The following is a 56417-nucleotide window of genomic DNA, read 5'->3' on the forward strand; positions in this document are numbered from 1 at the left end:
TATTTATCCATACTATATATATATATATATATATATAGTTTTATTAATTTACAAAATAATTATCTATTCATAATTACAATTTAATAAAATTTAGTTCTTTTAAAATATATAATGAATTTTAGTATGAATTTAATAATATTATTTTATTTTAATAATTATTATATTAACTTTTTAAAGAACTTTAAAAATAGTTATTTATTTATTTATTCATATTATATATATATATATATATATATATTTAGTTTTATTAATTTACAAAATAATTATCGACTCATAATTATAATTTAATAAAATTTAGTTCTTTTAAAATATATAATGAATTTTAGTATGAATTTAATGATATTATTTTATTTTAATAATTATTATATTAACTTTTTATATAATTTAAAAACAGTTATTTATTTATTTATCTATATTATATATATATATATATATATATATATATATATATAATTTTATTAATTTACAAAATAATTATTGATTTATAATTTCAATTTAATAGAATTTAGTTCTTTTAAAATATTTAATGAATTTTAGTATAAATTTAATAATATTATTTTATTATAATAATTATTATAGTTAATTTTATAAAGTCAGTTATTTATTTATTTGTCCATATTATATATATATATATATATATATATATATATATATATATATATATATATATATATATATAATCTAAAAGATAATTCAATGTTTATTTATTTTGAAGAAAAAAAACGAAACAGCATAGTTTAGAGTTTAAAACAGTTAACTATACTCTTAATAGAAAAAGTTTAGTTTTTTTAAACTGCACCAAAAAACAGTATAATTCAGTTTTTATAAAAACAGTTCAGTTTTTATAGTACAAAATAGTATAGATTATTTATAATTTACTGTACCTAAATTAATTATGCCCAGCCTTACTAGTATACATTATTTACATTGTAAGAAAAAAAAATTATTATTTACGGCAAAAATCCATAGATAACTCATAAAACCTCTAAATAATATAACTTTACCTACAAATCATCCATAAAAACAAATTGTAGGTAAATTGATGGCAATACAAATTACTTATAGATTTATTCGTAAATTAGTTTCGTGGTTTATTTCTACAGTACTTTCCACGTGTTTGAGGATCTGTTCTTCAACAAGTAGGACGCCTCTCAGGCTACCAGATTTCTTTCATTCATTTCCATCCTTCGCCACTTTTGTCATTGTCATTCCCAACCATCTCAACACAAGTTTGGGTAAAGAATCCTTGAATTTGATGGTCTCTCAATCCATAAGAGGAGCGCACAATGGAGGCTGAGGTTTGAAGAAGAGGACCATGAAGCATGCATATTGGAGGCTGGGGTTCCAATGAAAGGTGTGAATAAGTGATTTTGGAGTGAGAGATTGATTTTGAGGGTGTGTGTGAGTGAGTGATTGTAAAGATTTGAGCAAGTGTGAGAATGAAAATTGACGTGTAAATAACCCTTGATTTTTATTTTTAATATTTAATCAATTTTAAATTCGTATATAAATTAATAGGTTTTTTTTTCATTTATATACAGATATCTTATATCATTACTTATAAATTATGACATACACATAATTAAGTTTGGGTTTAATATATAACTTTATGTTTTAATTGTTCCAAATAATAAAACTCATATTTTAAAACATTAAGTCCGGGCTATATCTCATAATAAGAATAAAGTTAATAGAAGTGAAAAAACAGACATTTAATCATAGTTATTTATTAAATAGTCTCTTTATTTGTTTGAAAGTAAAAAAAAATGTGTGATTAGTTGTGATACATTTACCAAATCACGCATGAAATAATATATAAAAAAAGAAAAAAATATTATTATTATTTTATTTATCAGTATATTTTTACTATAACATATTATTTTCTTAATGTATAGTCATTGCTTGGAGAGATGTTATTTTATAATTCAAACGATTTCGAAAAGGTAGAAACAGTTTTAAAAAATTAATAAAAAATGTTCTTAAAATATTTAAGTCATAACTAAAAGTTTAGGTTTGTTTCCAATTAAGTATCATATATCTGTTTAAAACAATGATTTAATCACTTATGGTCATAAATATTGATATTTTTCTAAGATTTGTTCTTCTTAACTAATCAAATAGAAATAACATTTAGAAAAATATTAAAATTAAAAAATATATAATAAAAAATTGAGATTAATTGTACAAAATTTTTAATTTCTAATAGTCTATAAAATAATTATAATTGGTCAAGCTAAATTGATGGATTAAAAACAATCAAAAAATCCCTATTTTGTAAAAAAAAAACATTTATCAATTAAATAAAGTAACCAAATTAAGCATAAATGAATCAAAATCTTAAATTAGGATTCTCAAGGAAGCTGTAATGCAACCCTTGTACAATAAATTAGCCATGGACTCTAAAAATATAAAAGAGAAAATTACAATACTAATCATTAATACAGAAAGAGTAAATAGAAATTGCAGGAACTGTAAGCCTTCCTTCTTTGGGTTCGTCATTGTTCTCTTCTAGAAAGTCAAAGAAAAATTCTTCAAAGAAAATAAATCTAAAAGAGGTTTAAAAACATTAAGATCTATACATAAGCTGAAAACAAGTACCTGGACCTCATTTTTATATTCAAATTGACTTTGTTAATATTCACCACAATTGCACTACATTAAAATGTGTTAACCTTCTCAACATTAGTGCAATATGAGCATGGTGGTTTTTCACAAGATTGTGCAATATATACTAACTTAATAATATAAATTTAAATCTAAGGTTTTGAAAAATAATGATAAGAAAAATTTTATGAGTCTTCTAACATATGAATAATATGCAATATAAAAAGTTGCCACGGCAAAATTCATGTTCTATACAAGAAAAAGGACAAGAGATTAAGGTTGTATGAGAAATGAGAAAAAAAAAAAAGAAGACAAATACTAGACAATACTTTAATTACTGCAGACCCTATCATAAGAAATAAAATATCGCTATTAAGAATGAAAAGTATGTTCTCGTGTTACCTATAAAATGACAGGGAGAACAATACAGCGATGGAAACTGAGAATAGACTAGAAAAATCAATAATTAGTAGCAATAATTTTTCTTTTTCTTATATGAAAAAAAAAAATTAGAAAATGAATAGAGGAAACACTGTATAGAAATTAACTATATAACACTTTATCAATGACATCTATCTGAATAACTAATAAGATGAATGTTTTTCTTAGAAAACTCAAACTAACCAACAAAACCAGATAGGACTTTTGTAGGAGAAAGTTAACTGACAGTTATAAATTATTGTTTTAAAATATAATAGTTTAGAGATGCTTAAAGAAGCATTATCCAAAAACTGTTTTTCACATAAGCATTTTGATCCTGAAGCATTATCTCAAGCACACTATAAACACATTTCCAACTTAATGAGACTACCCAATCACGTTAAGACAACTCAGTTTACTTCTCTCCACTCATACTAATGTATATATAATAGAAGATTTCCCCACTCTCATCTACATAATCTCTCACTATTCCATGCCTCGTCTACTTGAGGGATGAAGGCAATCCACAATATATCATCACCATTGTTTATTGCTTGACACTATTGTTATAGTTAATTGTCTTTCGTTATATGAATTCTTTTTTGGAAGTGAAATTGACAACATTTCAATAATAATTGACAAATAGTTTTAGTAGTTGTACTCAATAAATTAAAAAAAATAAAAATAAAAGTAGAACAAATAAAATAAATGTGAATGTTTACATATATCTTTAAAAATAAAGAGATTAGTCAAAATAAGATTTATTTAATATTTGAAAAATTATATATTAGTAAAAGAAACAGGTAAAATGCATAAATTAAATAATAGAACACATTAAATAGAAACAAATGAGTTGTTCTTTGTTATAGAACACATACTCTATTGTATACACATAAAAAAGAAAAGCTAATAATTGCCTCCTCTTATAAATATTTCAGTATCAAGTGAGTTGAGAGAGTTAATTTTTTTTTTCTTCAATATTGAAAAAGAACAAATGAGACTAAATATAATGAGTTTGTGTCTAGCTTCCTTCTTTTCTTTAGAAACAAAAAGAGAACACGAGTGAGAGATGAGTACAATTTGTGAAAAACTAAAAAGAATATATATTAAAAGAAATAAAAATATTTTAATAAATATTTTTATTCTTTATTATATTTGATTTTATGTTTTATTATTTATTAACATTAAATGTTATGTTTTATAAAAGAAATAAAAAATATACTTAGATTAATTTTTATCAATTTCCAATATATACTACACATAGTTTACAATTTTTTAAAAAGTTTAAAAATTCCTAATATATATATACATATAATATAAAAAAAAAATTGGGCCATGGCATCCCCAGCCACTGGTTTATAGGGTATAAATCCTAATTACTCACGTGATTCTAATGACTTCTTAATAATTTTCATTTTTCATAATATTGATATTTGATTTTCACTATTAATGATATTCTTATATCTTCATGATGTAAAAGAAACTTGCATTTGACTATTTTAATATTAAGGGTCATTTTTTTAATTTTCAAAATAAAGGCACTACTAATAGTTATAGATATGTATATTTTTTTTTGTTTTTACTTTTTCCTTTTTCCTTCAACTACGCATTGGGTTGCATCTTTGGCATGGAAAGCATGAGCAAGTGTGTTATTCATTGTCGGAATTCGAATAAAGATATTTCTCCTTTTTCATTTCTTTACTTTCTAACTGGCTCCAGAATTCAAAGGCAATTTCTTCTTCGAACTCTCAATTGAACTTCTAGTGATCCATATTTCCTTTTCCATCAATCAATGATGGGAACGCCAATATGGATTGAATTCAGTTTTCTCAGAATATGTCCTAAGGAAATTAAATCATAAATTAATACACTATTTCATAGATGATTCTTATCTGTGGTCATTCATCAAAGAATTAGGCCAAACTTAAATTTCAATCATTAGGTTTATTTCTTTCAATTTGTTGCCTTGCTCGACTTCTTCGAGATGAATAATAAAAGAAATTCTAGGAAATAAAGTTACGATGATTATATATGTGACCAAAGACAAATGATGTTCTAACTTTAAAAAGAGGTTCTGATTAAAAAACCTTTAGTTGACATATTTATATTTATTATGTTGACGAAGGTTAATGTGCTATTATGTTAATAATTTAAACCTTTATACATTTTGTTTATTTTATTGGTTTTTTAAAAGCAGAATTTCATGTCTGTGGAGATGCATATATAATGAGTCCAATCATATCAATTGTGACATAAACTTGGACATAATATGACCGTGTATGCATTACTGTAGGTAAAATTATATTCATTATTGCTTACAATTGTGAAAATATTATACCGTACGTATTTTGGCATATATATATATAATCTTTACATTAATATGGGTTATCTTACAAAAATTACACGCATTCTCCTCAAAAAACAATACATACACACACACACACACTTATTACTTATTTATTATACAGTAGTTATTAACGTTTTCTATTACTATTAAATCGAATTTATCCTTTGTCCACGTTCTCATTAAAAAATTATTTGAAAAAACAACTATGTATAAATTTAAAATTTAGCATTTAGTATATAATAGTTTGTGAGTATATGCAAGAGAATAAGTTAAATTAAATATGTATTCATTTTTCAAATTCAGTTTTTAAATTTGATGAGAAAGTCTAAAGCAGGTGGATGTTACATAGGGAGTGAGTGAGATATATCTGACAACTTTATGTGATGTTATTGCAGTAACATTCATTTGTCAAGGTAATACAATTCCAGTTTCTCTGGGTTGGCTAATATTTCCGAAAATAATATATTTCTTATCTTTTATTTTATTTTATTTTTGCAGTTGTGATTAACAAATATCTTTGCCTAGCATGCTCATCATTCATAATACACTTAAACAAGTGTATATACATACGAATGTGTACACTCTCTTAATATTTAAAAACATATAGTACTTTACTAACATATTAAAATATGTTTTATAAAAATCAAATGCAACATGTGAACATATTTCTGTAAAATAACTTAGTGAATATTAAAAATCATGAGTATATTTGTTTTAGAAAGAACCTATTAAAAAAATGTATCTTTGAAGTGTAGTTTGCCAAGGCCGAAATTGTAAGTTGATAAAATTTTATGAAAAATATAAATACATGCCTAGAGGCTATGGTCAAAACAAGCTTTTAAATAGCTGACAGCTAAAGTGTTTGATTGATAGTTAAAAAAAACTTGACATCAATAGTTTTCGTATTTGAATAGGCTGACGTTGTTAGGGTAGAAAAAATCAAACTAAGAAGCATTAAGTATGATAAAATAGTAATTAAAAAGCGATAAACACAGAAGAGAAGGATGATTGAGTGTGTGAGATAGATGGTGAAAGTAAAGAGAGGGGGAGAAAAGGTTGTGAGACTCGTATAGCAGTACACAAAATGTGGTCATTAAAATTTATTAGTCATAAAGAGAGACCCCATCCCCATGTGTAGAAAAAAAAAGGTGAAATCCATGATCCCCTACGATCGACCAGCAATTAAACAGCTAGAATTAATTTGTTGCTGCCAATTGTGTGCCTAATACGTGTTCATAGTGTGGCCACCTCACTCCCAACGTATCCTACCAAAACCCGTATACACCACCACGCTACTTCCCCACGCTTTATCTAATTCCCTTTTATTATTACACCACTATTTTTTATTAACCCCCCAATCCAGAAAAAAAAAACAACCTTTGCTTTCAGGTTTTGTTCCAACTCACTGTCTCACCTCTCTAACCCTTAATTATTACCAACGACCACGCACCACATCCACTTTCATCAATTTCCTTAATCTCCACATAACATCAGCAGCAAACAACCACAGCACAACCAACCAGCTAGTTCCTTCTATGTGCCTGTCTACAACAACAACTACTCCTACTACTAATTCTACTAATTCTACTAATTCTACATGGATGGCAACCCTTTTGGAAACGTTCCACCACCACCAATACAAGTCCCTGATAACTTTCCTCACTCATCCTCCTCTTCGCCAACCCCAACCACGTCCTCTCCGTCTCCCACTCCTTCCGCCGGCTTCCGCTACAGGGGGACGCGCTCCCGTAGCGGTAAGTGGGTGTCGGAGATAAGGGAGCCACGTAAAACCACGCGCATTTGGCTGGGGACTTACCCGGCACCGGACATGGCTGCGGCGGCCTATGATGTCGCGGCTCTCGCGTTGAAGGGACCCGACACGCCCCTTAACTTCCCCAATTCCATACTCTCGTACCCGATTCCCGCGTCATTGTCTGCCACCGATATTCAAGCCGCGGCTGCGGCAGCAGCGCAGGCTAGGCTCGTGAGGGCGCCGCAGGAGAGTGGGCAGGCGGTAAACCCTGATATTGGACAGGAGTCGGAGAGGCGTGATGAGTACTATGATGAGGATGAGTTGTTGAACATGCCGAATTTGCTTGATGACATGGCCAGGGGAATGCAGGTTAGTCCCCCTAGGATCAGTTCCTTTTCTTCTGATGATTCGCCTGGCAATTCCGATGCAGATAACCTTTGGAGTTATACCCTCTGATCATTGATTTCTTGCTGTTTGTATAAGTAAGGTAATTTGTTTTTGTGTTTGTTTGAGGTTGTGAGACCGTACGGATCAACCTACGCAAGTTGTTCCAGATTACAAGTAATGTTATAAGTTTCCGTCTTAAGTATGTTGAATATTCAAGATAATGGCTCTGACAGGATTATGAGGATATTTGTTGTCTCCTACAAAAGAAAAATGCTTGAGTGTGTGTGGGTGTTTGTGTCAGCGTCTGTGTTTCGGTTTGCCCTCTTTGTTGGTTGAAGGTGATTTTGGTTTTGAAGGCTGCTGCTGGGAAAGTTGCGTTGAGGTGTATATGGAATGGGATACAAGGTCAAGGAATGAGATAAGATTACTCTCACCATTGCTGGGTTTGGTGAGAGATGCCACAAATTTTAGGGAATGGTTTATGTGATCCGTTGTTTTGTTAGATCCGTAGTTCCGTACGGTGTAATCAGTTGGGGGAGGCTAGCTAGAAGGATTCTACTTTTGATCATGGGTCTTTCTTTCTCCTTAGTAATACATAGACGATTCTACACATGTGTGGGTGTGTTGCCCTTTTGAGGTACTTTTGCGGCAGATTTGTATTCATTGAATAAAAACTATTTCTGGAAGTTTGTAGAAGCTTCAGGATCTCTGGTATGTATGTATTTAAGCTCTACTAGAGAATGATATATATAGTATATGACAAATAGCTGGTGTATCCATTCTCTTATTCTATGCGTCTGGAACTAAAGTTAGAGTGCAAACAATGTTTCTTCTAATCATAACTTTCTTAATATTCAAACATAAATGGCAGTCTCAACATTTAAACATGAGAGTTGTTGTGCTAGCAAGAGAAATGTAAGGGTTTTGGAAAAATTCTCCCAAAAGTTAAATAAGTTCGGATACACTAGGGAGAAATACATTAAGAAAGAGTTTTAGGACGGTTATTACTTGTCGGATCAACATTTTGAACACAGAAAAGATGAAAGGAAGAGTTTCTAAAAACTTCAAAACCCTTGAGTTTTCGAGGGTAAGAAAGAATTTATGTTTAAATAGGTATCATGGAAATGATTAATTTCAAAGTAACACGTCTCTCTTTGATGTTTTGCAATTAGATTAGAAGAACCAATGAATATCTTCTTTTTCATTCAGTAGAGTGACATCAAGAAAGATTTTCTTGGTATTAAATATCGATACCGATCTATTTCTGGAGATTGTTTCAGGTGTGTGTTGGTGGAACAAGATATTTCGGAACTCTTTATGTCCATCAAGTTCATGTCGGTAGCCTTATTATATAGATATTTATAGTATATACATGTTTATGGTTTGGATAAGTAGCATTCAATCCCTAAATGATTCTGAGTTCACCGAAATCTTTACCAATGACCAGACAAATTATAAGAAAAAAAACAGTGATACATCAACAACGGTTGAGAAATGACAATCACTCCTTTTCATTTGGTTATGTTATGGATCTCGTATCATCAACATCTGACCTCTACCATGTGCACAACTAGAATGATTTTCTTGAATTAGAACAAGGTTTATAAATGCCGTTGAAATTGGAACATGGATCAAGATAGAACGCTCTGGTCTATGATAGACATTTACCTTTTGGAGGCCTTCCCTTGTCAATCTTTGCCGACATGATGCAAAGTTTGTGCCGACGGTTATGACAGAATGTTAATATATTGATGATCTGACCAAGGCGCCTCTATTTGAACAGTGACTTTTTTCCTTTGCAAGTGTCGTATTAACCAAACAAAAATATTTGATTACGATATTGTATTTTAATTTGTCTTACTATCCAAAAGAAAACATTGAATGATATAAGGACGAAATGTCAGTACAAAATTTACAACAATGCTTGCTTCAGTGAGAAGAAAATGTCCTCCCTGTGATATGTATCAGTGTACTTTGTTGATCAGGTTAATAGATGATGATCCAACAAAATTATCTACTTTTACCTTGAAACTTTGAAGAAGGTTGATCTTATATGCCAGTGTTTGACGAGATTAATTAATTTGATTCACTTTATTTTTCTTATTTTCCTCCACCCTAGATCTTGTATGACAACATAAGTAGAGAATGCTAGTTTTGGATTTATAATTATGTTTTTTTGTGCGTGGGAAGTTTCTAGAATTGAGATGTGTAAAAATGAAATGACGATCAATTATGCATCAGACACCAAGATAAATAAGAAGAAAAGAAAAGAGAATATTAGGTCAAAAATATGGCATCTCATTATGATATATAGCAGTCATGTTCTAGCTTCTATACTGGAAAAATCTAATTTATAATTTAATAATTACATATGATATAATGAGATTGGCAAATTTTCTGTTGGTCCAAAGAGAGTATATTACTCTCACATCGTGAGAAACTTTGTACAGAGTGACCACAGGATGAAAGGCTCACTCAAACAGCTTCATTATGTTTAACATTAACTTTAAAATGTTATTAAAATATATTGATAACACAAATATTTTATATTATTATTTCGTAAATTGTTATATAATTAATTTTCTTTGTTTCTTTTTTGTAATTTATAACTTTAACACATATCTAAAATGGCTGACTATTGTATATAGTTTCAATGGAGATATTAAGTGACACTGAAATACTGTAACACTTGACAGGAGGGGGTAAAACTTAAATAACTAGTTTTTATTTCAATAAATGGAAATTTTGAAGAGTATTATTTCATATTTTAAGAAAGTTCAAACATTCACTCAAAAGGATGAATATGTTTCTTTGACAATGGTTGAATGGAAATAAGAATGTGGATTTGCAGAAAATATGAGTGGCCCCACCTCCCTTCTTTTAATGGTTTTAGAAAAATCTTATATTTATGATGAAGACTTTTGAAAGAATTATAGTTTCATTCTGTGTTAAGTGTTTAATTTTTGAACAAGAGTTGAGTTTTTTGGGCCATTTTGTTATTTTATTTTGTCATATAATCAGTCTTGTTGAAAGGTGAGGATATAGGGAGATTCACTGTCAACTTTCCTATTTTGTTTTATATGCCCATAAGGTCTAACCCGTTGAACATTGCTGAAGCCAAATGAAAAAGTTGAAGGTGATAGTCAAAGAGCCATTCCTTTTCCCTATCACCAAATTTTATATTCAAACAATTGCCCTAATATTTTCTGTCTAAAAAGCATACTGTAACGAGTTCATGAAGTATCTCAAGAAGCAGGGTTTTAATGTTTAGTACGTCTTTTATTTCTACTTTTTAAAATCAAAACATTAAGAATGCATTGTAAACTTTCTGGGTTTCGATAAAGAGATAGCTAGTATTGGTATTTTTTTCCCCATAACTAATTAAAATAGGAAGTTAGAATATGTGAAAACATGATTACTCACGGTCACGTTGATCGATTACAATATTTAAAACGTTCTGAATAAGAATGCATATTTAAATTATTTTTAATTTTAATTTTAATTTTAAACGATATAGATTAATGAGTATACTTTACTGTGACATGGGATGGTATTCAATTATTAAGAATTCTAAAATTTAGAACATTCAATTTTTAGTACTAATTTGAAGAAAAAGGCAGACTTTGGTTGTTGTATGTCATCCGATGCAGGTGGTACTGTTCGACATCCAGTGCACAGGTTTCCCAACTCATTGTACATTAATTTTGTAATAGTAAAATATAATTAAGGGAATCAAATTGAGTTTTTTTTTTTTTGGCAAAATCTATTGGTTTGTTTGGGTTACATGATTTGAAAGCAGAGAAGACAACACAACTAATTATATCGAGTTTGAAGAAAACAATTTAATAAATTAATGGCACATCCAATGAGTGCAGGCGAGTCTAATTAATTAATGACACATCCAATTGTGATTTTGGAAGACAGTATTTTGTTGTTATGTGGTAAAAAAACTAGTTGTTTTTTGCATAAAAAAATATTTTTCCTAATTTCATATAACAATATTACTTTAGTGATATTTGCGGATTTTTTTATAATTACAAATCTCCAAACCTTACTTTTATAAAAATGAACTCCGAAAATGATTTTTGAATGCAATTATTTGTTCAAAGTTAAAATCATTAATTGCAGTTTTGGAGCTTAGCGAGCTAGAGAATGAATATGAATATGTAAGGTTCTAGAGGGAAGAATTCGAGAAATGTTTGTTTTCCAATTTTGCCCTAAAGCTACAGATGAAAGGTTTTGAGTGGATAATGTGTTTAGATTAGACACTTAAAAGGAAATAGTGTGACATATGGTGGGGTCAAAGTGGGGATGAATTGAGGATTACGCTGCTATCTAGATTTTTTTGAGATTCTAATGTTCATCTGTCCCTTCTTTTTCTTTTATGTTTTTTTTTTAATTATAAAACTGGTGTTAATTCAAACAGGTTACGGGTTTTAGTTTACTTAAATTAATAAATTGTTATGAACAGGATCTTAATAAAGAGATTCAGAAGTATGATACGATGTGAGCATAATTATGAAAAATAATAAGCTTTGGTTTTAATACTCATGTTTTAGACTGTGAGGGAACGACGACGCATTAGTTTGAAGAAGATTCTCGTGCTTCACCCATGATGGATCCCTCGTTTATGTTATATATGCACTGCACCATCTTTATCATAATTAGTGGCATACTCTCATGCAAAAGATAAATACAAACACTAGTTTCTCTGAGAAAACATCAAAACTTTAAACAATTACAAAAATATAATTAAATGCTTACTATTTTTATATTTAATATATATATATATATATATATATATATATATATATATATATATATATATATATATATATATATATCAAATCGTATAATGTACATCGATATTTAAAGTGTTAAATTGATATAATATTTCATATATATTTCATTTCACATTTATACACACGCGAAATCAATTTAATAAATCAAGTGCTATTCTAGACGGTAGAGTAAAAAATCTAAATTTAAATTTTACAAAAAAGTTACAGAAGGAAGTGAAATATTGCGTACACAAAATCTCCATATAGCATGCTTGAAAACTTGTGAGGAGGAAGGTCCATATTTAAGATATGAAAACTTAACAATAAATGTGTGAAAATTTTATATATCTTAAATATATGAAATCAAACACCCAAATATCTTATATTAATTACCACTTATAACACTTTTCATAACAAATATTGATTTTTTTGTGCACATGACAATGACTTTATTATGTTAAGTGATCATATTTGTTTACGATTAGTGTTAGGAAAAAGTAGGAAATGGTGGAACGCAGTTGATGAATCTGTATAATTTGTATAATTGGTAGTGTCAACAGAGTAGAACAAAACCTACACAAACATAATTGGTTTAACGTTATGGTGTCTCACTCCTTTTTCGCCAGATTCAATAACCAAAAAAGTATACTTCGTTTTGCCGATAAAAAAATAACAAAAAAAGTAAATGTGTTCATGAGTTTTACCTTCTCTTATGTGTTTAATAATCTGTCTTGTTGTAAAAACATAATAGAATAATGATGATCTCATTTTTTTAAATATTAATTTTTTAAGTTTTGTTTATACCACCTCCAATAATCTTGCACAAGAAACTTATTAAAGTAATTTAAATATTTATTTTTATCCTTCGAGATGTTTTATATAGATAAAATTGTGATGGACAAGGCTTTAAAACGGACAATATCTTATAAGTATGGTGATTGGTCTTAAAGACATGATTCAATGGACTTAAAATTGAAACATTACCATCCAACATAGGGTCAATAATGAAACATTAGGTCTCTTAAGTCCTCTGTTTAAGGATGACCAGTCATTCCTTTTAGATCTCCACTAAGACTTATGTTTTTACTATACTCAATACTCTCACATTGTTTAAAAATAAATACTAAAGCACTTTAAATACCCCACTATTTGAGATCAAAACTCATTTAATAAATTATTACTTTTTATCTATATAAATAAAATAAAAACTATTTATTTTTCATTTGAATTATAAAAAAAATACTTTAAAACGAAGAAGGAAGGATTGATGACCACCTCGTTCTAGATTTAAGTATACCTAGGATGCGTAATAAGAAAAACCTATACTAATCCATGCCCCTAACGATGTATAATGTGAAATGATGGAATGTGATAGAAACATATACTATATTTTATCTTTTAAGTGAATTTCTGGCTCGTACAAACTTTACACTTGTTTTCTCTTTTCACATTAGATTTGTTTGTTATTTGGTGAGTTTTGTGTGATTTATCCAAATAAAGGTTAAAGGAACAAAATGAATTGAAAAGCAAAGAGTGTTGACTAAAGTAGAGTAGAGTGGTAAGAATTATTGGAAGTTAATTAGATATTGGGCCGACCTGATAATGGAAGGCAATAAAAGATGTAGATAAGTACTGCACTGCTCAAATAACGACTATCTATAGATTTGGTTCTCTGAACCCAGTCTAGCCCCACCTACCACTTAACACAACCATCAATAATTATTCTTCTTCTTTTTTTCATAATATTATTATTATTAATACCAGTAGTAATTGTTCTTCAAGTGGCTATGCATAATTTAAGTACATACTACAAAATCAACAGTTATTACTTTTGTACGTATTGCATTTTATTGTGATCTTTTTTAATTCCAGTACTACAAATATCTAATTTGACTATTGTACTGTCAAAGTATCACTTGAAGAGACATATATGAGGAGGCTCCTCCTAATTCAAGAAATCAATTACTCCAATAATAATAATAATAATAATAATAATAATAATAATAATAATAATAATGTAATTTTGGTATTTTACATTATTTCTCAGGAAAGTGATGCTTGTACATTTAAGTTGTGATAGGTTGTGGGGAATTAGCTGGTGCGATGAGGAAAGAAATAAACATAACAAAAAAACAAAGATGGTGTTTTTGGATGTATTAATTTTTTATTATATAACATAATTAACTTTCAATTATAACAATTTAAAGGATGTTAAAGTTTAAATTTTAAAATTACTACTCCATTAATTCTAATTTTAAGATTCCATTGTCAAATTCTCTAATAGTTAACATTACTTACGAAACCATTCTAATTTTTATTGACCTAAATTTTTGTCACTCTTGTTTACTCATTATTAACTTTTTGTGTCTTGTAAATTTTGTATGTAATCATTATTAATTAATAAATAAATTTAATTTTGTAAATAATTAGGATGAGTTTTATATTAATTCTTCTCATACATGATAAAAAAATCACATAAATTAATTAAAAGTGAAGTAAAAATGAATATGTAAATATTATAAAATAAATAATATTTTATTAAACTTAAAAAGTAAAAATTAATTAAAACAAAAGTCACATACTTAAGTTCCACAAATCAATTAAGGAAGACATATTTATTTTACATTTTAATATTTATTTTTTATGATTATACAATTATAATTTCTCATGATTATACAACTATGTCTTCCTTTTGTTTATTAACTTGCTTTTCTTTTTTCTTTTGCTTGTATGTAGAGTTTATGATTTAGGATTTAGAATATTTATCTAATTGTAATTGTTCAAATTTAATTTATACTCATGTTTATTAAAATATAAGTGAGGATGTTTTTGTAATATATTATATAACTCAGTTTATTTTAATATTTTTTCAACCATCCTAATCATTTTATATATAATTTTACTTAGTTTGAACGTGATAAACATATAATTGAAATGCAAAATCAATATAATCGTAGGCATGAGTCAATCCATGTGTGCATCAACAAGTATAAATCAATATTAACTTTTCTAATAATTCTTAAACCTCCACTAATACTTATTTCTACTCCAACCAACATTTACCAATTCAGATTTACTATTGCCATTTAATGCTCAAATTTCCTATCCCAATTGAACATAAAAGATCCAATTTCCACATAAACAAATTATCAACCCAGTCGCATCTCTAATTTGAAATTAGCATGATATCATTGTAATGGTTGTTCAATTCATAAACAAGTCTAAAAGTTATTATTACGATGCAGCTTCTCTTTGTGCGAGTAAAAGCTTACCGTCCAAATTACAATAATAATAATAATAATAATAAACAGTAAAATAAAAAATAAAAAAGACAAAAATTGTTCCTAAAAATTCCAATCACATAGAAAACATCTAATATATCAAAATTAAAGATTGATCATGAAGAAACATCATCACCTCATCCCACAACTTTGTGAGAATTCAAGATGTCAAGTCACACTCATAAAATACTAACATTGAGATTTTAAAACAAAATGAACTTACTTTATTAAAAACAAAAATTAGATTGATTAGAAATTATCTTTACTTTGTTACCCATTCAATGACACTACCTGATAGGAAAGAGCCAGAAGATTTAGAAAGAAGGGAAGGTTTAGAGAAAACAAAATTAAAAGCTTGTAGAATGTTTAAGAAGAGTTGAATTGTTAAAATTCTGATTTATATAACATAAAATAGAATTTCAACTCTTATTTTTGTTTTTCAAGAAACATCTCCATAAAATTTAATCATGATCATGTAAAAATATTAATAAATTTTTTATAAAAATTTGTATGTGTAATCTTCATTTTTTAAGAAAATAAGATATTTCTTATTTGCTTGAAATGTATTACATTTAAATGGCATGTGCTTGTGATGATAGCAAGAAAAATCGTCAAATAAATTTTAAATTAACTATAATTGTTTACTAAAAACAAATTTAGGAAGATACGTGAAGGAAAACCATTTTTGTTTCAATTTTTAATGTTTGAATAGTTACATAATTGGATCCATATATTTGAATCAACATATACATTCATTAATGTCCAAAAACTTAAACGAAGGCAAATAATATACCGAAAAATGATGAAAACAATGGTCAGTGAATCTTAATCCTTAAACTATTAATTATAATGTTTGAAATTAAAGATATCATATCGGCAAAGGTTAATTAATGTGTTAGAAGTGAACTTTAAGCCTAATTCAACCCCCATAAAACTGGCTTGTAGGGTTAGGTTTGCACCCACTTATAAATTATAATTGGTATTATCTCTAGTCGATGTGAAACATAATAATGTATTTGTAATCCTTAAAGTTTATTTTTGAAATATATTTTTTTTCTTTTATAACGAGTTAAATCAGAGTAATTTTATTCACATGCAATTATTCAATTAATCTTAAATGTTTGAGAAAATATTGGTGAGACTGATTAATTATAGGATAATGATATTTTAATAACATTTTTTTGATAATATTTTAACACTATGTACGTGTTATTCTGTGATTGGTCCATGTTGGTGTTTATGATTATTATTATTGATTGTAGAATAATTTTGAACCAATCATAAAATAACACGTAAATGATAACATGTAAATGATATTAAAATGTTATAAAAAAAATGTTGTCCGGATATTTTTAATTATACTGGTACGAATAACCCATGAAGCAAAGGCCATGAAAAGAATAAAAGTTAAATTTGGACGTAGTTGAAGGTTGATTTGTTTAATGTGAACATTTATCCAATAAGAATAGAGTTGGTAATATGGTCACAGAGATTCTATGACACTTCCATAATAGCTTTTTTCACAGACTTCTTTTTACTTTTTTTCATTATGTTCGAGGAAGAATCTTTACAAACTTCTTCAACTTGTGATACCTATGAGTAGTCAATATCACACACTATATCCTGTCCTCTTCAAAACCAACTAAATTTTCGCTGAACATTGTTTTGATCGTAACTTTTGCAGTTACGAGATAACAGAAAGTTTGTATAGTGTAGTAGATATTTGATGGAAACGGGGAGAAAGTAAACGGAATCTTTTCTTCTTCGAGAATCGTATTCGTATCGATTAATGCTTGTTCGAACAGAATCAATACCACTTTGTTCACTTAAATGAATTTGAAAAAGAGTAATAAAATAAATTTAAGGAAATTCGGAAGTAAAATTTTTGTTGTTTATTTAAATAAATTTGGAGATAAGTGAAAATAAATTTGGAAGTAAATTTTTTTAATCTGTCACATTAATTAAATCCTACACTAATTCTTACAAACTTTACTTCCAAATTCATTGTCACTTATCTCTAAATCCACTTAAATAAATAACAAAAAATTTACTTTCAAATCCTCTCAAATTTATTTAATCACTCCACCAGGAAACAAAACTTAAAAATTAATTATTTCAGTTATTTTATTAGAATATATGAATAGATATTTATATTTAATTTGTACGTGTAAATTTATAATTGGACAGTATGTATTTTGGTGAAAAGAAAAGATTGACAAAGGAAGGTAGTTGGAGTTATGGTAGGGTTTGCAGAAAATGAGTGGTGTTAGTAAAAAAAAGGCCCACTGACATATTTTACTTTTTTGGGGTTTTGGGGATAATTTAAACGATCAGGATTCGGTGTTGGTCTTGAATCTTCTTGTTAAGGAAAAAAGCCGCAATTTAATGGTCTGGCTGGGCCATATTCTGCACTCTTTCAACTTTCTTTGTGCTTTCCACCAGTCTCTATCATGCTCTCTCAGTCATTTCTGTTTTACTACCCAAACAATTTCATACGTAGCTACGTATTAATCACACTCACTGCTATATCTTAATCATCACTCCATAACCTTTCTCTTTCTCAGCTCAAGAACCATATCAAGCTTTTTTCATAAATAAGTATAGCAGAACAACAGATCTACAACTCCTTCCCTTTCAATCTCACTCACTCACTTCCCCACACATTTGTTCTCATAAATTTGTAAGCACAACTCACTATATTATATAATTAATACATGCTTATTCATCAATGCTTTTAACTCGGATCTCATTGATCAACGAACCATATTATTATCATGTCCAAATTTTAGTTAAACAAGAAATTGAGAACATATTTAAAACCGGTAGTACACGTGTATAGTTTTAAGTAAGAAATATCAAAGATGCTTGCGTTTATCAAAAATATTGTAAATTATCAACCATTTTTCTTCTTATAAATGCTTTGAAACTATGCAACATCTTAAGTGCTGATATAACCTTTGTTGAATTTATTTTCTCAAATATATTATATAACTTTTTTAAATTATCTAAGTTAAAATTGATAGATATGTTCTTATGGGACCGAAATTATATTGTAAAGGTTTCATAAGAAGTTTTTCTCTATACTCTCCGATCCAATATACTTCCAAGCTTTAATATTATCCTGGTAGAAGCTTATATGAAAAAAAAAACACTCAAGACAGAAATTTATGTTATATAGTAATAAATGTTATAATAATAAACACGTAATTAATTATATTGTAAACAATTTTAGGATTTTTATTCTACTTGAGTTTCAATCATATATATGATCACGTTAGTCAATTTTCCTAATATATTTTGCTAATACATCTTAATTATCAATCTTAATTGATCGCAAACTTTTTTTCATTTTCCAAAACTGATGTTATGATGTTAATCAAGGAAATCTTAGTCATATAAGTATAATCCAAAATAATATAAATAAGTATGAGTTTATATTTGTAATATAAGTCGAGATAATCTCAATTGATAATCTCAAACCTAAATAATACAAAATCAAAATAAGAAACAATTATTTGTTTAGTATAACTACTATATTAAACAATTATTTATTTCTGTTGTGTCCATCCACTTTATTTCTTTTCACCGCATCTATCAATCTATCAACACAAAAACGATTTAAAGCGTCAGCTTTGTGGAAAAACAGTGATGTTCATTAAAAGTAAAGCTAACAATTAGGAACGAACAACCAGAGATTATCTCGTACTTTGCAAAGTCAAATGGTAATCTTCTATTAATGGAATCGAAGAGACACGACTAGAAGCTGCATGGACCCAACTTCATTAAAATAGTTGAAAAAAAATAATTATTTTTTTTATGGCCCACCAAGAAAAATATCAAAGTAAAAAAATATTATGGAGCCCATTGGGATGGGCTTGCTTCAGACTTGGAAAGTAAAGATAAATCCACGTAATCTACGCGTTTCCGCGGAAACGGAAATTAATGCCACCCTTCTATCACTCTCATCACTCACTCTTTATTTTATTTTATTTTTATTTTTTAATACCCTCACTTTAGAATCCAAAACCTACTAATTAAGAAAATATACAAGTAACTATTACACTAGTTCTTTACTGATACTGCTTCTAAATCAAGGTTGGCTCATACAATAAGTTATTAAATATCTATTTGATGTCACCGTTAGATACTAGTATATTCAATTTTCTAAACTCAAATAATTCTTTATAAATATCAGCTCATCGATATTTTTCACGTGTTGAATTACTTTTTGTAATATTATTTGTTTAATTAAAAAAAAATACATGTAGATTCTTTAAACAAGTCATTCAAACCAAGAAAAATAGTTACTGAGTACAACTCTATATTTTATCCATAGTTTAAGATTATAAGATATAAATTAAATAGTCAGTCTCTTTATTTATCTTAAAAAATATAATTTATTAATATATAGATTTTATTATATCTCTCATTATTAATTTGAAAGTTCACATCTCAATTGTTTTATTTAGTAATTAAGAAAAAGAATTATCAATATTGTTTAAAAATAAAGAAAAACAATAAATAATGTATTTTGAAAAGTAACAGTTAGAAATACGAAACTGTAGTGGAAAATGAAAGAACAGTTATCAACTGTCAACCGTGTTTTGAACGCGTGGGTTGTCATCCGGAAACCAAACAGGTCATTAGTCAAAGAGACGTTGGAAGGTCATTCACTTCTCTTGTTTTACGAGTCTCTATCACATTATCCACTGCCTTCTTTTTCTTGTACCACTAAATCTTTTATTCATTTTTTTTTCTTTTCCTTCAACTTATACCTCAATCTAACTAGTTCTTCTTCACTTTCCATTGTTTGGGCCTGTATTTGGGCCAACCTAAAAATTTAAAGCAAATTCAGAACCCAAAAATTAAATATTAAAATAGCTTCATACATTTAAAACATAGATAGATTTAAAGAAGTGGTATTTTAAAATACAAGGTAAAGCGTAAAAGAAACAAGAAAAGGGAAGTTGGGCAGTTACATGCACGTAGTACTAAGGTAGGCTTTCGTTAATATTTTAAACATGTGGTAGTGAAGTTTATGGCATGAGTTGTCGATGATTCAAACATCACCTCGCTACGGAAACCCAGCAAGCGAACAGAATATGATGCAATAAATAAAAGAATGGGTAAGATTTTCAATCAAAGGGTCAATTGGCATGACTTGTCTCCTGCTGCTACATAGCAACACTTCCCTCTTTTACGTCACAGAAAAGGCCCAAAATCAAAGGAAGGTAGAAACCCCTGAATCCAGAAGGAATCTAAGCCCAATCTTTTGACCGAGACAAACATAGATTCAATACACACACTCCCTCACTCTCCTTCGCTCCACCTTCCCCTTTCCCTTTCAGCCAAACCACCCTTATCCAATTTCATGTTTAGGAAATGAAAAGAAAATCACACGTGTCAAACACAAAGATCTAGAAAGGGTTACTCCCCATACCGTGGGATGAAAAAAACTGCCACGCCCCAAAATCAGAATTGGCTAAACCTAACCCCAACTTAGCTGGACAAACAGTGTGGACACTTTCCTTCAAACACAACCTCACCTTCTCCAACTACATACATACTATATATATATATAACTCACTTTCCCTCCTAAAACCAAACAAAACACAACCACAAAAACAAAAACACAACAACGTTGGTTACTAGTAGTAACTGATATAACTACCGCTTTTGCACACGTTCTTCCATTCACTCAAACAACTCCAGAAAACCAAACTTTCCGTCAGGTATCATGTTTTCCACCGACCCACAAGCGACCTCGCCGGACTCGGGAGGTTCCCGTCCGGCGCTGTCGGACGAGGAGGTGTTTCTGGCAGCGAGCCACCCCAAGAAACGCGCTGGGAGGAAGAAGTTCCGGGAGACGCGCCACCCGGTGTTCCGCGGCGTCAGGCGGAGGGACTCCGGTAAGTGGGTGTGCGAGGTGCGCGAGCCCAACAAGAAGACTAGGATTTGGCTGGGGACCTTTCCTACGGCGGAGATGGCGGCGCGTGCACACGACGTGGCTGCGCTGGCGCTTAGGGGAAGGTCGGCCTGTCTCAACTTCGCCGACTCCGCGAATCGGTTACCGGTGCCGGCGACGGCTGATCCCCGGGACATTCAGAAGGCGGCGGCAGAGGCTGCAGAGGCGTTTCGGCCCGGTAACGAATCGGGAAAGGATGATGATGCGGTGGTGGAGACCGTGGCGACAGCGACGGAGAGTGTTGAAGAAAAAGAGATGGAGGATCTGAGGAACATGGTGCTGATGTCGCCAACCCATTGCTTCGAGAGTGATGAATATGGAAGTACGGAAATGGAATTTGAAGACATTGAAGTTTCGTTGTGGAGTTACTCACTCTAATCTTTTGACTCATTATTGGATTTTTAATTGCTATTTTGGGAATAGTACAAGAGTATCCGTACTTATAATTTTTTTACTAGTACGAGACTGCTCATTTAGGTGTCTCAACTCCAAAATCACCTTTTTATGGATAAGTTCACACAAATTTGAAATTTAAGTTGTGTATATACAACAGTACTGTAAAATATCAAGAATTCTTATAAGATTTTTTATTTTTTCTATTTTGGCATTTCTAAGTAAAGACTTATAGTTATTTTACTGATTTTTCATTCACATTATTTATATATATATATATATATATATATATATATATATATAGAGAGAGAGAGAGAGAGAGAGAGAGAGAGAAATAAGTAAATAAAATTGACTTTTGTTAACATTTATTGAGATGCTATTATAATGTATGTATTTGTATTAAATATTGAAAAAAAGTTTTTGTTGTCAATAATATTTTATTCTAGTTTACTATAATTTAATTTATAGTAAGTTCCCTACACAAAATTTTTCTCTCCTTAAATTTTATTCGTTAATATTTTAAGCTTTTATCAATTATATTTAAAAAAAGTCACTTATGTTTGATTTTTGTGATTTTTCCTTAGGTTTATAAAAGTTTTTATGCGTCTTTAGCTTTTCCTCTTTTTATTATTCAAACAACCAAACGAGTGTCAAAGTAAGGAAGTTATTTTAAATTATAAATAAATTTATTCTACATATAAAAAAATTGTTAAAAATATATTCTAAATTTATTAGAACAGATAAAGTAATTAGGTACGAGTTAAAAAACTTTTTAAAAAAGTTCGCAAATTTATTACGCATATTTTTTTTTTGAGTTGTCATTCAATCAACATTCAAGTAATGATCGCTATCTTAGATGTAGGGCACTATTCACAGAAAAAAAAAACCAACAAAATTATGATATATTTTTTTAATACAGAGAAAAACAATTATTTACCAATTTAAGTAACTAGGTTAACATGTTTAAATTAATGAATTAAATACATATAACCAAATTAAACGAGAAAAATATCAGCATTAATAATCAATATAGCACATTTAATTTTAATTGAAAATATAAAAAAAAAATCCTCTCAAAACAGCAAACTTTATTTTATACATCAGAAATTGGCAAATAGAAAAGAAAAAAAAAAACTTCTTAATGGTTTTCATTTTTGGGAGGGGGTAGGTAATTGACAGTAAATTCATGAGTGTAATCTTATACTGATTTGTTTAAAAGTTACCATAGTAACAAGGTTCCTAACCCACAAATGTGGAGTGCTTAGTCAACCATCAAAACATTTTACAAAATCCCAGTAGCACAAGCTAACCAAAATTTGTATAATATAGCAAAATAAATATTTAGTAACAAATAATATGTATTTTGGCCAAAAAAATACTAAGGTTAAACAGTAACTGAAGATCATGATATAAGTATGCGAACAAAAGAAAAACTTGATCAATCAATTGAGTTCATACTTAGAAGCTAGAGATTCAGACCAGCCGTTTCCTCAAGCAATAAACGCTCCTTTAGGGAATCTAGCTTTTCCTGGTTCTTTGCTCGAACATTTGGTAAAACCTTCTCTTCATAACCTGGAGCATTCATAATCTTCTCTAGTCTTTCTATTTGCCTGCATAGAAAGAAACACCAGTCTTTTAATTGAAAGCCGTTAAGAAAAAGGAGAAGAAAAAAAAGGAGCTAAGTTTTTAACAAAATAAATTCATGTGTATATTGTTCAAGTGTTAAGGAAATATTATTCATTATGAAATCCCTTCTAATAATTTCCTTCATCATATACTCTGGTCACCTTCTACCCCTTTTCATTGATAACTCAAGTGTTGAAATGCATTTTAAAGAATAATAGAATATAAAGCATACTTCCTCAGCTCTTCTATCTTCTTGATCTTCCCTTGTTCTGCCTCTGCAGAATTAGTTCCTTGTAATTCTAAATAAACAGAAATGCTCTCATTTACAACAGCATCACCATATCCAGATGGAACAGCATCAGTTTCAGAGATTACCTGTGAATCATATAATCAATCATTAAAAGTGAAAAAAAAATTGCAATCAAGGTGAAAATGGGCTAGATGAGCTAATGTTAATCAATATGACTAATGACAATAGAGAAGCAAAATACAGGGGGCATCCATCAGAAGAAAACACAAAAGCAAAATGTGACACTTACTGTCAACGAGGATAGATTAGCTAATGTTACAATCTCCAGTTGGTGGCTATTAATAATCGCAGTAACCACCTGTGTTCGGCAGAGAACAAAAGCCGGTCGCCTGGGAACATTTGCATCATTTTAGAATCAGTAAAGCATGTTTTATAGTTTGAATAACAAACAACCTTTAGTTGAGAAGTTAAGGAAGCGTTTACTTGCACTTTTATTTTGTTTCCATCTTCTATTTCTACTCTTTTTAATTGCAAAAATGTCACATTGTTTTTCAATTTGTTTCCTGTTTTCAAGGATTTGTCAGCAAACACTTTCTTTTTATTTATCTGTCTCCTGTACAAATATTTGACGATAGGGATAGATAGAAAACAAGGTGATATTTCTGTTATTAAAAATTAAAACAGAAAATAAAAATGCAAGTAAACACCCTTTAAAAATTGACAGAAAGAAATAAACAAAATACTAGGGGAATTTCTTATGCTCATTTATATAAAAATCTTATTTTAAAATTTTCTCATTTGTCACCCCAAAAGAGAGATTCCACATATATTAAAGAAAACAGAGCAGAAAACCTGAAGCTTTGCAAAAGCAGATGTTGCTTCCACATACCTGTCACGTTTTTCTTTAGCCAGTGATCTCAGAGACTTAATAGTAGACTCAATAATGTCCATCTCATTCTCCACAGTTTCATTATTCCAGCCCTGGTATAAAAAACAAAAACAGAAATCTTATTATTGAATAACCAAAGAAAGATAAATACAATACAACACATCATAAAAAAATACGAAGTACTTGATCGTAGTTGAAACTTTCAATTTTAAAAAAGAGCCTGAATATTATACTAATAAGAAAAACTAACCTCTACAGCTGATGGATAATCACTTATCATGATAGATTCTGCTCTCTTACATTCCTTGGGCGAAGGAAGACGTTGCCATAGTTCCTCCGTGACAAAAGGCATGAAGGGATGAAGCAATCGAAGGCCATTGTCCAGACAAAACCACAAAGTATCTTGTGCAAAGCGTCTTTCAGAAGCAAACTTAGTATCATTACCAGAAAAGTAAGGCTTAATCACTTCGATAAATACGTCACACAATTGATACTGCCACCAAGAATACACAGCAGTGGTAGCTTGTGAGAATTCAAATGATTCTAGAGATTTCACTGTTTTTGTTATGGTTTTATTTAACACTGAGAGTATCCACCGGCAGCTAAATGGGAGAACATCTGGATCTAATTCTGCAGGTGGAATATAATCATCGCCAAGCTTGCTCATAGCAAATCTTACTGCATTCCACAGTTTATTACACCATTGGCGATACCCAACCACCCTTTGAATATCTAGGTTAATTTTGTCAGACTGAAATGGACATAAACATCACAATTAGATCACAAAAGTTGACTACATTGGTAAAGAAATAGCCATGTAAAAACATTGACAAGTAAATGACACCTGGGCTGTGTATGAGACCAGTGCAAAACGGAGAGCATCAGCACCACATTCATCAATACCATTTGGAAAGTCCTTCTTCTGACCCTCTATAGCAGTGGCTAGTTCTTTGGGGTCCAAGTTACCAGCCTCTAACCTCTTGTGTAGACCTTCCAAAGATATCCCATTTATCACTTCAATGGGATCAATAACATTCCCCAAGGACTTGGACATCTTGCGCCCATGTGCATCACGAATCATGGGATGCAAATAAATCTGCACAGGATTAGAAGTATATCAATGAGAAGAAGATCATTGATCAAAAGTTCCAAGGATGTAAGGATGGCTAGTTTTCCTCAATATGATGATTTAACTGTCTTCACGAAATTCTTTTTAAAAAAATCAAGAAAAAGAAAAATCTTAGGTATGCATGACCAAAATCCACAGTAAACGTGACAACCAGAGTACATCAATGAGAAGATCATTGATCAAAATTTATAAGGTATACACGAGTGTTTGGTTAGCTTTCCTCGAGGATGACTTAACTTTGTTCACGAATTTCTTTTTCAAAAATCAAGAAAAAGAAAAATCATAGGCATGCATAACCAAAATTCAATGACAACACCAGAGTAACAAGCATAATTTAGTACACAAAAAGGTATGATGCTTTCCCAAAATTATCTGTATGAGATAGTGACCTCACCTTTGAAAAAGGCACATCACCACCCAACTTCAATCCAAACATCACCATACGAGCAACCCAGAAAAAGATGATATCATGGCCAGTTTCCAGAACAGAAGTTGGATAGAATGTCTTCAGGTCCTCTGTGTCATCAGGCCATCCCAGCACAGATAACGGGAACAGACCAGAAGAAAACCATGTATCAAGAACATCAGGATCCTGGCTTAAATGAAACTTCTTTCCACTATACTTCTGGCTAGCCACCTTTTGGGCCTCCTCTTCATTTCTTGCCACAACCCAATGATCGTTATAAGCACCAAATTCCTGCAGCACGTCATCCTCCAAGGTGACATACCACGCAGGTACTCGGTGACCCCACCAAAGCTGTCGTGAAATGCACCAATCACGAATGTTTTCTAGCCATCTGTAAAACTCATCATAGAATTACAAGAACAACAAAGGCACGTCAGAAGAAAAATAGATAAATAGCAAGTTCAACCACAAACCACTGATTCAGTTTACAATATAAGAAATCCTTCTACAATTTACCTCCAGTTTTTTCCCAACACATTTTAGTGTGAAAATAGGAAGGAGTTGAAATTATAGGTTTCAGGTAGAAAAGTTGAAAAAGAGATACATCAAACAATGTTGATAAATGGTGTTGTAATGATGTGTTACAAAATACAATTCTTTGATTCTTAATTCATACTAAAACTAAAGTAATAAGCCTTATTACATGAGGAAACAAACAGTAAATATAGAAACCACCCTTAAACAAATCACCGAAGATACTCATAAACAGTCTTCCGTAGAATAATGACAGATATTCTCTACATATTCAAACGGGAAAACAGTGACAATGAATTAAGTTATTATATTTCTCAACACCTCAACTGCCTCAATTTCAATCTTCAGCTAGAGCTCTACCAAGCAGAGCTAAACCCATCAGAATATTTTTCACTAATCATTACAAGAAAATGATAAGCGATGCTACAGTGTCTTGGCTAAATTTCTGCAAATAGTCTAAAATTGTACAATTGCTCATTACAAGAATTGTAAAAGTAAAACAAAGATACAAGTACCTCTTCCAATCAGCCAAATATTGTTTTGGAATAATATCTAGCCTATTGTTTTCCTCATCAACAGCAGCATTAAGAGCTTGGTTTGCCAAATCATTGCAACTGACGTACCATTGGGGCTTTATCATGGGTTCCACAACATCATTGCTTCTTGAACAAACCCCAAGACGCATCTCATTATTTTCAGATCCTCTATAAAGACCCTATACAAAAGAAGAAAACGAATGCAACATAATTCAAAATAATGATACTAATTATAATCTTCCCTTCCATCAGAAGCAACCATTAGTCAGGTTTCACAAATGTACACGTGTACTTTCCAACAAAATACTTTTGCCTGACTTTTGCTATTTCTCATGAATCAAATAATAGTATAACCTTACCTTCTTCTGTAATGCTTCTGTTATTGCCTCTCGAGCTTTAAACCGTGGCATGCCCACAAATTCAGAGCCACCATTGGAATTTATTTTCCCATCATCTGTGAAAACATTAATGAATTCAAGGTTGTGACGTTTACCCACTTCAAAATCATTTGGATCATGGGCAGGTGTAATCTGCAATCAACAAAGAAATTAACATAATGTAAACATCACTTAAAAAACTCAAACACAAGTCATTCGTATAGAGAATACCTTAACAGCACCAGTCCCGAACTTTGGATCAACAAGAATAGCATCACAAATTATAGGAAGTTTTCTTCCATTAAATGGATGAATAGCAAATTTTCCATGAAAATGATTATATCTGTCATCATTAGGATGTACAGCAATAGCAGTGTCACCAAGCATTGTTTCAATTCTAGTTGTGGCAACAACAATTTCACCTAGATTCCCTTCCACAGGGTATGCAAACTTTGTTAAGACTCCAAATTCTACTGGTTTATCATATTCTGGAACCTTTAGTAGACTCCTTTCTTTTATATCAATATAATCTACCTGCATGCATCAAGCAACTACATTACACATGCAATATTGATAAATCAGATGAAACAGCCAAGACCAAGCATTGGCACACCTCGATATCAGATATTGCAGTTCGTAACACACAATCCCAATTCACTAAACGAAGGTCCCTGTGACAATGACAAAAACAATATTATCTCCACTCCACAAAAGAGTCACTTAGGTTCAGATAATCTGCATATATACATCATGTCATAAGTAGAGAACTTGAGGAGCACCCAGAGCCTAGTATACAGAATCTCATTGACACATTTTAATTTAACTTGATTCACCATGTAGATTTCATTTTATTTGATGTATCTTTATATTTAGATTCCAACTAGCATCAAAGAATATTGCACATCTTTTGTCCCAAACGTCCAGTAATGCACTACCATAATTAGAATCATGATTGAATAGAAACTTCACTAGTCAATAACTATGCAAAATCACAAGATATATTTGGTCTGTGGAGAGGATTCAACCACATCATGTTACCAAAGTGTCTTTTTGACCACTTGGTTCAGGTTTTCAGTAAGATCCACACATGTGGCAGGTAGTTTATGTAAACACATTCAGATCATTTTCGTGTATGACTGAATAACATCACGCAGTAAACTAGATACAATGAACAGTCATACAAGTTCCTACTAAACTTGCCTTCTGTAACTCTAACTTAATAATTACAAGGCATCCTATATTCCAAATTCCAATAATGCACTAACTAAAGCTTGTCTTCTTCACATAATCAATGATCTCTATCAATTCGTTTTCGAGAACAGACTAAAAAACTCAAACCAGCATTGTTGAAAAACATACAATTTGGTGGTTATGAATAAAAGCATTAGACAAGAAAAACATATTGCAAATGTTCAACCTACCTATAGACAAGACCTTGCTCGTAAAGCCTTACAAAAGCCTCTGTCACAGCCTTACTTCTTCTTTCATCCATTGTGAAGCACTGGAAACAGAAAGTGAGTCACAGATAAATACAACAGCCATGGTAGGAAATGGTATCAGAAAAAATTATCTGCTCATGGATTCTATAAGGGTGATTCTACGTCGGACTAAACACTAAACAAGTTATACATTTACCTCACGAGACCAATCCAAAGAGGCTCCTAATCGGCGCAATTGTTGTAATATTGTGCCCCCATACTTGTGTTTCCATTCCCAAACCTATTTTGTCAGTATTACAAATGTAGGAAACAACAGTCAGAATAAAAAAATAAAAATTAGCAACTTATCAAGAACCTTTACTTCAATGATTATTCCATTAACATACCTCAGCGACAAATTTCTCACGGCCCAGATCATGCCTGGTTAGATTTCTTTCCCGCATTACCTTTTTCTCCACAACTACCTGTGTCATAATAATGATAACTAAGAATTTAATTTCATCTCACACAAAAGATATGCTAAAAACAGAATGAAGATATATGTTGTGGAAAAATAAGACTGATTTCTTATTCTCAATCATTAAAAAAAATACATTCTCATACCCTCTATTTGTAGTAATCACAACAAATGATAAACTATAAAACAGTTATGGACAATGGACCGTGAAATTTTCTCAATTTAGACACAACCTGCGTAGCAATCCCAGCATGATCCATCCCAGGTACCCACAAGACATTGTATCCAGACATTCTCTTCCACCGAATCATTGTGTCCTTAAAGCAATAAATCACAATTAGATTAACAGTTTAGAACAGCTAAGCTTAAAATGGGGTATATAAGATACCTCTATTGCGGCTGTTAGAGCATGACCTATATGGAGAGCACCAGTCACATTCGGAGGGGGCAGAACCTAAAACACAGCACAATATCACGTTCTCAACAGGCATAAAAAGGGAGCAAAAAATGCAACTTCTAAATGTCATCAAATTTATGGGCTGTGCAGTGCAGCAACTTTCAGCAGTGTAACCACAAAAGAATAACAGTAACACACAGAATAAATATTTTCAATAAAACAAGGTCATGACACTATCCTTTATTTCGAGTCCAAAACAGACTGACATTAAACCAATAACAACAAATTTGCTAGCCTATTTCCGGTTCTATTTGATATCATCAAACAGCAATGTAAATACTGTTGAATTTTGAGAAACTTCTTAGTCTAAGATAAAACACTGTAAAGCATGGACCAATATTTCAAATTTTTATTATAAGGATCTCAAATTGAGAAGGATCATCACTTCTACATTTATAATCTATGGCAATAAGCAAAAGGTTACTTCACACTCCATATGTAAAATCTCCAATCAGTTACAGGCACCATGTAAACATACAAAATGGTGTTTGAATTCTAATTTCTAAGTAAGAAAAATTGCAGCAATAAACAACTTCATATAGTACCTGAAACTAACAGATATAAATTCAACAAGATACTCACAATAACAAAAGGTGGTTTGGAGCTGTTAGCATCTGCCACATAGTACCTTGATTTCTCCCACCACTCATACCACCTAAATTATAACAACATAAAAGTTAGGCGTTTCGTAAATTTAAAGAACAACGAGCATAAAGATGGAATTAACACCCACGATTTCTCCACTGCAGTTGGACTATACTGCTTTGCCATTTGCCGAGCCATTCGCTTCTTCTCACCCACTGGAGTCTCAGGATCAACATAATCTTCAGGATTCTCATCCTCCGCACCACGCTTAACAACTTTTTTTTCACTTTTCTTAGAAGCATTGGATGATTGCTGTGCTTGCTGCTGCCATCAAAAGGAAGAAAATAAAGAAGTTGGGAATGTAAAAATTATTTATAATATAAAATTGACAAAGACCACATGTGAACGATAAAAACATAGCAAAATCAAATCAAATGTTGCAACTGAACAACAGGGAAAGCAGGAACTCTAATCACCTGGGCTTGCTTGAGAAGAAACTTCTCTTTCTTCAATAGCTTCTCTCTAGCCTGAGACAAAGCCGTAAATTTGTGACACAAGAAAACAAAAATCAACAATTAGGATAGTGTTAGTCCACCCATTTAAAAGAAACTAGCTAAGAAGACTAACAAATCATTAAAACTCAGAAAAACGGATTAAAGAAAAGCACATTTTTCTCTTAAATCCCGATTAATAAAACAAAAGGGATAAGATGATAATGGGAAAACCTTTTCTTCCTTTTTCTTTTTCTTCTCTGGGTCCTCTGGTGTGGGTTGCACTTGGTCTTTGTTGTTGGCAGAGGATTCCATTGATGTAGAGTGAAAACTGCGTGTCCAAAGCCAAGAACGGCACTTGTAGAATAGAGAAACCAAAATAAGCGAAAAAGAAAACCCTCTAACCTAGCTGAAGTTAAGTCTTGTTTGTTTCCTTTCGTTTCTTTGTTTCGAATAAAGAGTTACCTTAACTCTGCCAAACAACGGGCCGGGTATCTTCATTTGCACACTCGCATGTCTTGGTTTCAGTTTTTTAACAAATATCAGGTTATATTACAATAAAGACAAGTATAAATTTAATATATATTTACACTTATTATTACCAAGTTAGCAACCTAACGTTTATAATAATTATCATTAAACAGCGGTATAAAATATTTTACACTAGTAGTAGTAATAATAGAACACACGGAAATCGAACCTAAAATCCGTGTGAAGGATCAACACATACACATCATAGAAATTGGGTAATCTAAGACATCTTCGTGGTGCTACTTTTAAATTATTAAATGAAATTTTAAGTTCATAAATAAAAAAATATGTTACAATATTAAAAACAATCGAATTTTACAAGCAAAAATTGTTCAAATCAAATTATATTCAATGACTAAAAAGTAAAGAGAAAGCTTATGATTGGCCTATATAACATTTTTTTCTATCAGAAAGGTATTCTATACAGAAAATAATATGCTTGAATTAGATACAGTCACCATAGGTAGTAAGAGACTAATTCTTTTAAAACAAGTTTTTACACCATATTTTTATAAAAAAAAATTTAGAATAGCAGCAAGAAGAAATTGTTCCAATTGTTAAAGAACGAACGTCGTACAATTAAGCTTGATCACAACTTATTAAATTAAAAAAAAAAAAAAAAAGTGGTATGAGTTTTTTTATCAAAATGTTGTATATATTTTTTTACATGGGATAAGAGATCGTTTAGTAGTAACATGTGATTATTTGAGATTTCAGATTGGAATTGGAACAGTCAGGTTAGATATTGTTTATCGGTAATTCGACTAAAAATGAAAACTTCACCCGTAACATTTGGCTATCTGCATAGATATCTATTTCAAAAAAATCTCTGAATATTTTAAAAATATTTTAAAATCCATGAATAATATAAATGAAATAAAATATAAATTAAAATTTAATTTTAATTAAATTTAATCTAAAAATATATAAAATAATTTTATTTTAAATTTAATTTAATTAAATAAAATATAAATTAAATTTTTATTTTTAGTTTTTTATAATGGGTACCACGGGTCGGGTAATATAATACTCATATCTAATCCGTTTATAAGTGAGTATTAAAATATTCGTTATCCACAATTCACATATAATAAATATCTACAGATACTAACTATTTAATTTATTATGAATTTTATTCTCAAATATCTGCAAAACTAGATTTTTTTTTTGTCATCCTTAAGATATTTGAAGTTAAAAATTTAAATTTCGGAAAAGGTCAATCAAGCTCAAAGAAAACTTATCAATGTTCACTAAAATACATTTAAAAAATATATAAAAATATACATGTAGATTGAGTTGATTCCATTAACGAAAAGGCTAAAACCAACTTAAACTAATTTTTTAGATGGTTTAGATTAGTTTTTGTGGGTTTTAATTTCTAATTCTAATTTTTCGTTCATTAAAGATTTACTTATTTCCGTTTTGAATTAAAATACAACAACAACAAAATGTGCTACTTAAAAAATGATAAATATATTAATTAACAAATAATAAAAATGTAAGACTAAATATTTAAAATTATTAAAAAGTAAAATGAAATATTATTACAATCAATCATCAACAAATACAAAAATTTAAGATCAACTAGTCTGATAACCGTGTGCATGCACGGTGGAGTTAGTAATATAAAAATAGAACATGTTAATATGATAAATCTAAACAAAACATTACAGTGAACATAAAAACACATACATCCATTTTCAAATGTTCATAGTTGCAATTTGTAGAAAATAAAACATTGTGAAATAAATTTTAATTGCAACAATTTATTGATTTTTTCCCACAAAACAAAACATATTTTGTGGGACAACATTTCCTATATTTTATTCTGTTTATAATAATTTATATTTTCAAGTTTATGATTGCAAGGAATTGAAAATGATTAAATTTTATAAAATGTGATTTAAGTGGGATTTTTGCATTGTGTTGATCAAGTAACATTTTAGTAAAAATAGATTAAATTATTATAAGTGAAATAAATATTTTCATGCTAAACTAGAAAAAGAAAGAGTAAAATTATGAAAAACACTTTTTTTAAAAATGGAATGAGTAAACTTTCACTGCCTAAACTTTATTTTATATATATATATATATATATATATATATATATATATATATATATATATAAATAAATAAAAGAATGTAAATTTAATAGATTTGTGATAACTTCACGTTAATATCCCAACTCAATTACATATTCTAATATTAGATTATGTGAGAAATCTCCTTATAAATCATCATATTTATATCAATGTATTTATATATAAGATAAAAATAGTTTCAAATCGAGTAGATTTGTGATATAAATAACTTTGACTCTATTCAACCTCACTCTTAAATCATCTCGCATAACAGTCTTTTTTTTCTTAGAATTATGATTTTTTTGTTCAACTACCATACAATTTTCCTAAGAATTGTAAGATTGTGATTCTTTCAAACTCAAACTCACTCGTGGAATTATATTCTCACTCAGTATGACACCTCTAGATGTATATTCACCTAACAAAGCTATTGCTCACCCAGTGACTCAAATCCTATAGTTTAATTTTTTTTAAAGTTTGCTCAACGAGTCCAAACTCGTTCAATGACCAAGCCTCCTCTGACTCCCCAAAATTTTAAAAATCAATTTTGTCCAAGGAAATGTTCACTTGTCTAATTATTAAGAGTCTATTTTATCAACTCACCCAACGAGTCATAACTCGTTTAGCAAGAGTGAGACCGTTAGAAATCAATAAAATCACTCAAATTGATTTTTGTCCAGTAAGTGACTTGTTAGCCCACAAGTTTGCATAAAATCAAATATTCAACAGATGTATCAAATCATCCATTTAGTCCGATTAAATAAAAATATATATAATCCACAGTTCTGAGTGTTTTGTATGGTTGAAATTTACCAAAATGACACATCCCATGAAATCCAATTTTCAAAAAATATTACATATCAAAATAGTACTCATGCATCAATTCATATCAAATATGCACAATTATTAACTAAAGATTATTAACTCTCTTTACATAAATTAGAAAATCTCTTACAAAATTTTACTCTTAACAACAACTTAATTTAACTTAATTTTCATAGATGTTCTAATTATAAAAAAAATCTCAATTAAATATTTGATCACATTCTCATCATCAAAGATAAAAAAAGATATTCACCCTGAGCTATGAGTAATTTGCATTAGACTGCAAACAAGCAACTCAAGATGCTAAACTAATACTAAAAGGGAACAAAAGGTATTCATTTTTTAGGCAGTTCAAAGAACGAATAAATACATTTATGGGGTAACAATCTTCACGATATCCGCTGTAGCAATATTGGATTGTATTCTAATGGTTTCAAACCTGTGAGTGATTCCGGGTTCAAATCCCGGCTGCGGAAAATATTTTTAAAAGACAAATCATTTTAGAATAAGTCTTTTTTCAAGTACTTTTTCTATGAATTTTTTCAATGGAAATGTATAGTTCATTCTATTTCTTAATTTTAATATATATATTTATCTATATATATATAAATATAAAACCAAATAAATAATTATCAAATACAAATGAGTTAAATATGGTTTCAATATAAAATTAAAGCTTTTTATTTTATTTTTATAAATATGTAGATTTTCGTTTAATTTTGTTTTTAGTCGAATTATTAATGAGATGAAGTTTTGTTTAGTTAAACTTTAGATACTTAATAAAAATATTACATTTCTATGAAGGATTAAGAAAAAAATTATTTGTTGAATAAATTTCCAAGACTTACCATATAATACAATTTATATTCTTAGATATATTAATCGAAATAATAAGAATAGCATTCTTAATCATATTATTGTAATCACATAATTAAAATATGGTATTAAAATTATGTGCTGTCATTTCCTTGTTAGCTGATTTATTTCGTTACTAATAAGTTAAGACATAAGTTACTAGTTATATGATAAATTATGAATAACTCTAATACGAGAGTAGACATAGTTTTTGGCTCCCCATAAAATCTGAATAATTAATTTTAGAATATGATTGAAATATTTTAAAAATGAATAGTTTTTATTTTGAAATGATTAAACAACGCTTTGTAAAAAAATAAAAATGATTTAGATAATGTTTTTTAGAAACCAAATGTGATGATTTTCAAATTAACAAAAAAAATCAAACGTGGACAATTAAAAAAAAGAACTTAGAAAAACTTGGACAAAAAAATCCCCTTCTATTACTTTTTAAAAATAAATACATATTGTGGCATCCCAAATATATAATAACCACAATCATATAACTTAGGCATCCACATTCCAATAAAGAGAACAGTCAGAATAGAATAGTAGTTCAGTAGCTGATATTACAGTCATCCATGACAGAACTTAAAACTTAAACAGTTTAGAGTACTTCAAAATAACACCAAATTAAATTTAGAAATCCTAAAAATACATACTGCATCATCAACAGCTCTAAAGGAACCTCCTCAACAACATCTGCTCACATCCAAGTGGATGATCATCGCAAAGGAAAACATACACAAGCAGCACACAACAAAGAAAGCAAGGGTGAGCTAGATAACCAAGCAGTAATCATATAGTTCAATCAATAAATATCATCGTGCTTAGCTACATATAAAGAACAATCAAGGCATACCACTTTAAACCATGACTCAAACACTCACACGACTCATCCGGATTGGTATAACTATCGAACTATTGGTCGTCTTTGCACTTGCGTAGTTCAGCTGGCACTCTCCAACACTATGCAAGGTAAATCCCTCATCTGTCTATGTCTAAACTCTAAGACTATAGACGAGAACCTCCCTCTACTCTCACCACTTACACTGCTCTCCTCTATTTGAGCATGAACAGTGCTTCGAGTGTAGGGATAGACATACCAATTCAAAGCTTCATACAGTTATACAGAACAACAACAACATCCCATACATCACTTTCAATCATTTCACCCTGAGATGTCCACTTCATACTCAATTACATCATTGTAGTTCACATTCATATGCTTTACAACCACTCAACAACACCATACATACATCTTGGCAGTCAAACAACATCAATCAATCCAAATAGAAGAAGAAAAATGAGTGAGATCCCCTCCATGCACCAATTTACGTTCATACACACACACACACACACACACATATATATATATATATATATATATATCATGGTTCTTATTTGATAAACTACTTATCTAATTTTCATCATAGTAGAGATCTTACTTTCCCCCAAATTGGTCACCGGAGAGGGTTCAGATGTCTGAACGCATCAGACTCACCTTCGGCGCTAGCACATGTGACTAGTCACAACGTACTGGACCAGGCCAGGGCTGCTCTATGATCAGGGATGTGCCAACTCAGGTTTTTAAGCCTCTCTATCCTAGCAACAAAGAAAGGCTTTTAACAAGTTATGATTTAATTATCTAAGTTATTAAAACTGTCCTATAGTGTTCTAGACATCAAATACCCAATTATATATATCACCCTTCCCCTCACAGTAACCCTAAACAGTGTCTGCCCATATACATGCTATCACATAGCCCTTACTCCAAACCCTCCAACCAGAACAATTTCAACCAAAACAGATTAATTTCAATAGAAACACTTACAAACATAATTGCCACATGCACCAGTTCAACACCAAAGCATAAATTATTTAAGCACAATTCCACAGTCTCAGTTATAATTATCCAATAAAAATTAACATCCTAAAACAACTCACAATAACACACCAGTTACCACAAATTTGAAGTAGAACACTTCTAGTGGCATGCATTCAGTAAAATAGCAATGCCCTAGGTGCTAGAAACGGTAGAGAAAAGGAGAAAGTGACTTACCGGTTGTAACAAGAATCCGTTCGGTCGGTTACGAAGCTCTTGACGCGGTGAACGTTTGAACACCACCTATTCAAAAATTGAACGATTCAACAGGGTGGTATTTTAGAGGGAAGGCAGAGCAATATTTAGAAGATGAGTTTTTAGAGAGAGAAGAAAAAGTTGGCAGATTGGAAAGGTGACTTAGGAGAAAGACCCCTGCTAAGGTCATGTGTCTTTAATCTGATGGGTCTGACTGCCCCAGATAAGGGCCAAAGACCCTTTTATTAATTTTATATGCCTTTACACATCTCGATTAACACATGTTTAAACTTTATGTGGATTTATTCATTAGATGAAGATAATATAAACAAAATTGTAGTTGGTAAGAGTAACTTGTTATAGTATAAAATTTAAAAAATTATTGATTCTTGAATTTATTCCATCTGTTATTAATAATAAAGATAAATAAATAAAGATAATGTTAATAATGTCTAACTAAATAAAATAAAACACGAAAGAAAATATAAATCATAATGAAATTATGGATACTCATTGAATAAATAAAACTTAATAGAAAAACAAGTATTAAAACAATTATAAATGAACAATACAATCAATCAATATATATATATATATATATATATATATATATATATATATATATATATATATATATATATATTCCTTATACAATTTATAAATTCTTCAATGTCATTAGATAATTATTGTCACACTAAAGCAAATTATCTTATTCATTAATCATTTATGTAATAATAATACAATTATAAGACAAAATCAGAAAGACGATTACTTTCTTTTATCTGAAAAATATTTTGTCCAAGTTAAATTCTATTACTCAATAAATGAAGTCTTACTTTCTTTTATCTGAAAATATATAGTCCAAGTTAAATTCTATTACTCATAAATGAAGTCTTACTTTCTTTTATCTGAAAATATATTGTCCAAGTTAAATTCTATTACTCAATAAATGAAGTCTCTCCATTATTTTCAGTTTAAATTAGTAGATGTTTTTTATGCTAAAAAGTCAACTTTGGGACGTAATGTCACATGCTTAAATTCATTAAAAATACTTGTAAAAATATCACAAACACTTCAATTTTTTATTTATTTTTTTACTTCTCATTTTGTGATTTAAAGTAAAATATGCTTGTTTTACCAATAAATATGTCAATTTCATACCAAGTGTCAAAAACATATGAAATGTTAAGTAAACTAAACATTATAAGTTGTTTATAAAATGTGATAATTATGTGTTAGATGATAATAAGTGATGTTGCAAAAGATCAATCTCAACCACGATAGACTAAGGATCAAATCATGAATTAAATTTTGTAATATTGTTTTCTTTTATTAATAAATTATGTATGCTTGTATTGAAAAGAAAATGTTTATTATATATATATATATATATATATATATATATATATATTATAAAGTGTTTTTTTGGTGTTCACATTTATTTTTCAATTTTAATCTCTAAATATTTTTTTTAAAATTAAAATAATTATTTTTTCAATTTCATTCTTCTAAGTGATTGTTTCTTTACATTTTATTTTCTTTTATTTGATTTTTTTTCTTAATTTAACAATTTTTAATTAGAAAATTATCTACAAAATAAATAAAACTTTTTACAATAAAATTATTATAATAATTATTTTATTTTATTTTATTATCGTAAAAAAATGTTAACACGTATATCACATATGTTTCACTAATAATTAGCCTATCTATTGGTAGGAAATGCTAACAATTAGACACGATAATTATTATAGTTTATTTGTGTTTATAATTTATTTAGAAAGTTTTATTATTTGATCTAAAATTATTTATTTTGGTTATATCTTTATCATCAAATTAACTTTCAAATCACTTCCATTTCCATCCATCTTAAAAACTAGCATTAAATCTTTTTTTTTATGATAGAAACATTGAACTTCATTTTTGTCATATTAGACGGTTAACTTAAAAAAAAAGAATAATGACTATTTTGAAGTGTGTTTCTTTTGGCTGCTGGAGTGAGAGAGTAATATATATGATTATTGAGAAAAGTTTGAACATGTGATACGAAAATGATTTAAATTGAAAAAAAAAATTGAAAAAAAAGGCTTGTTTATTAAATTAAATTTTACCATTTAATATTTTAAAATTAAATAAAATATTATAGAAACTCTTTTTGAAACCAAATTAAAATAACAAAAAAAGAGTTAAAAGGATAAAAGAATCATGAAACGGGATGCACTGAAAACTTATTCAATTGAATTTTAACTTTTAATTTTCTTGAAATATTTTATCCGTTTTTTCAATTTGTATCTTCTGTGGTTTTGTGAATTCCCCACTCAAAATGTTGACAAAAATATATTAAAGCAATTATCTGAAGTTTGTAAATAGTATATCTAACATTTATTTATAATAGCTTATAACTGATAGAATAAAATATTATAAAATTGATAAAATAAAATAGGTTATTTTAAAATATATGTGAAATTAATACAACTATTTTAAAAAATAAATATCTGTAAAAGTAATATATATATATATATATAACAATTAAGGATAATTTAAAATTTTAAAATTACTAGAAATAAAAAAAAAACTATTTGGTTTCATTAGTGTCTTCTACTAAAACACAAAATAAATAAATAAAACACAAACTAAACTACAAGATAAACTAACGGACAAAAGTACTTACCTAAAATGTCATATATAAACTAAATATATATAATACAACATGTAACACATTTATTCACACAAGATTGACATTATATTAAATTATTCAAATATATGTTTTTGGCATATGAATTCAATATGCACTTACAGTAGTATTTATTATTATAAAGTGATTTTAATCCTAACTCAATCCCACAAATTTAATTGACTTCTAAGTTGAAGTTAGCACTCCACTTTTATATATATTATAATTTGGCCCTATCTGTAGTCAATGTGGGACTTCCAACACACCCCCTTCATCAGAGCTGTCAAAACGGGTAACCCGGTCGACCCATCACAGGTTGGTCACTTACTGAGCCAACTCAACCCGGCTCATTTATTAGCGAGCCAAAAAAATTTGAACCCGACCCGACCCATCACGGGTTGGTGGGTTAAACGGGTTGGCTCATTGGCTCACTTAATTAACTTTTTTTTCACCCTCTTCTTCTCACATTCTTATTACATGTTACTTTGATTCATCAAATTGAAACAATAATAATTGGACCAATTGATATAAAAGAAAATGAAATAAAAGAAATATATTGTTATATATATTCTAAGCTATCAAACATAAAATTTTGCCAATTTAATTTAATGAGACATACACAACCGTTTGACCAAGAAACTACATATAACCGTTAACAAAAATATATAGTACGAGATAAAATTGTCATGCTTGTAGATAGGTCTAAAAAAAACATAAAACAAATTATATATTCCTGAATTATCCAATCTATAATATTATCCATCTATTAAATTGGAGTTCTGAATGAATAAATCCATAGTATCATGCACTCTTGAAGCATCTTTTTCTTTATCTCCATCTATAATATTATCCAATCTATAATCTTAGGGTTTTATTTGCAGAGGAAAACTTTTGGAAAGACAGCAGGGCGAAAAGCTCTATTGCTAAGTAAAAATTGTGCATTTTGAATAATTAATTTAATTAATTTGATTTCAATAAAAAATAGGATTTGAATAATTAATTTAATTTAATTAAAAAAATAGGTGGGTTGGTGAGCCAACCAGACCCACCACGGGTTCAACCCGTGTGAGCCAAGTTGGCTCACGGGTTTTAACCCATTTTGACGGCACTATCCTTCACGTCGAGGTATAAACATCTCAAGCGTGGTGTGTAGGAAAGTCCCACATCGACTAGAGATAAGGTCAGACTATAATATATAAGTGGGGGTGCAAACCTCACGATACAAGCCGGTTTTGCGGGATTGAGTTAGGTTTAAAGCCCACTTATTAACATGGTATCAGAGCCATAATTAGAGTCTATCCTAGTGAAATATATGTAGGACTCCTTTGCAAATTACAAACAAAGGAATTGTTATCCTACCACTTTTTTCGCACCTATGACCAAACATTGTCCATTTGCTAGGACTTTACGCTACTTTTACTAGCGTGAATAATTATTAAAGTATAATCAGATCCACTGTATATCAATATGCATTCACTAATTCATCATTACAAATAATTTCTCTTTAAAATTCTATATATCAATATCGTTATCAAATATATTCACAATAATACCATCACATTCTTAAAACACCATAATGCTCCTAAACATACGTGCAATCCATTATAAATATATTCTTAATAGCCAAAGAAAAACAATTTCTAATTTTAGAAATCTTAAGATAATATGTAATAAATATATAAACAAATAAATTTTAATTTAATATTATATTTAAAGTTACGTGTTTTTTATTTATTTTTTAAGATGGTAGATTAATTTGACTTAGAACAAATTCAACCTAAATAAAGCTATCCAATACTTGTATCCTTATTTATTTTATTTTCTTCTATCAGCAAAGTACTCGTGTAGTTATAAAACAAGTCACACCTGACCTGGTCGCCACCACAGATAAAATTAACCCAAAAGCTTATAAACAGAAAAGTAGGAAACTAAGCTACCATTAATTATGAATATATATTTTTTTTCTCCTTCCTCTTTTTTTGAGTAAATATCTATACAATGAAGAAGATCCAGAGCCTTTGAACCAGAAGATTAAAAGAGGTTGTGACAGGTTTTTATACTGAAAAAAAATCTAATATTTGAAAAAAAAAGGCTTTCAAAATGACTTGCAGCGTATTCCGTGTCTAAAATACCTTGTTGCAATGGAATAAGGTGGAGGCAGCTCTTGAAGAGTTTATCAGGATTGACGGGTAGAGATGATTTGGATGACAAGGCCAGGGTAAACGTCATCCGGGTCATGGATATGCGGGTTCCGCTCCACGATAAACGGGTCATTGCACTTGTCGCTGATTGTGTGCAGGGTCTCTCCTTCTCCCACAACGTAGATTTCATCACACGGTCCTTCCCGGAGGTTGTTCCCTTTTACAGCCTTACCTTCTCCTGCCACAACGCTTTCCCTTACAGACCCCAACAGAATCATGCCCAACAGCATCATGGCACAGTACCAGGACGCTGAATCTGCAATGTTTTTTCTGGCAGCAGAGGAACCCATCTTATGGTATGTTGTATGTGAAAACAGATGAAATATGAATCGGAATAAAAAAGCTTTGACTATATATATAGGTACACAAGAGTGTTGTTATGTAATGTAACGTGTATTGGTTGGGTAGTATCATGATGACGCCTAAGTAGTATCTTTGCCGTTTGGCTTGGGGGAAGTTGGGTTCAACGACATGGGTTTTGGCGTGTAGGGATTGAGTTAACTTCTTTTTTTTTTGTGATGACTCAACTAGTCATCATGGTGTCGTAAAGCTTTGGTCTTAATCGGGGGTTTATAGACTTAACCTCATTTTTTTTTGGCCACCTGTAAGAGTCGTTGATTTCATCTCCTCCTAATAGCATAGTGGGTGCCTAGAGCGGTTGAACGAGAACACGATAATAAATTGTATTTGATTAATGACTTCATTATTTTTCTTATTTTTCTTCTTTTGTCTCATTATACTTATTCTTATTTTTCTATTATTTCCAATCCATACACGCTAAAATTAATTTTCCAAATGCATGCAGTAAATTAGGTATATAGTTTATGGGTTTGAGAAATATCGATATATAAATTAATGTATAGTCTATAAACAATAACACAGGTGGCTAATTAGTTTCGGAAAATAGATTGAAAAGGGTTCTAATAATAATAATAATAATAATAATTCCGTAGCCATCAGCGGTCAATGAAGAACATTCTGGTCTTTAAAGCATTGGTGAGAAGTCCTTTTGATACTATTAAGGTATGGTTTTAAGACAGATTTAATTGGCTTTGAATGGGTCATTGGAGAATACGTCGTGGCTGTAGTAGAAAAATTTAGATTCTCGACCCAAACAATGGGATATAACCATTATTGCATTTCATTTGAATGGGAAAGGGGTGTTCCTTCCAACAATTTCATCATCAAAAGTTAGGGTTGGAAAGGGAAAAAAAAAGGAAAAATGCACTCTTGCAAATATGATAAAAAAAAAGTTGCGTGTAAAAGAGCAATCCTCCATTTGAAATATGGATAAATAATAAATATATAGACAGTGTAGTTTATATGTGACTGGATAATCACAAAGTTTCATATACACTAAGTGTTTTTTTTTGTTTTTTTTAATATCCTTGTATATATAAATATAGTATAACAGGTTGACTTTTATATTACTTATTGCAAAAATTTAATATTACTTATTGCAAAATTTTAATATAGAATGATTTTGATTACTTAGCCTTCTATCTTTTTTTCGTTCAAATGCAGACTCACTTTGTAATCGACTTGAAACCATTAACACAAATAGAAATTATGCTAAAAATAATGAGTAACGTCGAATAAAAAACAATGCCTCAGAATTATTAATACTGACAGTATAAATCTACAGCGAATAAAAATATATTATCATCGTATAATATTAATTTAATACGTTATTTCCTATGCTGACATAATTATTTATTAATATTTAATATTAACATAAGGCCACCATCGCTATTCTTTTGTCATATGGAATTGGAAAATGCTTAGCAGAAAAAAAAGTATATATGATTGAAACCATTCGTCTTTATTTTAAATTAAGAATGAGATTCATTTATCTATGCATCTAAATATGTTAGTTTAAGATTTAATTAAGTTTTTAGTCTTGATAAATTTGAAAATTTTTAACTGAATATTTTAGTTCAATCTTTATTATTGTATTTTATATTGTACATGCAAAGCGTGAAATTTGAATTTGATTTTCTATTAAGATGTTAAAGTTCATAATAATATTTAACATAAGTTTATTTGGAAAAATATTTTACTTGAACAAAAATACTTTTGCTCTTAAATGAAAATTAAACATAAATTAAGATGAGTTGTAATGTTTCGATTATGTAAAAATAAGGTTATTTTTAATTTTATTTTTGCTTGAGAGAAACAAAATAGTGAGTAAGGTCTAGATCTTTTTCTATTTTTGTTTAAACAAAAATATAAAAAAAAAATCCTACAACAAAATCAAATTTGTTCCAAAAATAATTGCAACAACATTTCAATTATGTTACTTTTAAATAAATCAAATGATTAATTCAAAACATGATTTGTTCAAACATTATTCTTGATTTCGTAATTTAAGTATACATACATTCACTTCAAGTTCATAAAGAAAAATATAGAAATGTATTTTACTTATTTAAAGCATATTCAAAAACTCAATTCAAATAAATTATAACATGTATGACCCAGTAACTAAGTCAACATATCATGATCCAGTAACTAAATCAACATATCAACAAAGAGCATCTAATTCAAAATTTGATAAACAAGCATTTATCAAACAAAGCTCAAGAGTATTACAATTTAAGAATTCAAACAATTTTTTAATCAATCACAATTCTTGCATATAAGTCACTTTCACATTCAAACCATCTATCTTATAATTACACAAAAAAATATAAATAGCAAGCATAAATTCAAAACTCCAAGCAATAAAGCTTTCCAAAAGTTTGAAGTTATAAGTATCTAAATATAACAAATTTTAGTATCTAGTAAAACCAACTGAGATAACAACTTGTTCTCAATTAAGTTCATTAAAATTGATGACAAAATCATATAAAAAGTAAAAGAAGAATAAATCTACTAAAAATTTGTTGTATTTGAAATTTGATCGAAGAAAAATACTCCATGTCTCCTTAGGTAATGTAGCTAATGTGAAGTGCAATTGAAGGTAAAAATTTAGAGAGAAGAGAAATAATTATAGTGAGAGAAGGAGAAAAAGAAAACAAAAAGAAGAACGGGTGAAGGGAGGGGGTGCGAGGTCTTACAATACTCTTTTACTCACAATTTTTTTTTCAGTCAATAAAATTCTATCCATAACTAAACTTATTTTTTTGGTGAATCACTGAGGTAACATGTAACTCCATAAATAAAAAGAATATGAAATAAAGTTAGAAAAACTTTTTATTATATATATTGTTTTGGAACCATTAACAATATATATATATATATATATATATATATATATATATATATATATATATATATATATATATATATATATATATATTATCATTATTATAATTATTATTTCTTTAAATAGTTTAGTTAATTGGGTGTTAAAATTCACTACACATTTTTATCTTGCTTTTTTAACACATATTTGTAGTGATTATTATCCAATATAAATTAAAAAATGAAAAGAAAAACTTAATTCATCTCTAATACTTTTCTCTGTCATTCAATTGATTGTATGTAGAACGCAAATAATGAAAAATGCACTGATTTAATTAAAGTAGATGGAGTTTGATTTTTAATTCTTGAACTTCTTTCGCCGCTTATTTTATTTAGATTTAAGTCCGCCACAATTTTTTAAAAACGAAAGGTTTTTGGGTCAAATAATTATATAAAATACTCTTCGTCGACTCTTAAAAAAGATAGTATTTTTAGATGGGCCAGAATAACTCGATTTGCACAAACTCATGAGATTAAAAATATAATTATGATATTTAAGTTATCATGCTATGTTAATTATGAATATAAACGTAAAATATATACTAAACTCTTATCTCTATCCCCCTCATTTACATCATTTTACACTCACTCATATACATCCTTAAAACAATGAAAACAATATATAAGTATACCCAACTATATCGGTCAAATTATCTCCAGGATATTTTACAGTTTTGATATAACTGGGTCATGCAATCGCATATAAGGTTGGTCTAAAATAATTTATCTAAACTAAATTATACTTATTTATATTATATTATAATTAAAATAACTAATCTATTATTACCAAAAAGTAAATATATTATTTTTTAGTTCAATTTTAAAAAACTGAACTTATCAGATTTTTAGTTTTGTTAATTGTTTGAGAATTTTATTAAGGATTTTCTCATTACTCTCTCAAATAATGAGATATAACATTTTATTGTACATATTTTACATATTTTATTTAATTCCTATAATTACAATTTTGAATTATTACCTAACGACCTAATTTTCATTTAGTGTTAAAAGTCTCACATCGACTAAAGATAAGGCCAAATTATAATATATAAGTGAGGTGCAAAGCAAAAATCAAAGATGAAGTTTTGATGATGAACATATTTGCACAAGTCAAGATCCATAAAGACAAATTGAATATCTCTGCATTTTATAAAGCTTTTATAATAATCAAAGTTGATGTAATAGTGCTCAAATATGTATTAGGATTGATTCTTGTAATTTATATTTGATTTATTTAGTTAATCGATTATTCCTGAGAATAATCAATTAACACTAGCCGTTGGGGGTTTCAGATTTGAAAAACTAGCCGTTGGGGGTTTCAGATTTGAAAAACTAGCCGTTGTACTCATTATTAATCGATTAATATTTATGTTAATCGATTAAATGCGTTAGATGGCCCGTTTTCGAAGAATGGAAGGGTATTAGGCTGAGTCTATAAAATGGCTCACTCTTTATCTCAAAAATAACTCTTCCCTTGTGCAAAAGATCTCTGAACTCTTTGAGAACTATGTGAGATTGTTGAAGCTAAGGAAACTCTTGTCTGCAAAGTCCTGAAGTGCTACTGCGGTGACAGAGGAATAGCTTGTTCATCCTTGGTGTGTCCGAGGAAGTGCGTGGAAGAGAATCATCCTTCGTGAAGCATTCGAAGGAGTGGTCATCCTTTGTGAAGATTCAAAGGAAGTGTAAGTTCGTCTCTTGTGGTTTCAAGAGAGGTGGTATCATCCTTTGTGAAGATTCAAAGAAAGTGTAAGTTCATCTCTTGTGGTTTCAAGAGAGGTGGTATTTCTAAACTCTTACAAATTGTTTTTCTTTGTGACTAATATTTGTAAGTGTTTTGTGTTAGTGAAAAAGGTTTATCTTGTTTGAGATAAGCGACTGGACGTAGGATCCTAGTGATCTGAACCAGGATAAAATCACCTGTGTAATTTTTCTCTTTCCCTTACTCTGTCATTTATATTTAATCATTCGCCCAGTAAGAAAAATTAAGAGAAAAATAATAAAAGGCACAATAAAAATATACAATCAATTCACCCCCCTCTTGGTTTGTTCCACGCTAATAATTCCGTTGCAGCGATTCTAACAATTGGTATCAGAGCTTGCTTTGATAGTCATTCAAATGGCAGGATCACATCAAACCTTTACAGAGGGTGCATCAATCAATAGACCCCCACTATTCACAGGTGAGAACTATGCATTCTGGAAGGTAAGAATGCAAATATTTATTGAATCTATTGATTGTGAAATTTGGGATGTTATTGCGTCTGGCTCTTCTGTTCCTACTAACAATACACAGGAACCAAAGCCTCGTGGTCAATGGACCACTGAAGAAAAGAAAAGATTTCAGAATGACGTAAAAGCCCGGAATATCATTGCATCAGCGTTGACTGTTGATGAGTTCTACAGGGTCTCTGTCTGCAAAACTGCTCAAGAAATGTGGGACGTACTCAGAGTGACGCATGAAGGAACAGATGATGTAAAAAGGGCAAGGAAGAACTCCTTAATCCAAGAGTATGAAATGTTCCGGATGAAGCAAGGAGAAACAATTTCAGACGTTCAAAAATGCTTCACCAACATTGTCAATCATCTCATTGGACTGGGTAAGTCATTTGATACCGATAAACTTAACATTAAAATCTTGAAGTCTTTAGACAGGTCGTGGCAACCAAAGGTGACTGCAATCTCGGAGTTACAAAACCTCAACACCATGACTATGGTGGCACTTTTTGGAAAGTTGAGAGAACATGAACTAGATCTTGGAAGACTTGATGAAGAAGAAGCAAAAGCCAAAAACAACAAGAAGAGTTTGGCATTAAAGTCGGAGGTTGAAAGAAGCAAAGGTAAATCGGAAGATGAAGACTCAGACGAAGAAGAAAATTTGAGACTCATGATAAAAAGGCTCAACAGGTTCATGAAATCAAAAGACAAAGGAAGATTAAAATTCAAAAAGAAAGAAAATCAAGGATCTTCCTCACACTATAAATGTTATGGTTGCGGAGAAAGGGGGCACCTAAAAGCAGACTGCCCAAATCAAAAGAAGAGTGAAGACAAAAAGGAGAAAAGATTCTTCAAGAAAAAGAAGGCCTACATTGCATGGGAAGATGACCACGAAACAATTTCCGATTTGAGCGAATCTGATGAAGAAGCAAACATTTGTTTAGTGGTGAACGACGACGCTGGAAGCCAAGTAAGTACATCTAGCGATTCTGATAATTATAGTCAAATTAGTGAAGATGAATTGCATGAAACTTATGTTGCTTTAATAGTAGAATCTGAAAAATTAGATAAAGCTCATAAGAAATTGAAAAAGGATTTCAAAAATTTAAAATTAAATTTTGAAAATATTCTTGAAGAAAATAAAAATTTAAAATTAAATTTTGAAAATCTTTTTGAAGAAAATAAAGATTTGAAAAATAAAGTTTTATTTTTCGAAAAGGGTAAATTTACTAGTAGTGATGAATGTGCTTCTTGTGAAAATTTTAAGAAACTACTAGAACACACAACCTTAGGAGAATGTAGTAAAAATAACGAAAATAAGGTTGTTAAAAATAAGTATGTTCCTAAAATTAAAAATAAACATAATAATAGAACCCGTAGAACATGGGTAGAAAAAGGAACAACTTATAGGAACACAAACGATGTATCATGCTTTTACTGTATGAAAAAGGGTCATACTTCAAATAAATGTAAAATTAAGCATTATGGTGTTCCAAGTGGTAGATATGTTTGGGTTGTAAAATGATTTCTTTTTTCTAAATCTAACCCAAAGGACCCATACAAGTAGTTGGGTACCTATTGTTTAATATTTAGAATTTCTTTAAAACAAAATTTAAGAAAATTTTATTCCAAGGCCGATGAAACTATTTTTTTTGATATCTTCTAATATACAAAGCATATATAGTTTTCAATCGGAAAACATTTGAAATAGAAGAATGTGTGCATGTTGTCTTTGATGAAATTGTAGACCTTGAGGCCAAACCTCTTGAGTCAGTTGAATTAGATGCAGGCAATGATGAAGATTTGTAGAAGACAACAAATGAAGCGAAGAATGATGACAATCCTCAAGATGAGGATCTAAACAAAATGTGGAAACAACCTAGAGGATTATCATCACGAAATTGGAGGCATATCTAACGGGGTAAACATTAGAAGAGATCTAAGAATCTTTAGAAATATCTTAGGATTGAATTTTTAAATGCGTTCCAGTTTTGCAATTTTGAAAATCTAGCCATATTTTTGTATGCTTTAAAAATCCTATCTTATATAGTTCAATGTATGTTTAAACAATGTTTTATAAGTTCTTCATCCTAAAATTATTTGCTTTAATTATCCTATTGTGTATGTTTGAATGAATCTTTAAATTTGAAATATTTTTAGCTCCTATGCATACATGCTTTTATTAAGGGGTAGTATTATCTTAGGGGGAGAACATCAAACACACCTTTTTAATTATGATCAAAAAGGGGGAGAAAATGTTTAAAGCTTATTTAAGCTTATTTGCTTATTTGTGTTTATTCACTAATGCACTTTTTCTTCCATAAGTTATGTTTTATCCAGATTATTACTAAAAGCTTTAAATCAAAGTAGTTTTTGATCATCATCAAAAAGGGGGAGAATGTTAGCAAAAATCAAAGATGAAGTTTTGATGATGAACAGATTTGCACAAGTCAAGATCCATAAAGACAAATTGAAGATCTCTGTATTTTATAAAGCTTTTATAATAATCAAAGTTGATGTAATAGTGCTCAAATATGTATTAGGATTGATTCTTGTAATTTATATTTGATTTATTTAGTTAATCGATTATTCCTGAGAATAATCAATTAACACTAGCCGTTGGGGGTTTCAGATTTGAAAAACTAGCCGTTGGGGGTTTCAGATTTGAAAAACTAGCCGTTGTACTCATTATTAATCGATTAATATTTATGTTAATCGATTAAATGCGTTAGATGGCCCGTTTTCGAAGAATGGAAGGGTATTAGGCTGAGTCTATAAAATGGCTCACTCTTTATCTCAAAAATAACTCTTCCCTTGTGCAAAAGATCTCTGAACTCTTTGAGAACTCTGTGAGATTGTTGAAGCTAAGGAAACTCTTGTCTGCAAAGTCCTGAAGTGCTACTGCGGTGACAGAGGAATAGCTTGTTCATCCTTGGTGTGTCCGAGGAAGTGCGTGGAAGAGAATCATCCTTCGTGAAGCATTCGAAGGAGGTGGTCATCCTTTGTGAAGATTCAAAGGAAGTGTAAGTTCGTCTCTTGTGGTTTCAAGAGAGGTGGTATCATCCTTTGTGAAGATTCAAAGAAAGTGTAAGTTCATCTCTTGTGGTTTCAAGAGAGGTGGTATTTCTAAACTCTTACAAATTGTTTTTCTTTGTGACTAATATTTGTAAGTGTTTTGTGTTAGTGAAAAAGGTTTATCTTGTTTGAGATAAGCGACTGGACGTAGGATCCTAGTGATCTGAACCAGGATAAAATCACCTGTGTAATTTTTCTCTTTCCCTTACTCTGTCATTTATATTTAATCATTCGTCCAGTAAGAAAAATTAAGAGAAAAATAATAAAAGGCACAATAAAAGTATATAACCAATTCACCCCCCTCTTGGTTTGTTCCACGCTAATAATTCCGTTGCAGCGATTCTAACACTTACAAGTCAGTTTTATGGGGTTTTAGACTTAAAGTCCACTTCTAACCTGGTATCAGAGTCATGGTTAGAGCCTATCCTAGCGATATTTGTTGTTTGTTGGGCATAGTGAACTCACTCTGTTTTACTTTCTTGATAATCAATATCCATTATTTATTATTTAATCTCATAATTATTATTTCTATTTTTGTTAACAAATAAAAATTTATATGAAATTATTCTTGACCATAAATATTTTGAATATATTGTATTATATGGTATGATAGTTAAAACTAAATATGTTTTTGTTCGGAGAGCTAGGCACAAGTTTTGAAGAAAGAAAAATAAGGAAAAAAATATAGGAAAAACAAAAATAAATAAAATTTATTACAATCCTGTTAATTTTAATTATTTGTTTATAGAAAATATTATAAAGTCATTTAATTTTATTTATTTAATAAGGTTTGAAATAAATCTAAAGTATTTTGCTGAGATCTAAGAGTAAAGTTTTAAATAAAACAAACTTCCAATAATTAGATCTATTCTTGAAATGATATTAACTTCTGATAAATGATTTATGTTAAATATGAGTTTCTTAAATAGATAACATGTAGAAATTATATTCTGCACATAACATTTGATAGAAATAATATTTTATATGATTTGTATAAAGTCTAAAAATATATAATTTATTTTAAAGACAAAACCAAAAAACAATATTTAACTCAAAATAAAATATCCATCATAAAAACTACGTGAAAATTTTGAGTAGAAAAACAAAAAAAATCTTGTAATAAATCAACTTATACACGTCAAATTGATAGTCTTGGAAGGATTTAATTATTAGTTAATTGATATAAATTCACTTTTCTTAAACAATATAATTTACATATTATATTAAATAATTCAGTTATTTTTAATTTATTAAAAATATAATTAATTATAATTTAATATAGTTTAATTAGTTATGCCCAACCCTAATCTCGTAGCTTAGGCTTCAAATGTTTAAACTTGTTTTAATTTGATGTATACAAAATATTTGTACGTCGGAGATAGTCGCAGTTGAAATTTCAACCGCAGAGATCATCTCAGGGAGACGACTTGCGCCTGTCATGAGGGGGTTGGCGGACTTGGTCTAGAGTGGGACAGTTTGACAAAGTCATTTTTTTTTTTAATTTCACGTGTTAGATTTTAACTAAAATTTTTAAATTAAGTGAAGTTGGAACTATTATTAAAATTTAAACTCTAAACTGCTTGATTAAAAATCTTTGAACATTTAATTATATAGAGTCAATGATCGGAAATATTTAATTTTAAATGCAAAACGTGGGTAAGTATTCCATAGGTTTGGCAGAAGAGAGTTTTGGGTTAATATAATGAGGCAGAAGAAAATATTGATTTGGTGAGAAGTGAGGATATCATCAATGCTTTGAAATTCATGAAGCAGTGGGAGAGTTGAGTAACAAGGAAATGTAAGGGTAGGTTAGATATCACACGTTGATCTTCATAGGTGCTACCAAACTAGTAGGGGTATATCGCGGTATTAGAATTTAATTCTAATTCAACATTATTAAATTAATAATAAGATAGATTTGCTAACAAAAACACTGAACCAGCTTAGACACCGATTGGACACAATTGCTCTTCAACTTACCGAAAATATCAAGAGTAAGTCCATCGGTCATGTCCTTTATTGATTTCAAGTGTGATTTATCAGTTTGTAAACTAGTCTACATATACTTTAATGTTTATTGATTAGGTGTTTGAATAGCTCATTCATAATAAGTTTTGGTACATTGTTCCTATGTTTTTAAGACCAAAAGTCATGAACTCATAATAATAGTTGATATCTTATGTTATAAAGATAATGTTCCGTTTGTTTCCAATGGGAATTTGATTGTAGCCTACATAAATGTCTACAAAGCTCAATACAATGTGATTGCGGATACAACAAGTCAGATCAGACACAAATAGTGTTTACCGGCAACTTGTCTTATGAAAAAAAATCTAATCCGTAACTCGTCCATTATCCATGGGTATCCACTTAGAAAATACTTGCACATAATAAAAAAAAATAAAAAAAATATTTATATATTTTTTAAATAAAATTACAAAAAACATATATATAATATAATATAAAGTAAATTAAATATAAATTAAAATTTAATTTTAATTAAATTTAACCAAATAAAATATAAATTAATTTTATTTTTAATTAATAATTTAAAAAATAAAAATTAATATTCTTTTTTATTTTTTCGGATAGCGGGTACTCATGGGGCGGATAGTTTAATACCCGCACCCAACCCGTTCAGAAGCGGGTATTAAAATATTCACTACCCGTTACCCGCGGGTAGTAACTACCCGCCACGGATACCCGTACTCACGGATTTTTTTGCCATCTCTCATTGCGACTGATTGCTCCATCCAACAGTCGATCGATATTGGATAGCGGTAGACGTTCTTTGAGCAAGCCTTGTTGAGGTTTGTATAATTGAAACACAATGCCTACTGGTGAACAATGGTGTGAAGGATGATGTCAAGGTGTAAAGCAACCGATGAAGTAAAAGGGTAAGCGGGTAAACCACTTCAGGATGCTCCTTTCAAGATTGTACAATAGGCCTTGCACATAACAATATCACCAATCAAATACATACTTACTTGGGTAACATATATGATGGCATGTTCATCTGGATCAATGTTACCATCATATCGATCTAGTGTCAAAGTCTTCCATTGCTTAGGGAGTAAGGTATCCGTGATGCCATCAACAAAGGGATGTCAATGATTTCCTCCTTTTGTTGAGGAGTTATCTTTTGCCCGTCGAGTTTTATAGTTGCTTTTCCCTTATACTTCATGGGCAACGTGGATGTGGGATGATACAACCTTTTGCACTGATCCTACATTCTCAAGGATTTCCTTTTTCTTCCCTTTGCCAATTACTGCTTAACCTCGACCCTTCTGAGTTTGGCATTCTTTTGCCTTAAGGCATTATCTCTTCAACACTTCTCATCTTAAACTCTACAAATCTTGTTGCATTTTCATTTGCGCTTCTAACATCGCAGCTATGTCAACTAAGAAGAGTCATAAACCTACTTCCTTTGCTCCAATCATCCTGCTCCTTGTGGAAACCATATAACTCTTTTCTTCACAAAGTATATATATGCCAGCTCTACAATGGGCACCAATTGTTCTTACAATGTCAATTATACTCTACAAATACTCAAACTCTGAACACTCCAAGCTTTGACCTTAAGGTACTCGTCCTCCTCAAGCTGAATAAGGTTTGTTCCTGTAGAAGACACTTCGACACAAGTCAACTAAGTAAGTAAGAAGGTAATAAATGCAGTAATTAATTAACATAATTAATGTACCTCATGTACTTTACTATTTATACCATGTTTATGGATTTTTTTACCTGAATGGAACTGGCCCAAATGACTAATTACCTTAATTAGTTTTTGGTTAATTCATCTACTTAATCACGATCTTAAGTTAATCAACTCAGTCAACGATTTTGATTGGCCAACATGTATTTAGCCAAGCCATTATGACGCGAGATCATATACGAGGACCGAGACATCTAGGCATAGGTGGTCAAGATGTATTGAGATATGTGAGAAACATTGTTGTGATTGGTTGACATGTATTCAACTAGACTTCTTTATCTTATAATCATACCATAAGACTCTGTTTCGGTTGAATTGGTTCGAGAGTCGGTCATTCTTCCTTGCTCTGCTCTCTTTTGAACTTCAATTCTCTCCGAGAATGCTATCCACTTTGATGAATTGTTGACCTGCAGAAGACACTCTGACGCTTCAGATATGTTTCATAAAGAGGTCTATATTTTATTAGGATCGAAAAATATCTTTGTACCTGGATACCAATGGTATATTTATATGACTTATGGCAACCAAGTTCATCGATTAACCATTAGTTCAGGATATTTTGGGGAAATATAACCTGCCAATCACTCATAAATACCGTATATTCGTCCTTAATATGACCATTAAACGTATTAATTGGCTATTAATGATATTTACCTTTCAGATTAGTTTGTCTCACAGTCGGTCGGTTGCCAGATATAATACAGACTCAACACATTTAGGCACAAATGTCCTAGATGTCTTCATATACATATCTTACCCTGATCATGACAAAAAAAAAAGTATAAAAACATATAGTGTATTTTACGACTTCAAAGAAAATAAATGTTAGATTACATTATTGTTGTAAATGTTGTTTGAATGCAAAAAAATAAAAATACATTATTGTTACAAAATACATATGAAACTAACCCATTAAATGTTAAAATTAGGGTTGGGCATAATTAGTCTAACTGTACTAAACTGTATATGTATTATAAAAACTAAACTATTTTTATTAAAAACTGAATTATACTGTTTTGCAGTTCAATTTAAAAAACTGAACTTTTATATCCGCAATTAACTGCTTCAGTTAACCAGTTAACTGCTTGCTTGCTTTATAATACTAAAAACTTAAATAAAATTTAATTGCATAAGTTACATAAAAAAAATTGATCAGAAAAACCTTAACAAAATCTATCCATTTATAAATTGCAATAATATAATAATTTTCAGTAAAAATAAATACTTAAATGAAAAATAATAATAAATTAGTATGATATATAATTATGAAAAGTATGATATACAAATATAAATTAAGTTACATGTTTTATTAGAAAAAAAATAATTCATACCAATTTGTAAATAGTATTAAATGTGTCTTTTCTTTTTTGTCTTAAAATTATTTCAGAATAAGTTTTGAAAATTAATTTAAATTCTTAAAGTATTTTTTGTTAAAGTAACACTTAAAATTGTAATTTTAGAAATTTAATTTAGGATATTTGTTTATTCAAAAACACTTTTCAATAACTTTTATTTAATAAGAAAACAAATAGTTCATTTATTTGAGTTATGATAAAAGTGTGTTTTTCTTATGTTTACGTTTGATATGTTTGCGTGGTTGTAAAGCTCATTTATTTGAAGCAGTTTTGGTCACCTTGTAAAGCTCATTTATTTGAAGCAGTTAACTAGTTAACTGAACTACTAATTCAAAAGTTCAGTTTTCTTAAATTGAACCATAAAACAGTATAATTCAGTTTTTAATAAAAACTAAGTTTTTATAGTACAATATAGTATAGATAATCTATAGTTTAGTACAATTAGGTTAATTATGCCG

At 29.7% G+C, this 56417-nt stretch overlaps 3 protein-coding genes and 1 pseudogene across 4 annotated transcripts; 2 read left to right on the forward strand and 2 right to left on the reverse strand.

Moving 5' to 3' along the window:
* The first annotated feature begins 6518 nt into the window (after window positions 1–6518).
* On the forward strand, window positions 6519–8207 carry LOC124832468 (Integrase-type DNA-binding superfamily protein). Its single transcript, XM_047306677.2, has one exon. It carries the CDS (start codon window positions 6969–6971, stop codon window positions 7578–7580), a length of 612 nt encoding a protein of 203 aa, XP_047162633.1. The 5' UTR covers window positions 6519–6968; the 3' UTR covers window positions 7581–8207.
* Window positions 8208–20679: 12472 nt separating this feature from the next.
* LOC124832484 (dehydration-responsive element-binding protein 1E pseudogene) lies at window positions 20680–22137 on the forward strand (annotated as a pseudogene).
* A 1090-nt stretch (window positions 22138–23227) lies between these two features.
* On the reverse strand, window positions 23228–31638 carry TWN2 (valyl-tRNA synthetase / valine-tRNA ligase (VALRS)). 2 transcript variants are annotated; one of them, XM_047306696.1, is made up of 21 exons: window positions 31573–31638; window positions 31342–31464; window positions 31093–31143; window positions 30765–30937; window positions 30614–30686; window positions 29963–30028; window positions 29808–29891; window positions 29504–29581; window positions 29314–29397; window positions 29100–29179; window positions 28292–28349; window positions 27910–28212; window positions 27661–27831; window positions 27281–27480; window positions 26220–26622; window positions 25541–25792; window positions 24947–25447; window positions 24697–24788; window positions 24097–24196; window positions 23790–23932; window positions 23228–23541 (listed from the first exon to the last, which is right to left on the reverse strand). In XM_047306696.1, exons 1-21 carry the CDS (start codon window positions 31606–31608, stop codon window positions 23397–23399), a joined length of 3216 nt encoding a protein of 1071 aa, XP_047162652.1. In that variant the 5' UTR covers window positions 31609–31638; the 3' UTR covers window positions 23228–23396. The 2 variants fall into 2 exon arrangements, with proteins under 2 accessions (XP_047162652.1, XP_047162650.1); XM_047306694.1 differs by having other exon boundaries at window positions 30765–30940.
* Window positions 31639–42196: 10558 nt separating this feature from the next.
* On the reverse strand, window positions 42197–42932 carry LOC124832474 (uncharacterized). The gene has a single exon (XM_047306684.2). The coding sequence runs from the start codon at window positions 42642–42644 to the stop codon at window positions 42330–42332; it is 315 nt and encodes a 104-aa protein (XP_047162640.1). The 5' UTR covers window positions 42645–42932; the 3' UTR covers window positions 42197–42329.
* Between the last annotated feature and the right edge of the window lie 13485 nt (window positions 42933–56417).

The sequence above is a fragment of the Vigna umbellata genome, chromosome 8 (genome assembly GCF_029865625.1).
Source record: "Vigna umbellata cultivar VRB3 chromosome 8, Vumbellata_1.0, whole genome shotgun sequence".
NCBI lineage: Eukaryota > Viridiplantae > Streptophyta > Magnoliopsida > Fabales > Fabaceae > Vigna > Vigna umbellata.

What these genes read in the sequence shown, in the direction of transcription:
- LOC124832468 (XM_047306677.2), top strand. Translation starts at nt 6,969, where the DNA reads ATGGATGGCAACCCTTTTGGAAACGTTCCACCACCACCAATACAAGTC.
- TWN2 (XM_047306694.1), bottom strand. Translation starts at nt 31,608, where the DNA reads ATGAAGATACCCGGCCCGTTGTTTGGCAGAGTTAAG. An exon ending in GAGCAAGGTCTTGTCTATAG is followed by an intron (nt 28,350 to 29,099) that starts GTAGGTTGAACA and finishes TCATTGTCACAG; the next exon opens with GGACCTTCGTTTAGTGAATT. An exon ending in GTGATGTGCCTTTTTCAAAG is followed by an intron (nt 25,793 to 26,219) that starts GTGAGGTCACTA and finishes AATCCTGTGCAG; the next exon opens with ATTTATTTGCATCCCATGAT.
- LOC124832474 (XM_047306684.2), bottom strand. Translation starts at nt 42,644, where the DNA reads ATGGGTTCCTCTGCTGCCAGAAAAAACATTGCAGATTCAGCGTCCTGG.